This window comes from Accipiter gentilis, chromosome 26 (assembly GCF_929443795.1).
Source record: "Accipiter gentilis chromosome 26, bAccGen1.1, whole genome shotgun sequence".
Taxonomy (NCBI): Eukaryota; Metazoa; Chordata; class Aves; order Accipitriformes; family Accipitridae; genus Astur; species Astur gentilis.
In genome coordinates this window covers 8,289,498-8,359,598 of record NC_064905.1, presented here as the reverse complement: position 1 = coordinate 8,359,598, position 70,101 = coordinate 8,289,498, and positions in this window count along the sequence as shown.

Here is a 70,101-nt window from a genome sequence, read left to right as displayed (position 1 = left end):
ATTCACTATCCCTCTGCAGCCTATCCACAGGCACAACAGCTTTGGGGATCTCTGCTTTCCCAGAGACTCAGCATGTCACGGTGCTCGCTCTCGGCAGAAGCTTTTTTCTGAGAAGGCAAAAGTGTGGCTCCTTCTCCCACAAGGAAGGTGCTAACCCTGAAAGATCTTGCTGGTATTCACTATCCCTCTGCAGCCTATCCACAGGCACAACAGCTTTGGGGATCTCTGCTTTCCCAGAGACTCAGCATGTCACGGTGCTCGCTCTCGGCAGAAGCTTTTTTCTGAAAAGGCAAAAGTGTGGCTCCTTCTCCCACAAGGAAGGTGCTAGCCCTGAAAGATCTTGCTGGTATTCACTATCCCTCTGCAGCCTATCCACAGGCACAACAGCTTTGGGGATCTCTGCTTTCCCAGAGACTCAGCATGTCACGGTGCTCGCTCTCGGCAGAAGCTTTTTTCTGAAAAGGCAAACTTACGGCTCCTTCTCCCACAAGGAAGGTGCTAGCCCTGAAAGATCTTGCTGGTATTCACTATCCCTCTGCAGCCTATCCACAGGCACAACAGCTTTGGGGATCTCTGCTTTCCCAGAGACTCAGCATGTCACGGTGCTCGTTCTCGGCAGAAGCTTTTTTCTGAAAAGGCAAACTTACGGCTCCTTCTCCCACAAGGAAGGTGCTAGCCCTGAAAGATCTTGCTGGTATTCACTATCCCTCTGCAGCCTATCCACAGGCACAACAGCTTTGGGGATCTCTGCTTTCCCAGAGACTCAGCATGTCACGGTGCTCGTTCTCGGCAGAAGCTTTTTTCTGAGAAGGCAAACGTCTGGCTCCTTCTCCCACAAGGAAGGTGCTAGCCCTGAAAGATCTTGCTGGTATTCACTATCCCTCTGCAGCCTATCCACAGGCACAACAGCTTTGGGGATCTCTGCTTTCCCAGAGACTCAGCATGTCACGGTGCTCGCTCTCGGCAGAAGCTTTTTTCTGAGAAGGCAAAAGTGTGGCTCCTTCTCCCACAAGGAAGGTGCTAACCCTGAAAGATCTTGCTGGTATTCACTATCCCTCTGCAGCCTATCCACAGGCACAACAGCTTTGGGGATCTCTGCTTTCCCAGAGACTCAGCATGTCACGGTGCTCGCTCTCGGCAGAAGCTTTTTTCTGAAAAGGCAAAAGTGTGGCTCCTTCTCCCACAAGGAAGGTGCTAGCCCTGAAAGATCTTGCTGGTATTCACTATCCCTCTGCAGCCTATCCACAGGCACAACAGCTTTGGGGATCTCTGCTTTCCCAGAGACTCAGCATGTCACGGTGCTCGCTCTCGGCAGAAGCTTTTTTCTGAAAAGGCAAACTTACGGCTCCTTCTCCCACAAGGAAGGTGCTAGCCCTGAAAGATCTTGCTGGTATTCACTATCCCTCTGCAGCCTATCCACAGGCACAACAGCTTTGGGGATCTCTGCTTTCCCAGAGACTCAGCATGTCACGGTGCTCGTTCTCGGCAGAAGCTTTTTTCTGAAAAGGCAAAAGTGTGGCTCCTTCTCCCACAAGGAAGGTGCTAGCCCTGAAAGATCTTGCTGGTATTCACTATCCGTCTGCAGCCTATCCACAGGCACAACAGCTTTGGGGATCTCTGCTTTCCCAGAGACTCAGCATGTCACGGTGCTCGTTCTCGGCAGAAGCTTTTTTCTGAAAAGGCAAAAGTGTGGCTCCTTCTCCCACAAGGAAGGTGCTAGCCCTGAAAGATCTTGCTGGTATTCACTATCCGTCTGCAGCCTATCCACAGGCACAACAGCTTTGGGGATCTCTGCTTTCCCAGAGACTCAGCATGTCACGGTGCTCGTTCTCGGCAGAAGCTTTTTTCTGAAAAGGCAAAAGTGTGGCTCCTTCTCCCACAAGGAAGGTGCTAGCCCTGAAAGATCTTGCTGGTATTCACTATCCCTCTGCAGCCTATCCACAGGCACAACAGCTTTGGGGATCTCTGCTTTCCCAGAGACTCAGCATGTCACGGTGCTCGCTCTCGGCAGAAGCTTTTTTCTGAAAAGGCAAACTTACGGCTCCTTCTCCCACAAGGAAGGTGCTAGCCCTGAAAGATCTTGCTGGTATTCACTATCCCTCTGCAGCCTATCCACAGGCACAACAGCTTTGGGGATCTCTGCTTTCCCAGAGACTCAGCATGTCACGGTGCTCGTTCTCGGCAGAAGCTTTTTTCTGAAAAGGCAAAAGTGTGGCTCCTTCTCCCACAAGGAAGGTGCTAGCCCTGAAAGATCTTGCTGGTATTCACTATCCCTCTGCAGCCTATCCACAGGCACAACAGCTTTGGGGATCTCTGCTTTCCCAGAGACTCAGCATGTCACGGTGCTCGTTCTCGGCAGAAGCTTTTTTCTGAGAAGGCAAAAGTGTGGCTCCTTCTCCCACAAGGAAGGTGCTAGCCCTGAAAGATCTTGCTGGTATTCACTATCCCTCTGCAGCCTATCCACAGGCACAACAGCTTTGGGGATCTCTGCTTTCCCAGAGACTCAGCATGTCACGGTGCTCGTTCTCGGCAGAAGCTTTTTTCTGAAAAGGCAAACTTACGGCTCCTTCTCCCACAAGGAAGGTGCTAGCCCTGAAAGATCTTGCTGGTATTCACTATCCCTCTGCAGCCTATCCACAGGCACAACAGCTTTGGGGATCTCTGCTTTCCCAGAGACTCAGCATGTCACGGTGCTCGCTCTCGGCAGAAGCTTTTTTCTGAAAAGGCAAAACTGTGGCTCCTTCTCCCACGAGGAAGGTGCTAGCCCTGAAAGATCTTGCTGGTATTCACTATCCCTCTGCAGCCTATCCACAGGCACAACAGCTTTGGGGATCTCTGCTTTCCCAGAGACTCAGCATGTCACGGTGCTCGTTCTCGGCAGAAGCTTTTTTCTGAGAAGGCAAAAGTGTGGCTCCTTCTCCCACAAGGAAGGTGCTAGCCCTGAAAGATCTTGCTGGTATTCACTATCCCTCTGCAGCCTATCCACAGGCACAACAGCTTTGGGGATCTCTGCTTTCCCAGAGACTCAGCATGTCACGGTGCTCGCTCTCGGCAGAAGCTTTTTTCTGAGAAGGCAAAAGTGTGGCTCCTTCTCCCACAAGGAAGGTGCTAGCCCTGAAAGATCTTGCTGGTATTCACTATCCCTCTGCAGCCTATCCACAGGCACAACAGCTTTGGGGATCTCTGCTTTCCCAGAGACTCAGCATGTCACGGTGCTCGTTCTCGGCAGAAGCTTTTTTCTGAAAAGGCAAACTTACGGCTCCTTCTCCCACAAGGAAGGTGCTAGCCCTGAAAGATCTTGCTGGTATTCACTATCCGTCTGCAGCCTATCCACAGGCACAACAGCTTTGGGGATCTCTGCTTTCCCAGAGACTCAGCATGTCACGGTGCTCGTTCTCGGCAGAAGCTTTTTTCTGAGAAGGCAAACGTCTGGCTCCTTCTCCCACAAGGAAGGTGCTAGCCCTGAAAGATCTTGCTGGTATTCACTATCCCTCTGCAGCCTATCCACAGGCACAACAGCTTTGGGGATCTCTGCTTTCCCAGAGACTCAGCATGTCACGGTGCTCGCTCTCGGCAGAAGCTTTTTTCTGAGAAGGCAAAAGTGTGGCTCCTTCTCCCACAAGGAAGGTGCTAGCCCTGAAAGATCTTGCTGGTATTCACTATCCCTCTGCAGCCTATCCACAGGCACAACAGCTTTGGGGATCTCTGCTTTCCCAGAGACTCAGCATGTCACGGTGCTCGCTCTCGGCAGAAGCTTTTTTCTGAAAAGGCAAACTTACGGCTCCTTCTCCCACAAGGAAGGTGCTAGCCCTGAAAGATCTTGCTGGTATTCACTATCCCTCTGCAGCCTATCCACAGGCACAACAGCTTTGGGGATCTCTGCTTTCCCAGAGACTCAGCATGTCACGGTGCTCGCTCTCGGCAGAAGCTTTTTTCTGAAAAGGCAAACTTACGGCTCCTTCTCCCACAAGGAAGGTGCTAGCCCTGAAAGATCTTGCTGGTATTCACTATCCCTCTGCAGCCTATCCACAGGCACAACAGCTTTGGGGATCTCTGCTTTCCCAGAGACTCAGCATGTCACGGTGCTCGCTCTCGGCAGAAGCTTTTTTCTGAAAAGGCAAACTTACGGCTCCTTCTCCCACAAGGAAGGTGCTAGCCCTGAAAGATCTTGCTGGTATTCACTATCCCTCTGCAGCCTATCCACAGGCACAACAGCTTTGGGGATCTCTGCTTTCCCAGAGACTCAGCATGTCACGGTGCTCGCTCTCGGCAGAAGCTTTTTTCTGAAAAGGCAAAAGTGTGGCTCCTTCTCCCACAAGGAAGGTGCTAACCCTGAAAGATCTTGCTGGTATTCACTATCCCTCTGCAGCCTATCCACAGGCACAACAGCTTTGGGGATCTCTGCTTTCCCAGAGACTCAGCATGTCACAGTGCTCGCTCTCGGCAGAAGCTTTTTTCTGAAAAGGCAAACTTACGGCTCCTTCTCCCACAAGGAAGGTGCTAGCCCTGAAAGATCTTGCTGGTATTCACTATCCCTCTGCAGCCTATCCACAGGCACAACAGCTTTGGGGATCTCTGCTTTCCCAGAGACTCAGCATGTCACGGTGCTCGCTCTCGGCAGAAGCTTTTTTCTGAAAAGGCAAACTTACGGCTCCTTCTCCCACAAGGAAGGTGCTAGCCCTGAAAGATCTTGCTGGTATTCACTATCCCTCTGCAGCCTATCCACAGGCACAACAGCTTTGGGGATCTCTGCTTTCCCAGAGACTCAGCATGTCACGGTGCTCGCTCTCGGCAGAAGCTTTTTTCTGAAAAGGCAAACTTACGGCTCCTTCTCCCACAAGGAAGGTGCTAGCCCTGAAAGATCTTGCTGGTATTCACTATCCCTCTGCAGCCTATCCACAGGCACAACAGCTTTGGGGATCTCTGCTTTCCCAGAGACTCAGCATGTCACGGTGCTCGTTCTCGGCAGAAGCTTTTTTCTGAGAAGGCAAAAGTGTGGCTCCTTCTCCCACAAGGAAGGTGCTAGCCCTGAAAGATCTTGCTGGTATTCACTATCCCTCTGCAGCCTATCCACAGGCACAACAGCTTTGGGGATCTCTGCTTTCCCAGAGACTCAGCATGTCACGGTGCTCGCTCTCGGCAGAAGCTTTTTTCTGAAAAGGCAAACTTACGGCTCCTTCTCCCACAAGGAAGGTGCTAGCCCTGAAAGATCTTGCTGGTATTCACTATCCGTCTGCAGCCTATCCACAGGCACAACAGCTTTGGGGATCTCTGCTTTCCCAGAGACTCAGCATGTCACGGTGCTCGTTCTCGGCAGAAGCTTTTTTCTGAGAAGGCAAACGTCTGGCTCCTTCTCCCACAAGGAAGGTGCTAGCCCTGAAAGATCTTGCTGGTATTCACTATCCCTCTGCAGCCTATCCACAGGCACAACAGCTTTGGGGATCTCTGCTTTCCCAGAGACTCAGCATGTCACGGTGCTCGCTCTCGGCAGAAGCTTTTTTCTGAGAAGGCAAAAGTGTGGCTCCTTCTCCCACAAGGAAGGTGCTATCCCTGAAAGATCTTGCTGGTATTCACTATCCCTCTGCAGCCTATCCACAGGCACAACAGCTTTGGGGATCTCTGCTTTCCCAGAGACTCAGCATGTCACGGTGCTCGTTCTCGGCAGAAGCTTTTTTCTGAGAAGGCAAAAGTGTGGCTCCTTCTCCCACAAGGAAGGTGCTAGCCCTGAAAGATCTTGCTGGTATTCACTATCCCTCTGCAGCCTATCCACAGGCACAACAGCTTTGGGGATCTCTGCTTTCCCAGAGACTCAGCATGTCACGGTGCTCGTTCTCGGCAGAAGCTTTTTTCTGAAAAGGCAAACTTACGGCTCCTTCTCCCACAAGGAAGGTGCTAGCCCTGAAAGATCTTGCTGGTATTCACTATCCCTCTGCAGCCTATCCACAGGCACAACAGCTTTGGGGATCTCTGCTTTCCCAGAGACTCAGCATGTCACGGTGCTCGCTCTCGGCAGAAGCTTTTTTCTGAAAAGGCAAAACTGTGGCTCCTTCTCCCACGAGGAAGGTGCTAGCCCTGAAAGATCTTGCTGGTATTCACTATCCCTCTGCAGCCTATCCACAGGCACAACAGCTTTGGGGATCTCTGCTTTCCCAGAGACTCAGCATGTCACGGTGCTCGTTCTCGGCAGAAGCTTTTTTCTGAGAAGGCAAAAGTGTGGCTCCTTCTCCCACAAGGAAGGTGCTAGCCCTGAAAGATCTTGCTGGTATTCACTATCCCTCTGCAGCCTATCCACAGGCACAACAGCTTTGGGGATCTCTGCTTTCCCAGAGACTCAGCATGTCACGGTGCTCGCTCTCGGCAGAAGCTTTTTTCTGAGAAGGCAAAAGTGTGGCTCCTTCTCCCACAAGGAAGGTGCTAGCCCTGAAAGATCTTGCTGGTATTCACTATCCCTCTGCAGCCTATCCACAGGCACAACAGCTTTGGGGATCTCTGCTTTCCCAGAGACTCAGCATGTCACGGTGCTCGTTCTCGGCAGAAGCTTTTTTCTGAAAAGGCAAACTTACGGCTCCTTCTCCCACAAGGAAGGTGCTAGCCCTGAAAGATCTTGCTGGTATTCACTATCCGTCTGCAGCCTATCCACAGGCACAACAGCTTTGGGGATCTCTGCTTTCCCAGAGACTCAGCATGTCACGGTGCTCGTTCTCGGCAGAAGCTTTTTTCTGAGAAGGCAAACGTCTGGCTCCTTCTCCCACAAGGAAGGTGCTAGCCCTGAAAGATCTTGCTGGTATTCACTATCCCTCTGCAGCCTATCCACAGGCACAACAGCTTTGGGGATCTCTGCTTTCCCAGAGACTCAGCATGTCACGGTGCTCGCTCTCGGCAGAAGCTTTTTTCTGAGAAGGCAAAAGTGTGGCTCCTTCTCCCACAAGGAAGGTGCTAACCCTGAAAGATCTTGCTGGTATTCACTATCCCTCTGCAGCCTATCCACAGGCACAACAGCTTTGGGGATCTCTGCTTTCCCAGAGACTCAGCATGTCACGGTGCTCGCTCTCGGCAGAAGCTTTTTTCTGAAAAGGCAAAAGTGTGGCTCCTTCTCCCACAAGGAAGGTGCTAGCCCTGAAAGATCTTGCTGGTATTCACTATCCCTCTGCAGCCTATCCACAGGCACAACAGCTTTGGGGATCTCTGCTTTCCCAGAGACTCAGCATGTCACGGTGCTCGCTCTCGGCAGAAGCTTTTTTCTGAAAAGGCAAACTTACGGCTCCTTCTCCCACAAGGAAGGTGCTAGCCCTGAAAGATCTTGCTGGTATTCACTATCCCTCTGCAGCCTATCCACAGGCACAACAGCTTTGGGGATCTCTGCTTTCCCAGAGACTCAGCATGTCACGGTGCTCGCTCTCGGCAGAAGCTTTTTTCTGAAAAGGCAAACATACGGCTCCTTCTCCCACAAGGAAGGTGCCAGCCCTGAAAGATCTTGCTGGTATTCACTATCCCTCTGCAGCCTATCCACAGGCACAACAGCTTTGGGGATCTCTGCTTTCCCAGAGACTCAGCATGTCACGGTGCTCGCTCTCGGCAGAAGCTTTTTTCTGAAAAGGCAAAAGTGTGGCTCCTTCTCCCACAAGGAAGGTGCTAACCCTGAAAGATCTTGCTGGTATTCACTATCCCTCTGCAGCCTATCCACAGGCACAACAGCTTTGGGGATCTCTGCTTTCCCAGAGACTCAGCATGTCACAGTGCTCGCTCTCGGCAGAAGCTTTTTTCTGAAAAGGCAAACTTACGGCTCCTTCTCCCACAAGGAAGGTGCTAGCCCTGAAAGATCTTGCTGGTATTCACTATCCCTCTGCAGCCTATCCACAGGCACAACAGCTTTGGGGATCTCTGCTTTCCCAGAGACTCAGCATGTCACGGTGCTCGCTCTCGGCAGAAGCTTTTTTCTGAAAAGGCAAACTTACGGCTCCTTCTCCCACAAGGAAGGTGCTAGCCCTGAAAGATCTTGCTGGTATTCACTATCCCTCTGCAGCCTATCCACAGGCACAACAGCTTTGGGGATCTCTGCTTTCCCAGAGACTCAGCATGTCACGGTGCTCGCTCTCGGCAGAAGCTTTTTTCTGAAAAGGCAAACTTACGGCTCCTTCTCCCACAAGGAAGGTGCTAGCCCTGAAAGATCTTGCTGGTATTCACTATCCCTCTGCAGCCTATCCACAGGCACAACAGCTTTGGGGATCTCTGCTTTCCCAGAGACTCAGCATGTCACGGTGCTCGTTCTCGGCAGAAGCTTTTTTCTGAGAAGGCAAAAGTGTGGCTCCTTCTCCCACAAGGAAGGTGCTAGCCCTGAAAGATCTTGCTGGTATTCACTATCCCTCTGCAGCCTATCCACAGGCACAACAGCTTTGGGGATCTCTGCTTTCCCAGAGACTCAGCATGTCACGGTGCTCGTTCTCGGCAGAAGCTTTTTTCTGAAAAGGCAAACTTACGGCTCCTTCTCCCACAAGGAAGGTGCTAGCCCTGAAAGATCTTGCTGGTATTCACTATCCGTCTGCAGCCTATCCACAGGCACAACAGCTTTGGGGATCTCTGCTTTCCCAGAGACTCAGCATGTCACGGTGCTCGTTCTCGGCAGAAGCTTTTTTCTGAGAAGGCAAACGTCTGGCTCCTTCTCCCACAAGGAAGGTGCTAGCCCTGAAAGATCTTGCTGGTATTCACTATCCCTCTGCAGCCTATCCACAGGCACAACAGCTTTGGGGATCTCTGCTTTCCCAGAGACTCAGCATGTCACGGTGCTCGCTCTCGGCAGAAGCTTTTTTCTGAGAAGGCAAAAGTGTGGCTCCTTCTCCCACAAGGAAGGTGCTAACCCTGAAAGATCTTGCTGGTATTCACTATCCCTCTGCAGCCTATCCACAGGCACAACAGCTTTGGGGATCTCTGCTTTCCCAGAGACTCAGCATGTCACGGTGCTCGCTCTCGGCAGAAGCTTTTTTCTGAAAAGGCAAAAGTGTGGCTCCTTCTCCCACAAGGAAGGTGCTAGCCCTGAAAGATCTTGCTGGTATTCACTATCCCTCTGCAGCCTATCCACAGGCACAACAGCTTTGGGGATCTCTGCTTTCCCAGAGACTCAGCATGTCACGGTGCTCGCTCTCGGCAGAAGCTTTTTTCTGAAAAGGCAAAAGTGTGGCTCCTTCTCCCACAAGGAAGGTGCTAACCCTGAAAGATCTTGCTGGTATTCACTATCCCTCTGCAGCCTATCCACAGGCACAACAGCTTTGGGGATCTCTGCTTTCCCAGAGACTCAGCATGTCACAGTGCTCGCTCTCGGCAGAAGCTTTTTTCTGAAAAGGCAAACTTACGGCTCCTTCTCCCACAAGGAAGGTGCTAGCCCTGAAAGATCTTGCTGGTATTCACTATCCCTCTGCAGCCTATCCACAGGCACAACAGCTTTGGGGATCTCTGCTTTCCCAGAGACTCAGCATGTCACGGTGCTCGCTCTCGGCAGAAGCTTTTTTCTGAAAAGGCAAACTTACGGCTCCTTCTCCCACAAGGAAGGTGCTAGCCCTGAAAGATCTTGCTGGTATTCACTATCCCTCTGCAGCCTATCCACAGGCACAACAGCTTTGGGGATCTCTGCTTTCCCAGAGACTCAGCATGTCACGGTGCTCGCTCTCGGCAGAAGCTTTTTTCTGAAAAGGCAAACTTACGGCTCCTTCTCCCACAAGGAAGGTGCTAGCCCTGAAAGATCTTGCTGGTATTCACTATCCCTCTGCAGCCTATCCACAGGCACAACAGCTTTGGGGATCTCTGCTTTCCCAGAGACTCAGCATGTCACGGTGCTCGTTCTCGGCAGAAGCTTTTTTCTGAAAAGGCAAAAGTGTGGCTCCTTCTCCCACAAGGAAGGTGCTAGCCCTGAAAGACCTTGCTGGTATTCACTATCCCTCTGCAGCCTATCCACAGGCACAACAGCTTTGGGGATCTCTGCTTTCCCAGAGACTCAGCATGTCACGGTGCTCGTTCTCGGCAGAAGCTTTTTTCTGAGAAGGCAAAAGTGTGGCTCCTTCTCCCACAAGGAAGGTGCTAGCCCTGAAAGATCTTGCTGGTATTCACTATCCCTCTGCAGCCTATCCACAGGCACAACAGCTTTGGGGATCTCTGCTTTCCCAGAGACTCAGCATGTCACGGTGCTCGTTCTCGGCAGAAGCTTTTTTCTGAAAAGGCAAACTTACGGCTCCTTCTCCCACAAGGAAGGTGCTAGCCCTGAAAGATCTTGCTGGTATTCACTATCCCTCTGCAGCCTATCCACAGGCACAACAGCTTTGGGGATCTCTGCTTTCCCAGAGACTCAGCATGTCACGGTGCTCGTTCTCGGCAGAAGCTTTTTTCTGAGAAGGCAAAAGTGTGGCTCCTTCTCCCACAAGGAAGGTGCTAGCCCTGAAAGATCTTGCTGGTATTCACTATCCGTCTGCAGCCTATCCACAGGCACAACAGCTTTGGGGATCTCTGCTTTCCCAGAGACTCAGCATGTCACGGTGCTCGTTCTCGGCAGAAGCTTTTTTCTGAAAAGGCAAAAGTGTGGCTCCTTCTCCCACAAGGAAGGTGCTAGCCCTGAAAGATCTTGCTGGTATTCACTATCCCTCTGCAGCCTATCCACAGGCACAACAGCTTTGGGGATCTCTGCTTTCCCAGAGACTCAGCATGTCACGGTGCTCGCTCTCGGCAGAAGCTTTTTTCTGAAAAGGCAAACTTACGGCTCCTTCTCCCACAAGGAAGGTGCTAGCCCTGAAAGATCTTGCTGGTATTCACTATCCCTCTGCAGCCTATCCACAGGCACAACAGCTTTGGGGATCTCTGCTTTCCCAGAGACTCAGCATGTCACGGTGCTCGTTCTCGGCAGAAGCTTTTTTCTGAAAAGGCAAAAGTGTGGCTCCTTCTCCCACAAGGAAGGTGCTAGCCCTGAAAGATCTTGCTGGTATTCACTATCCGTCTGCAGCCTATCCACAGGCACAACAGCTTTGGGGATCTCTGCTTTCCCAGAGACTCAGCATGTCACGGTGCTCGTTCTCGGCAGAAGCTTTTTTCTGAAAAGGCAAAAGTGTGGCTCCTTCTCCCACAAGGAAGGTGCTAGCCCTGAAAGATCTTGCTGGTATTCACTATCCCTCTGCAGCCTATCCACAGGCACAACAGCTTTGGGGATCTCTGCTTTCCCAGAGACTCAGCATGTCACGGTGCTCGCTCTCGGCAGAAGCTTTTTTCTGAAAAGGCAAACTTACGGCTCCTTCTCCCACAAGGAAGGTGCTAGCCCTGAAAGATCTTGCTGGTATTCACTATCCCTCTGCAGCCTATCCACAGGCACAACAGCTTTGGGGATCTCTGCTTTCCCAGAGACTCAGCATGTCACGGTGCTCGTTCTCGGCAGAAGCTTTTTTCTGAAAAGGCAAAAGTGTGGCTCCTTCTCCCACAAGGAAGGTGCTAGCCCTGAAAGATCTTGCTGGTATTCACTATCCCTCTGCAGCCTATCCACAGGCACAACAGCTTTGGGGATCTCTGCTTTCCCAGAGACTCAGCATGTCACGGTGCTCGTTCTCGGCAGAAGCTTTTTTCTGAGAAGGCAAAAGTGTGGCTCCTTCTCCCACAAGGAAGGTGCTAGCCCTGAAAGATCTTGCTGGTATTCACTATCCCTCTGCAGCCTATCCACAGGCACAACAGCTTTGGGGATCTCTGCTTTCCCAGAGACTCAGCATGTCACGGTGCTCGTTCTCGGCAGAAGCTTTTTTCTGAAAAGGCAAACTTACGGCTCCTTCTCCCACAAGGAAGGTGCTAGCCCTGAAAGATCTTGCTGGTATTCACTATCCCTCTGCAGCCTATCCACAGGCACAACAGCTTTGGGGATCTCTGCTTTCCCAGAGACTCAGCATGTCACGGTGCTCGTTCTCGGCAGAAGCTTTTTTCTGAAAAGGCAAACTTACGGCTCCTTCTCCCACAAGGAAGGTGCTAGCCCTGAAAGATCTTGCTGGTATTCACTATCCGTCTGCAGCCTATCCACAGGCACAACAGCTTTGGGGATCTCTGCTTTCCCAGAGACTCAGCATGTCACGGTGCTCGTTCTCGGCAGAAGCTTTTTTCTGAGAAGGCAAACGTCTGGCTCCTTCTCCCACAAGGAAGGTGCTAGCCCTGAAAGATCTTGCTGGTATTCACTATCCCTCTGCAGCCTATCCACAGGCACAACAGCTTTGGGGATCTCTGCTTTCCCAGAGACTCAGCATGTCACGGTGCTCGCTCTCGGCAGAAGCTTTTTTCTGAGAAGGCAAAAGTGTGGCTCCTTCTCCCACAAGGAAGGTGCTAACCCTGAAAGATCTTGCTGGTATTCACTATCCCTCTGCAGCCTATCCACAGGCACAACAGCTTTGGGGATCTCTGCTTTCCCAGAGACTCAGCATGTCACGGTGCTCGCTCTCGGCAGAAGCTTTTTTCTGAAAAGGCAAAAGTGTGGCTCCTTCTCCCACAAGGAAGGTGCTAGCCCTGAAAGATCTTGCTGGTATTCACTATCCCTCTGCAGCCTATCCACAGGCACAACAGCTTTGGGGATCTCTGCTTTCCCAGAGACTCAGCATGTCACGGTGCTCGCTCTCGGCAGAAGCTTTTTTCTGAAAAGGCAAACTTACGGCTCCTTCTCCCACAAGGAAGGTGCTAGCCCTGAAAGATCTTGCTGGTATTCACTATCCCTCTGCAGCCTATCCACAGGCACAACAGCTTTGGGGATCTCTGCTTTCCCAGAGACTCAGCATGTCACGGTGCTCGCTCTCGGCAGAAGCTTTTTTCTGAAAAGGCAAAAGTGTGGCTCCTTCTCCCACAAGGAAGGTGCTAACCCTGAAAGATCTTGCTGGTATTCACTATCCCTCTGCAGCCTATCCACAGGCACAACAGCTTTGGGGATCTCTGCTTTCCCAGAGACTCAGCATGTCACAGTGCTCGCTCTCGGCAGAAGCTTTTTTCTGAAAAGGCAAACTTACGGCTCCTTCTCCCACAAGGAAGGTGCTAGCCCTGAAAGATCTTGCTGGTATTCACTATCCCTCTGCAGCCTATCCACAGGCACAACAGCTTTGGGGATCTCTGCTTTCCCAGAGACTCAGCATGTCACGGTGCTCGCTCTCGGCAGAAGCTTTTTTCTGAAAAGGCAAACTTACGGCTCCTTCTCCCACAAGGAAGGTGCTAGCCCTGAAAGATCTTGCTGGTATTCACTATCCCTCTGCAGCCTATCCACAGGCACAACAGCTTTGGGGATCTCTGCTTTCCCAGAGACTCAGCATGTCACGGTGCTCGTTCTCGGCAGAAGCTTTTTTCTGAAAAGGCAAACTTACGGCTCCTTCTCCCACAAGGAAGGTGCTAGCCCTGAAAGATCTTGCTGGTATTCACTATCCCTCTGCAGCCTATCCACAGGCACAACAGCTTTGGGGATCTCTGCTTTCCCAGAGACTCAGCATGTCACGGTGCTCGTTCTCGGCAGAAGCTTTTTTCTGAGAAGGCAAACGTCTGGCTCCTTCTCCCACAAGGAAGGTGCTAGCCCTGAAAGATCTTGCTGGTATTCACTATCCCTCTGCAGCCTATCCACAGGCACAACAGCTTTGGGGATCTCTGCTTTCCCAGAGACTCAGCATGTCACGGTGCTCGCTCTCGGCAGAAGCTTTTTTCTGAGAAGGCAAAAGTGTGGCTCCTTCTCCCACAAGGAAGGTGCTAACCCTGAAAGATCTTGCTGGTATTCACTATCCCTCTGCAGCCTATCCACAGGCACAACAGCTTTGGGGATCTCTGCTTTCCCAGAGACTCAGCATGTCACGGTGCTCGCTCTCGGCAGAAGCTTTTTTCTGAAAAGGCAAAAGTGTGGCTCCTTCTCCCACAAGGAAGGTGCTAGCCCTGAAAGATCTTGCTGGTATTCACTATCCCTCTGCAGCCTATCCACAGGCACAACAGCTTTGGGGATCTCTGCTTTCCCAGAGACTCAGCATGTCACGGTGCTCGCTCTCGGCAGAAGCTTTTTTCTGAAAAGGCAAACTTACGGCTCCTTCTCCCACAAGGAAGGTGCTAGCCCTGAAAGATCTTGCTGGTATTCACTATCCCTCTGCAGCCTATCCACAGGCACAACAGCTTTGGGGATCTCTGCTTTCCCAGAGACTCAGCATGTCACGGTGCTCGCTCTCGGCAGAAGCTTTTTTCTGAAAAGGCAAAAGTGTGGCTCCTTCTCCCACAAGGAAGGTGCTAACCCTGAAAGATCTTGCTGGTATTCACTATCCCTCTGCAGCCTATCCACAGGCACAACAGCTTTGGGGATCTCTGCTTTCCCAGAGACTCAGCATGTCACAGTGCTCGCTCTCGGCAGAAGCTTTTTTCTGAAAAGGCAAACTTACGGCTCCTTCTCCCACAAGGAAGGTGCTAGCCCTGAAAGATCTTGCTGGTATTCACTATCCCTCTGCAGCCTATCCACAGGCACAACAGCTTTGGGGATCTCTGCTTTCCCAGAGACTCAGCATGTCACGGTGCTCGCTCTCGGCAGAAGCTTTTTTCTGAAAAGGCAAACTTACGGCTCCTTCTCCCACAAGGAAGGTGCTAGCCCTGAAAGATCTTGCTGGTATTCACTATCCCTCTGCAGCCTATCCACAGGCACAACAGCTTTGGGGATCTCTGCTTTCCCAGAGACTCAGCATGTCACGGTGCTCGCTCTCGGCAGAAGCTTTTTTCTGAAAAGGCAAACTTACGGCTCCTTCTCCCACAAGGAAGGTGCTAGCCCTGAAAGATCTTGCTGGTATTCACTATCCCTCTGCAGCCTATCCACAGGCACAACAGCTTTGGGGATCTCTGCTTTCCCAGAGACTCAGCATGTCACGGTGCTCGTTCTCGGCAGAAGCTTTTTTCTGAAAAGGCAAAAGTGTGGCTCCTTCTCCCACAAGGAAGGTGCTAGCCCTGAAAGACCTTGCTGGTATTCACTATCCCTCTGCAGCCTATCCACAGGCACAACAGCTTTGGGGATCTCTGCTTTCCCAGAGACTCAGCATGTCACGGTGCTCGTTCTCGGCAGAAGCTTTTTTCTGAGAAGGCAAAAGTGTGGCTCCTTCTCCCACAAGGAAGGTGCTAGCCCTGAAAGATCTTGCTGGTATTCACTATCCCTCTGCAGCCTATCCACAGGCACAACAGCTTTGGGGATCTCTGCTTTCCCAGAGACTCAGCATGTCACGGTGCTCGTTCTCGGCAGAAGCTTTTTTCTGAAAAGGCAAACTTACGGCTCCTTCTCCCACAAGGAAGGTGCTAGCCCTGAAAGATCTTGCTGGTATTCACTATCCCTCTGCAGCCTATCCACAGGCACAACAGCTTTGGGGATCTCTGCTTTCCCAGAGACTCAGCATGTCACGGTGCTCGTTCTCGGCAGAAGCTTTTTTCTGAGAAGGCAAAAGTGTGGCTCCTTCTCCCACAAGGAAGGTGCTAGCCCTGAAAGATCTTGCTGGTATTCACTATCCGTCTGCAGCCTATCCACAGGCACAACAGCTTTGGGGATCTCTGCTTTCCCAGAGACTCAGCATGTCACGGTGCTCGTTCTCGGCAGAAGCTTTTTTCTGAAAAGGCAAAAGTGTGGCTCCTTCTCCCACAAGGAAGGTGCTAGCCCTGAAAGATCTTGCTGGTATTCACTATCCCTCTGCAGCCTATCCACAGGCACAACAGCTTTGGGGATCTCTGCTTTCCCAGAGACTCAGCATGTCACGGTGCTCGCTCTCGGCAGAAGCTTTTTTCTGAAAAGGCAAACTTACGGCTCCTTCTCCCACAAGGAAGGTGCTAGCCCTGAAAGATCTTGCTGGTATTCACTATCCCTCTGCAGCCTATCCACAGGCACAACAGCTTTGGGGATCTCTGCTTTCCCAGAGACTCAGCATGTCACGGTGCTCGTTCTCGGCAGAAGCTTTTTTCTGAAAAGGCAAAAGTGTGGCTCCTTCTCCCACAAGGAAGGTGCTAGCCCTGAAAGATCTTGCTGGTATTCACTATCCGTCTGCAGCCTATCCACAGGCACAACAGCTTTGGGGATCTCTGCTTTCCCAGAGACTCAGCATGTCACGGTGCTCGTTCTCGGCAGAAGCTTTTTTCTGAAAAGGCAAAAGTGTGGCTCCTTCTCCCACAAGGAAGGTGCTAGCCCTGAAAGATCTTGCTGGTATTCACTATCCCTCTGCAGCCTATCCACAGGCACAACAGCTTTGGGGATCTCTGCTTTCCCAGAGACTCAGCATGTCACGGTGCTCGCTCTCGGCAGAAGCTTTTTTCTGAAAAGGCAAACTTACGGCTCCTTCTCCCACAAGGAAGGTGCTAGCCCTGAAAGATCTTGCTGGTATTCACTATCCCTCTGCAGCCTATCCACAGGCACAACAGCTTTGGGGATCTCTGCTTTCCCAGAGACTCAGCATGTCACGGTGCTCGTTCTCGGCAGAAGCTTTTTTCTGAAAAGGCAAAAGTGTGGCTCCTTCTCCCACAAGGAAGGTGCTAGCCCTGAAAGATCTTGCTGGTATTCACTATCCCTCTGCAGCCTATCCACAGGCACAACAGCTTTGGGGATCTCTGCTTTCCCAGAGACTCAGCATGTCACGGTGCTCGTTCTCGGCAGAAGCTTTTTTCTGAGAAGGCAAAAGTGTGGCTCCTTCTCCCACAAGGAAGGTGCTAGCCCTGAAAGATCTTGCTGGTATTCACTATCCCTCTGCAGCCTATCCACAGGCACAACAGCTTTGGGGATCTCTGCTTTCCCAGAGACTCAGCATGTCACGGTGCTCGTTCTCGGCAGAAGCTTTTTTCTGAAAAGGCAAACTTACGGCTCCTTCTCCCACAAGGAAGGTGCTAGCCCTGAAAGATCTTGCTGGTATTCACTATCCCTCTGCAGCCTATCCACAGGCACAACAGCTTTGGGGATCTCTGCTTTCCCAGAGACTCAGCATGTCACGGTGCTCGTTCTCGGCAGAAGCTTTTTTCTGAAAAGGCAAACTTACGGCTCCTTCTCCCACAAGGAAGGTGCTAGCCCTGAAAGATCTTGCTGGTATTCACTATCCGTCTGCAGCCTATCCACAGGCACAACAGCTTTGGGGATCTCTGCTTTCCCAGAGACTCAGCATGTCACGGTGCTCGTTCTCGGCAGAAGCTTTTTTCTGAGAAGGCAAACGTCTGGCTCCTTCTCCCACAAGGAAGGTGCTAGCCCTGAAAGATCTTGCTGGTATTCACTATCCCTCTGCAGCCTATCCACAGGCACAACAGCTTTGGGGATCTCTGCTTTCCCAGAGACTCAGCATGTCACGGTGCTCGCTCTCGGCAGAAGCTTTTTTCTGAGAAGGCAAAAGTGTGGCTCCTTCTCCCACAAGGAAGGTGCTAACCCTGAAAGATCTTGCTGGTATTCACTATCCCTCTGCAGCCTATCCACAGGCACAACAGCTTTGGGGATCTCTGCTTTCCCAGAGACTCAGCATGTCACGGTGCTCGCTCTCGGCAGAAGCTTTTTTCTGAAAAGGCAAAAGTGTGGCTCCTTCTCCCACAAGGAAGGTGCTAGCCCTGAAAGATCTTGCTGGTATTCACTATCCCTCTGCAGCCTATCCACAGGCACAACAGCTTTGGGGATCTCTGCTTTCCCAGAGACTCAGCATGTCACGGTGCTCGCTCTCGGCAGAAGCTTTTTTCTGAAAAGGCAAACTTACGGCTCCTTCTCCCACAAGGAAGGTGCTAGCCCTGAAAGATCTTGCTGGTATTCACTATCCCTCTGCAGCCTATCCACAGGCACAACAGCTTTGGGGATCTCTGCTTTCCCAGAGACTCAGCATGTCACGGTGCTCGCTCTCGGCAGAAGCTTTTTTCTGAAAAGGCAAACTTACGGCTCCTTCTCCCACAAGGAAGGTGCTAGCCCTGAAAGATCTTGCTGGTATTCACTATCCCTCTGCAGCCTATCCACAGGCACAACAGCTTTGGGGATCTCTGCTTTCCCAGAGACTCAGCATGTCACGGTGCTCGCTCTCGGCAGAAGCTTTTTTCTGAAAAGGCAAAAGTGTGGCTCCTTCTCCCACAAGGAAGGTGCTAACCCTGAAAGATCTTGCTGGTATTCACTATCCCTCTGCAGCCTATCCACAGGCACAACAGCTTTGGGGATCTCTGCTTTCCCAGAGACTCAGCATGTCACAGTGCTCGCTCTCGGCAGAAGCTTTTTTCTGAAAAGGCAAACTTACGGCTCCTTCTCCCACAAGGAAGGTGCTAGCCCTGAAAGATCTTGCTGGTATTCACTATCCCTCTGCAGCCTATCCACAGGCACAACAGCTTTGGGGATCTCTGCTTTCCCAGAGACTCAGCATGTCACGGTGCTCGCTCTCGGCAGAAGCTTTTTTCTGAAAAGGCAAACTTACGGCTCCTTCTCCCACAAGGAAGGTGCTAGCCCTGAAAGATCTTGCTGGTATTCACTATCCCTCTGCAGCCTATCCACAGGCACAACAGCTTTGGGGATCTCTGCTTTCCCAGAGACTCAGCATGTCACGGTGCTCGTTCTCGGCAGAAGCTTTTTTCTGAAAAGGCAAACTTACGGCTCCTTCTCCCACAAGGAAGGTGCTAGCCCTGAAAGATCTTGCTGGTATTCACTATCCCTCTGCAGCCTATCCACAGGCACAACAGCTTTGGGGATCTCTGCTTTCCCAGAGACTCAGCATGTCACGGTGCTCGTTCTCGGCAGAAGCTTTTTTCTGAGAAGGCAAACGTCTGGCTCCTTCTCCCACAAGGAAGGTGCTAGCCCTGAAAGATCTTGCTGGTATTCACTATCCCTCTGCAGCCTATCCACAGGCACAACAGCTTTGGGGATCTCTGCTTTCCCAGAGACTCAGCATGTCACGGTGCTCGCTCTCGGCAGAAGCTTTTTTCTGAGAAGGCAAAAGTGTGGCTCCTTCTCCCACAAGGAAGGTGCTAACCCTGAAAGATCTTGCTGGTATTCACTATCCCTCTGCAGCCTATCCACAGGCACAACAGCTTTGGGGATCTCTGCTTTCCCAGAGACTCAGCATGTCACGGTGCTCGCTCTCGGCAGAAGCTTTTTTCTGAAAAGGCAAAAGTGTGGCTCCTTCTCCCACAAGGAAGGTGCTAGCCCTGAAAGATCTTGCTGGTATTCACTATCCCTCTGCAGCCTATCCACAGGCACAACAGCTTTGGGGATCTCTGCTTTCCCAGAGACTCAGCATGTCACGGTGCTCGCTCTCGGCAGAAGCTTTTTTCTGAAAAGGCAAACTTACGGCTCCTTCTCCCACAAGGAAGGTGCTAGCCCTGAAAGATCTTGCTGGTATTCACTATCCCTCTGCAGCCTATCCACAGGCACAACAGCTTTGGGGATCTCTGCTTTCCCAGAGACTCAGCATGTCACGGTGCTCGTTCTCGGCAGAAGCTTTTTTCTGAAAAGGCAAAAGTGTGGCTCCTTCTCCCACAAGGAAGGTGCTAGCCCTGAAAGATCTTGCTGGTATTCACTATCCGTCTGCAGCCTATCCACAGGCACAACAGCTTTGGGGATCTCTGCTTTCCCAGAGACTCAGCATGTCACGGTGCTCGCTCTCGGCAGAAGCTTTTTTCTGAAAAGGCAAACTTACGGCTCCTTCTCCCACAAGGAAGGTGCTAGCCCTGAAAGATCTTGCTGGTATTCACTATCCGTCTGCAGCCTATCCACAGGCACAACAGCTTTGGGGATCTCTGCTTTCCCAGAGACTCAGCATGTCACGGTGCTCGTTCTCGGCAGAAGCTTTTTTCTGAAAAGGCAAAAGTGTGGCTCCTTCTCCCACAAGGAAGGTGCTAGCCCTGAAAGATCTTGCTGGTATTCACTATCCCTCTGCAGCCTATCCACAGGCACAACAGCTTTGGGGATCTCTGCTTTCCCAGAGACTCAGCATGTCACGGTGCTCGCTCTCGGCAGAAGCTTTTTTCTGAAAAGGCAAACTTACGGCTCCTTCTCCCACAAGGAAGGTGCTAGCCCTGAAAGATCTTGCTGGTATTCACTATCCCTCTGCAGCCTATCCACAGGCACAACAGCTTTGGGGATCTCTGCTTTCCCAGAGACTCAGCATGTCACGGTGCTCGTTCTCGGCAGAAGCTTTTTTCTGAAAAGGCAAAAGTGTGGCTCCTTCTCCCACAAGGAAGGTGCTAGCCCTGAAAGATCTTGCTGGTATTCACTATCCCTCTGCAGCCTATCCACAGGCACAACAGCTTTGGGGATCTCTGCTTTCCCAGAGACTCAGCATGTCACGGTGCTCGTTCTCGGCAGAAGCTTTTTTCTGAGAAGGCAAAAGTGTGGCTCCTTCTCCCACAAGGAAGGTGCTAGCCCTGAAAGATCTTGCTGGTATTCACTATCCCTCTGCAGCCTATCCACAGGCACAACAGCTTTGGGGATCTCTGCTTTCCCAGAGACTCAGCATGTCACGGTGCTCGTTCTCGGCAGAAGCTTTTTTCTGAAAAGGCAAACTTACGGCTCCTTCTCCCACAAGGAAGGTGCTAGCCCTGAAAGATCTTGCTGGTATTCACTATCCCTCTGCAGCCTATCCACAGGCACAACAGCTTTGGGGATCTCTGCTTTCCCAGAGACTCAGCATGTCACGGTGCTCGCTCTCGGCAGAAGCTTTTTTCTGAAAAGGCAAAACTGTGGCTCCTTCTCCCACGAGGAAGGTGCTAGCCCTGAAAGATCTTGCTGGTATTCACTATCCCTCTGCAGCCTATCCACAGGCACAACAGCTTTGGGGATCTCTGCTTTCCCAGAGACTCAGCATGTCACGGTGCTCGTTCTCGGCAGAAGCTTTTTTCTGAGAAGGCAAAAGTGTGGCTCCTTCTCCCACAAGGAAGGTGCTAGCCCTGAAAGATCTTGCTGGTATTCACTATCCCTCTGCAGCCTATCCACAGGCACAACAGCTTTGGGGATCTCTGCTTTCCCAGAGACTCAGCATGTCACGGTGCTCGCTCTCGGCAGAAGCTTTTTTCTGAAAAGGCAAACTTACGGCTCCTTCTCCCACAAGGAAGGTGCTAGCCCTGAAAGATCTTGCTGGTATTCACTATCCCTCTGCAGCCTATCCACAGGCACAACAGCTTTGGGGATCTCTGCTTTCCCAGAGACTCAGCATGTCACGGTGCTCGTTCTCGGCAGAAGCTTTTTTCTGAAAAGGCAAACTTACGGCTCCTTCTCCCACAAGGAAGGTGCTAGCCCTGAAAGATCTTGCTGGTATTCACTATCCGTCTGCAGCCTATCCACAGGCACAACAGCTTTGGGGATCTCTGCTTTCCCAGAGACTCAGCATGTCACGGTGCTCGTTCTCGGCAGAAGCTTTTTTCTGAGAAGGCAAACGTCTGGCTCCTTCTCCCACAAGGAAGGTGCTAGCCCTGAAAGATCTTGCTGGTATTCACTATCCCTCTGCAGCCTATCCACAGGCACAACAGCTTTGGGGATCTCTGCTTTCCCAGAGACTCAGCATGTCACGGTGCTCGCTCTCGGCAGAAGCTTTTTTCTGAGAAGGCAAAAGTGTGGCTCCTTCTCCCACAAGGAAGGTGCTAACCCTGAAAGATCTTGCTGGTATTCACTATCCCTCTGCAGCCTATCCACAGGCACAACAGCTTTGGGGATCTCTGCTTTCCCAGAGACTCAGCATGTCACGGTGCTCGCTCTCGGCAGAAGCTTTTTTCTGAAAAGGCAAACTTACGGCTCCTTCTCCCACAAGGAAGGTGCTAGCCCTGAAAGATCTTGCTGGTATTCACTATCCCTCTGCAGCCTATCCACAGGCACAACAGCTTTGGGGATCTCTGCTTTCCCAGAGACTCAGCATGTCACGGTGCTCGCTCTCGGCAGAAGCTTTTTTCTGAAAAGGCAAACTTACGGCTCCTTCTCCCACAAGGAAGGTGCTAGCCCTGAAAGATCTTGCTGGTATTCACTATCCCTCTGCAGCCTATCCACAGGCACAACAGCTTTGGGGATCTCTGCTTTCCCAGAGACTCAGCATGTCACGGTGCTCGCTCTCGGCAGAAGCTTTTTTCTGAAAAGGCAAACTTACGGCTCCTTCTCCCACAAGGAAGGTGCTAGCCCTGAAAGATCTTGCTGGTATTCACTATCCCTCTGCAGCCTATCCACAGGCACAACAGCTTTGGGGATCTCTGCTTTCCCAGAGACTCAGCATGTCACGGTGCTCGCTCTCGGCAGAAGCTTTTTTCTGAAAAGGCAAAAGTGTGGCTCCTTCTCCCACAAGGAAGGTGCTAACCCTGAAAGATCTTGCTGGTATTCACTATCCCTCTGCAGCCTATCCACAGGCACAACAGCTTTGGGGATCTCTGCTTTCCCAGAGACTCAGCATGTCACAGTGCTCGCTCTCGGCAGAAGCTTTTTTCTGAAAAGGCAAACTTACGGCTCCTTCTCCCACAAGGAAGGTGCTAGCCCTGAAAGATCTTGCTGGTATTCACTATCCCTCTGCAGCCTATCCACAGGCACAACAGCTTTGGGGATCTCTGCTTTCCCAGAGACTCAGCATGTCACGGTGCTCGCTCTCGGCAGAAGCTTTTTTCTGAAAAGGCAAACTTACGGCTCCTTCTCCCACAAGGAAGGTGCTAGCCCTGAAAGATCTTGCTGGTATTCACTATCCCTCTGCAGCCTATCCACAGGCACAACAGCTTTGGGGATCTCTGCTTTCCCAGAGACTCAGCATGTCACGGTGCTCGCTCTCGGCAGAAGCTTTTTTCTGAAAAGGCAAACTTACGGCTCCTTCTCCCACAAGGAAGGTGCTAGCCCTGAAAGATCTTGCTGGTATTCACTATCCCTCTGCAGCCTATCCACAGGCACAACAGCTTTGGGGATCTCTGCTTTCCCAGAGACTCAGCATGTCACGGTGCTCGTTCTCGGCAGAAGCTTTTTTCTGAGAAGGCAAAAGTGTGGCTCCTTCTCCCACAAGGAAGGTGCTAGCCCTGAAAGATCTTGCTGGTATTCACTATCCCTCTGCAGCCTATCCACAGGCACAACAGCTTTGGGGATCTCTGCTTTCCCAGAGACTCAGCATGTCACGGTGCTCGCTCTCGGCAGAAGCTTTTTTCTGAAAAGGCAAACTTACGGCTCCTTCTCCCATAAGGAAGGTGCTAGCCCTGAAAGATCTTGCTGGTATTCACTATCCGTCTGCAGCCTATCCACAGGCACAACAGCTTTGGGGATCTCTGCTTTCCCAGAGACTCAGCATGTCACGGTGCTCGTTCTCGGCAGAAGCTTTTTTCTGAGAAGGCAAACGTCTGGCTCCTTCTCCCACAAGGAAGGTGCTAGCCCTGAAAGATCTTGCTGGTATTCACTATCCCTCTGCAGCCTATCCACAGGCACAACAGCTTTGGGGATCTCTGCTTTCCCAGAGACTCAGCATGTCACGGTGCTCGCTCTCGGCAGAAGCTTTTTTCTGAGAAGGCAAAAGTGTGGCTCCTTCTCCCACAAGGAAGGTGCTAACCCTGAAAGATCTTGCTGGTATTCACTATCCCTCTGCAGCCTATCCACAGGCACAACAGCTTTGGGGATCTCTGCTTTCCCAGAGACTCAGCATGTCACGGTGCTCGTTCTCGGCAGAAGCTTTTTTCTGAGAAGGCAAAAGTGTGGCTCCTTCTCCCACAAGGAAGGTGCTAGCCCTGAAAGATCTTGCTGGTATTCACTATCCCTCTGCAGCCTATCCACAGGCACAACAGCTTTGGGGATCTCTGCTTTCCCAGAGACTCAGCATGTCACGGTGCTCGTTCTCGGCAGAAGCTTTTTTCTGAAAAGGCAAACTTACGGCTCCTTCTCCCACAAGGAAGGTGCTAGCCCTGAAAGATCTTGCTGGTATTCACTATCCCTCTGCAGCCTATCCACAGGCACAACAGCTTTGGGGATCTCTGCTTTCCCAGAGACTCAGCATGTCACGGTGCTCGCTCTCGGCAGAAGCTTTTTTCTGAAAAGGCAAAACTGTGGCTCCTTCTCCCACGAGGAAGGTGCTAGCCCTGAAAGATCTTGCTGGTATTCACTATCCCTCTGCAGCCTATCCACAGGCACAACAGCTTTGGGGATCTCTGCTTTCCCAGAGACTCAGCATGTCACGGTGCTCGTTCTCGGCAGAAGCTTTTTTCTGAGAAGGCAAAAGTGTGGCTCCTTCTCCCACAAGGAAGGTGCTAGCCCTGAAAGATCTTGCTGGTATTCACTATCCCTCTGCAGCCTATCCACAGGCACAACAGCTTTGGGGATCTCTGCTTTCCCAGAGACTCAGCATGTCACGGTGCTCGCTCTCGGCAGAAGCTTTTTTCTGAGAAGGCAAAAGTGTGGCTCCTTCTCCCACAAGGAAGGTGCTAGCCCTGAAAGATCTTGCTGGTATTCACTATCCCTCTGCAGCCTATCCACAGGCACAACAGCTTTGGGGATCTCTGCTTTCCCAGAGACTCAGCATGTCACGGTGCTCGTTCTCGGCAGAAGCTTTTTTCTGAAAAGGCAAACTTACGGCTCCTTCTCCCACAAGGAAGGTGCTAGCCCTGAAAGATCTTGCTGGTATTCACTATCCCTCTGCAGCCTATCCACAGGCACAACAGCTTTGGGGATCTCTGCTTTCCCAGAGACTCAGCATGTCACGGTGCTCGCTCTCGGCAGAAGCTTTTTTCTGAAAAGGCAAACATACGGCTCCTTCTCCCACAAGGAAGGTGCTAGCCCTGAAAGATCTTGCTGGTATTCACTATCCCTCTGCAGCCTATCCACAGGCACAACAGCTTTGGGGATCTCTGCTTTCCCAGAGACTCAGCATGTCACGGTGCTCGCTCTCGGCAGAAGCTTTTTTCTGAAAAGGCAAAAGTGTGGCTCCTTCTCCCACAAGGAAGGTGCTAACCCTGAAAGATCTTGCTGGTATTCACTATCCCTCTGCAGCCTATCCACAGGCACAACAGCTTTGGGGATCTCTGCTTTCCCAGAGACTCAGCATGTCACGGTGCTCGCTCTCGGCAGAAGCTTTTTTCTGAAAAGGCAAACTTACGGCACCTTCTCCCACAAGGAAGGTGCTAGCCCTGAAAGATCTTGCTGGTATTCACTATCCCTCTGCAGCCTATCCACAGGCACAACAGCTTTGGGGATCTCTGCTTTCCCAGAGACTCAGCATGTCACGGTGCTCGCTCTCGGCAGAAGCTTTTTTCTGAAAAGGCAAACTTACGGCTCCTTCTCCCACAAGGAAGGTGCTAGCCCTGAAAGATCTTGCTGGTATTCACTATCCCTCTGCAGCCTATCCACAGGCACAACAGCTTTGGGGATCTCTGCTTTCCCAGAGACTCAGCATGTCACGGTGCTCGCTCTCGGCAGAAGCTTTTTTCTGAAAAGGCAAACTTACGGCTCCTTCTCCCACAAGGAAGGTGCTAGCCCTGAAAGATCTTGCTGGTATTCACTATCCCTCTGCAGCCTATCCACAGGCACAACAGCTTTGGGGATCTCTGCTTTCCCAGAGACTCAGCATGTCACGGTGCTCGTTCTCGGCAGAAGCTTTTTTCTGAGAAGGCAAAAGTGTGGCTCCTTCTCCCACAAGGAAGGTGCTAGCCCTGAAAGATCTTGCTGGTATTCACTATCCCTCTGCAGCCTATCCACAGGCACAACAGCTTTGGGGATCTCTGCTTTCCCAGAGACTCAGCATGTCACGGTGCTCGTTCTCGGCAGAAGCTTTTTTCTGAAAAGGCAAACTTACGGCTCCTTCTCCCACAAGGAAGGTGCTAGCCCTGAAAGATCTTGCTGGTATTCACTATCCGTCTGCAGCCTATCCACAGGCACAACAGCTTTGGGGATCTCTGCTTTCCCAGAGACTCAGCATGTCACGGTGCTCGTTCTCGGCAGAAGCTTTTTTCTGAGAAGGCAAACGTCTGGCTCCTTCTCCCACAAGGAAGGTGCTAGCCCTGAAAGATCTTGCTGGTATTCACTATCCCTCTGCAGCCTATCCACAGGCACAACAGCTTTGGGGATCTCTGCTTTCCCAGAGACTCAGCATGTCACGGTGCTCGCTCTCGGCAGAAGCTTTTTTCTGAGAAGGCAAAAGTGTGGCTCCTTCTCCCACAAGGAAGGTGCTAACCCTGAAAGATCTTGCTGGTATTCACTATCCCTCTGCAGCCTATCCACAGGCACAACAGCTTTGGGGATCTCTGCTTTCCCAGAGACTCAGCATGTCACGGTGCTCGCTCTCGGCAGAAGCTTTTTTCTGAAAAGGCAAAAGTGTGGCTCCTTCTCCCACAAGGAAGGTGCTAGCCCTGAAAGATCTTGCTGGTATTCACTATCCCTCTGCAGCCTATCCACAGGCACAACAGCTTTGGGGATCTCTGCTTTCCCAGAGACTCAGCATGTCACGGTGCTCGCTCTCGGCAGAAGCTTTTTTCTGAAAAGGCAAAAGTGTGGCTCCTTCTCCCACAAGGAAGGTGCTAACCCTGAAAGATCTTGCTGGTATTCACTATCCCTCTGCAGCCTATCCACAGGCACAACAGCTTTGGGGATCTCTGCTTTCCCAGAGACTCAGCATGTCACAGTGCTCGCTCTCGGCAGAAGCTTTTTTCTGAAAAGGCAAACTTACGGCTCCTTCTCCCACAAGGAAGGTGCTAGCCCTGAAAGATCTTGCTGGTATTCACTATCCCTCTGCAGCCTATCCACAGGCACAACAGCTTTGGGGATCTCTGCTTTCCCAGAGACTCAGCATGTCACGGTGCTCGCTCTCGGCAGAAGCTTTTTTCTGAAAAGGCAAACTTACGGCTCCTTCTCCCACAAGGAAGGTGCTAGCCCTGAAAGATCTTGCTGGTATTCACTATCCCTCTGCAGCCTATCCACAGGCACAACAGCTTTGGGGATCTCTGCTTTCCCAGAGACTCAGCATGTCACGGTGCTCGCTCTCGGCAGAAGCTTTTTTCTGAAAAGGCAAACTTACGGCTCCTTCTCCCACAAGGAAGGTGCTAGCCCTGAAAGATCTTGCTGGTATTCACTATCCCTCTGCAGCCTATCCACAGGCACAACAGCTTTGGGGATCTCTGCTTTCCCAGAGACTCAGCATGTCACGGTGCTCGTTCTCGGCAGAAGCTTTTTTCTGAAAAGGCAAAAGTGTGGCTCCTTCTCCCACAAGGAAGGTGCTAGCCCTGAAAGACCTTGCTGGTATTCACTATCCCTCTGCAGCCTATCCACAGGCACAACAGCTTTGGGGATCTCTGCTTTCCCAGAGACTCAGCATGTCACGGTGCTCGTTCTCGGCAGAAGCTTTTTTCTGAGAAGGCAAAAGTGTGGCTCCTTCTCCCACAAGGAAGGTGCTAGCCCTGAAAGATCTTGCTGGTATTCACTATCCCTCTGCAGCCTATCCACAGGCACAACAGCTTTGGGGATCTCTGCTTTCCCAGAGACTCAGCATGTCACGGTGCTCGTTCTCGGCAGAAGCTTTTTTCTGAAAAGGCAAACTTACGGCTCCTTCTCCCACAAGGAAGGTGCTAGCCCTGAAAGATCTTGCTGGTATTCACTATCCCTCTGCAGCCTATCCACAGGCACAACAGCTTTGGGGATCTCTGCTTTCCCAGAGACTCAGCATGTCACGGTGCTCGCTCTCGGCAGAAGCTTTTTTCTGAAAAGGCAAAACTGTGGCTCCTTCTCCCACGAGGAAGGTGCTAGCCCTGAAAGATCTTGCTGGTATTCACTATCCCTCTGCAGCCTATCCACAGGCACAACAGCTTTGGGGATCTCTGCTTTCCCAGAGACTCAGCATGTCACGGTGCTCGTTCTCGGCAGAAGCTTTTTTCTGAGAAGGCAAAAGTGTGGCTCCTTCTCCCACAAGGAAGGTGCTAGCCCTGAAAGATCTTGCTGGTATTCACTATCCCTCTGCAGCCTATCCACAGGCACAACAGCTTTGGGGATCTCTGCTTTCCCAGAGACTCAGCATGTCACGGTGCTCGCTCTCGGCAGAAGCTTTTTTCTGAGAAGGCAAAAGTGTGGCTCCTTCTCCCACAAGGAAGGTGCTAGCCCTGAAAGATCTTGCTGGTATTCACTATCCCTCTGCAGCCTATCCACAGGCACAACAGCTTTGGGGATCTCTGCTTTCCCAGAGACTCAGCATGTCACGGTGCTCGTTCTCGGCAGAAGCTTTTTTCTGAAAAGGCAAACTTACGGCTCCTTCTCCCACAAGGAAGGTGCTAGCCCTGAAAGATCTTGCTGGTATTCACTATCCGTCTGCAGCCTATCCACAGGCACAACAGCTTTGGGGATCTCTGCTTTCCCAGAGACTCAGCATGTCACGGTGCTCGTTCTCGGCAGAAGCTTTTTTCTGAGAAGGCAAACGTCTGGCTCCTTCTCCCACAAGGAAGGTGCTAGCCCTGAAAGATCTTGCTGGTATTCACTATCCGTCTGCAGCCTATCCACAGGCACAACAGCTTTGGGGATCTCTGCTTTCCCAGAGACTCAGCATGTCACGGTGCTCGTTCTCGGCAGAAGCTTTTTTCTGAGAAGGCAAACGTCTGGCTCCTTCTCCCACAAGGAAGGTGCTAGCCCTGAAAGATCTTGCTGGTATTCACTATCCCTCTGCAGCCTATCCACAGGCACAACAGCTTTGGGGATCTCTGCTTTCCCAGAGACTCAGCATGTCACGGTGCTCGCTCTCGGCAGAAGCTTTTTTCTGAGAAGGCAAAAGTGTGGCTCCTTCTCCCACAAGGAAGGTGCTAACCCTGAAAGATCTTGCTGGTATTCACTATCCCTCTGCAGCCTATCCACAGGCACAACAGCTTTGGGGATCTCTGCTTTCCCAGAGACTCAGCATGTCACGGTGCTCGCTCTCGGCAGAAGCTTTTTTCTGAAAAGGCAAAAGTGTGGCTCCTTCTCCCACAAGGAAGGTGCTAGCCCTGAAAGATCTTGCTGGTATTCACTATCCCTCTGCAGCCTATCCACAGGCACAACAGCTTTGGGGATCTCTGCTTTCCCAGAGACTCAGCATGTCACGGTGCTCGCTCTCGGCAGAAGCTTTTTTCTGAAAAGGCAAACTTACGGCTCCTTCTCCCACAAGGAAGGTGCTAGCCCTGAAAGATCTTGCTGGTATTCACTATCCCTCTGCAGCCTATCCACAGGCACAACAGCTTTGGGGATCTCTGCTTTCCCAGAGACTCAGCATGTCACGGTGCTCGCTCTCGGCAGAAGCTTTTTTCTGAAAAGGCAAACATACGGCTCCTTCTCCCACAAGGAAGGTGCTAGCCCTGAAAGATCTTGCTGGTATTCACTATCCCTCTGCAGCCTATCCACAGGCACAACAGCTTTGGGGATCTCTGCTTTCCCAGAGACTCAGCATGTCACGGTGCTCGCTCTCGGCAGAAGCTTTTTTCTGAAAAGGCAAAAGTGTGGCTCCTTCTCCCACAAGGAAGGTGCTAACCCTGAAAGATCTTGCTGGTATTCACTATCCCTCTGCAGCCTATCCACAGGCACAACAGCTTTGGGGATCTCTGCTTTCCCAGAGACTCAGCATGTCACAGTGCTCGCTCTCGGCAGAAGCTTTTTTCTGAAAAGGCAAACTTACGGCTCCTTCTCCCACAAGGAAGGTGCTAGCCCTGAAAGATCTTGCTGGTATTCACTATCCCTCTGCAGCCTATCCACAGGCACAACAGCTTTGGGGATCTCTGCTTTCCCAGAGACTCAGCATGTCACGGTGCTCGCTCTCGGCAGAAGCTTTTTTCTGAAAAGGCAAACTTACGGCTCCTTCTCCCACAAGGAAGGTGCTAGCCCTGAAAGATCTTGCTGGTATTCACTATCCCTCTGCAGCCTATCCACAGGCACAACAGCTTTGGGGATCTCTGCTTTCCCAGAGACTCAGCATGTCACGGTGCTCGCTCTCGGCAGAAGCTTTTTTCTGAAAAGGCAAACTTACGGCTCCTTCTCCCACAAGGAAGGTGCTAGCCCTGAAAGATCTTGCTGGTATTCACTATCCCTCTGCAGCCTATCCACAGGCACAACAGCTTTGGGGATCTCTGCTTTCCCAGAGACTCAGCATGTCACGGTGCTCGTTCTCGGCAGAAGCTTTTTTCTGAGAAGGCAAAAGTGTGGCTCCTTCTCCCACAAGGAAGGTGCTAGCCCTGAAAGATCTTGCTGGTATTCACTATCCCTCTGCAGCCTATCCACAGGCACAACAGCTTTGGGGATCTCTGCTTTCCCAGAGACTCAGCATGTCACGGTGCTCGTTCTCGGCAGAAGCTTTTTTCTGAAAAGGCAAACTTACGGCTCCTTCTCCCACAAGGAAGGTGCTAGCCCTGAAAGATCTTGCTGGTATTCACTATCCGTCTGCAGCCTATCCACAGGCACAACAGCTTTGGGGATCTCTGCTTTCCCAGAGACTCAGCATGTCACGGTGCTCGTTCTCGGCAGAAGCTTTTTTCTGAGAAGGCAAACGTCTGGCTCCTTCTCCCACAAGGAAGGTGCTAGCCCTGAAAGATCTTGCTGGTATTCACTATCCCTCTGCAGCCTATCCACAGGCACAACAGCTTTGGGGATCTCTGCTTTCCCAGAGACTCAGCATGTCACGGTGCTCGCTCTCGGCAGAAGCTTTTTTCTGAGAAGGCAAAAGTGTGGCTCCTTCTCCCACAAGGAAGGTGCTAACCCTGAAAGATCTTGCTGGTATTCACTATCCCTCTGCAGCCTATCCACAGGCACAACAGCTTTGGGGATCTCTGCTTTCCCAGAGACTCAGCATGTCACGGTGCTCGCTCTCGGCAGAAGCTTTTTTCTGAAAAGGCAAAAGTGTGGCTCCTTCTCCCACAAGGAAGGTGCTAGCCCTGAAAGATCTTGCTGGTATTCACTATCCCTCTGCAGCCTATCCACAGGCACAACAGCTTTGGGGATCTCTGCTTTCCCAGAGACTCAGCATGTCACGGTGCTCGCTCTCGGCAGAAGCTTTTTTCTGAAAAGGCAAAAGTGTGGCTCCTTCTCCCACAAGGAAGGTGCTAACCCTGAAAGATCTTGCTGGTATTCACTATCCCTCTGCAGCCTATCCACAGGCACAACAGCTTTGGGGATCTCTGCTTTCCCAGAGACTCAGCATGTCACAGTGCTCGCTCTCGGCAGAAGCTTTTTTCTGAAAAGGCAAACTTACGGCTCCTTCTCCCACAAGGAAGGTGCTAGCCCTGAAAGATCTTGCTGGTATTCACTATCCCTCTGCAGCCTATCCACAGGCACAACAGCTTTGGGGATCTCTGCTTTCCCAGAGACTCAGCATGTCACGGTGCTCGTTCTCGGCAGAAGCTTTTTTCTGAAAAGGCAAACTTACGGCTCCTTCTCCCACAAGGAAGGTGCTAGCCCTGAAAGATCTTGCTGGTATTCACTATCCCTCTGCAGCCTATCCACAGGCACAACAGCTTTGGGGATCTCTGCTTTCCCAGAGACTCAGCATGTCACGGTGCTCGCTCTCGGCAGAAGCTTTTTTCTGAAAAGGCAAACTTACGGCTCCTTCTCCCACAAGGAAGGTGCTAGCCCTGAAAGATCTTGCTGGTATTCACTATCCCTCTGCAGCCTATCCACAGGCACAACAGCTTTGGGGATCTCTGCTTTCCCAGAGACTCAGCATGTCACGGTGCTCGTTCTCGGCAGAAGCTTTTTTCTGAAAAGGCAAAAGTGTGGCTCCTTCTCCCACAAGGAAGGTGCTAGCCCTGAAAGACCTTGCTGGTATTCACTATCCCTCTGCAGCCTATCCACAGGCACAACAGCTTTGGGGATCTCTGCTTTCCCAGAGACTCAGCATGTCACGGTGCTCGTTCTCGGCAGAAGCTTTTTTCTGAGAAGGCAAAAGTGTGGCTCCTTCTCCCACAAGGAAGGTGCTAGCCCTGAAAGATCTTGCTGGTATTCACTATCCCTCTGCAGCCTATCCACAGGCACAACAGCTTTGGGGATCTCTGCTTTCCCAGAGACTCAGCATGTCACGGTGCTCGTTCTCGGCAGAAGCTTTTTTCTGAAAAGGCAAACTTACGGCTCCTTCTCCCACAAGGAAGGTGCTAGCCCTGAAAGATCTTGCTGGTATTCACTATCCCTCTGCAGCCTATCCACAGGCACAACAGCTTTGGGGATCTCTGCTTTCCCAGAGACTCAGCATGTCACGGTGCTCGCTCTCGGCAGAAGCTTTTTTCTGAAAAGGCAAAACTGTGGCTCCTTCTCCCACGAGGAAGGTGCTAGCCCTGAAAGATCTTGCTGGTATTCACTATCCCTCTGCAGCCTATCCACAGGCACAACAGCTTTGGGGATCTCTGCTTTCCCAGAGACTCAGCATGTCACGGTGCTCGTTCTCGGCAGAAGCTTTTTTCTGAGAAGGCAAAAGTGTGGCTCCTTCTCCCACAAGGAAGGTGCTAGCCCTGAAAGATCTTGCTGGTATTCACTATCCCTCTGCAGCCTATCCACAGGCACAACAGCTTTGGGGATCTCTGCTTTCCCAGAGACTCAGCATGTCACGGTGCTCGCTCTCGGCAGAAGCTTTTTTCTGAGAAGGCAAAAGTGTGGCTCCTTCTCCCACAAGGAAGGTGCTAGCCCTGAAAGATCTTGCTGGTATTCACTATCCCTCTGCAGCCTATCCACAGGCACAACAGCTTTGGGGATCTCTGCTTTCCCAGAGACTCAGCATGTCACGGTGCTCGTTCTCGGCAGAAGCTTTTTTCTGAAAAGGCAAACTTACGGCTCCTTCTCCCACAAGGAAGGTGCTAGCCCTGAAAGATCTTGCTGGTATTCACTATCCGTCTGCAGCCTATCCACAGGCACAACAGCTTTGGGGATCTCTGCTTTCCCAGAGACTCAGCATGTCACGGTGCTCGTTCTCGGCAGAAGCTTTTTTCTGAGAAGGCAAACGTCTGGCTCCTTCTCCCACAAGGAAGGTGCTAGCCCTGAAAGATCTTGCTGGTATTCACTATCCCTCTGCAGCCTATCCACAGGCACAACAGCTTTGGGGATCTCTGCTTTCCCAGAGACTCAGCATGTCACGGTGCTCGCTCTCGGCAGAAGCTTTTTTCTGAGAAGGCAAAAGTGTGGCTCCTTCTCCCACAAGGAAGGTGCTAACCCTGAAAGATCTTGCTGGTATTCACTATCCCTCTGCAGCCTATCCACAGGCACAACAGCTTTGGGGATCTCTGCTTTCCCAGAGACTCAGCATGTCACGGTGCTCGCTCTCGGCAGAAGCTTTTTTCTGAAAAGGCAAAAGTGTGGCTCCTTCTCCCACAAGGAAGGTGCTAGCCCTGAAAGATCTTGCTGGTATTCACTATCCCTCTGCAGCCTATCCACAGGCACAACAGCTTTGGGGATCTCTGCTTTCCCAGAGACTCAGCATGTCACGGTGCTCGCTCTCGGCAGAAGCTTTTTTCTGAAAAGGCAAACTTACGGCTCCTTCTCCCACAAGGAAGGTGCTAGCCCTGAAAGATCTTGCTGGTATTCACTATCCCTCTGCAGCCTATCCACAGGCACAACAGCTTTGGGGATCTCTGCTTTCCCAGAGACTCAGCATGTCACGGTGCTCGCTCTCGGCAGAAGCTTTTTTCTGAAAAGGCAAACTTACGGCTCCTTCTCCCACAAGGAAGGTGCTAGCCCTGAAAGATCTTGCTGGTATTCACTATCCCTCTGCAGCCTATCCACAGGCACAACAGCTTTGGGGATCTCTGCTTTCCCAGAGACTCAGCATGTCACGGTGCTCGCTCTCGGCAGAAGCTTTTTTCTGAAAAGGCAAAAGTGTGGCTCCTTCTCCCACAAGGAAGGTGCTAACCCTGAAAGATCTTGCTGGTATTCACTATCCCTCTGCAGCCTATCCACAGGCACAACAGCTTTGGGGATCTCTGCTTTCCCAGAGACTCAGCATGTCACAGTGCTCGCTCTCGGCAGAAGCTTTTTTCTGAAAAGGCAAACTTACGGCTCCTTCTCCCACAAGGAAGGTGCTAGCCCTGAAAGATCTTGCTGGTATTCACTATCCCTCTGCAGCCTATCCACAGGCACAACAGCTTTGGGGATCTCTGCTTTCCCAGAGACTCAGCATGTCACGGTGCTCGCTCTCGGCAGAAGCTTTTTTCTGAGAAGGCAAAAGTGTGGCTCCTTCTCCCACAAGGAAGGTGCTAGCCCTGAAAGATCTTGCTGGTATTCACTATCCCTCTGCAGCCTATCCACAGGCACAACAGCTTTGGGGATCTCTGCTTTCCCAGAGACTCAGCATGTCACGGTGCTCGTTCTCGGCAGAAGCTTTTTTCTGAAAAGGCAAACTTACGGCTCCTTCTCCCACAAGGAAGGTGCTAGCCCTGAAAGATCTTGCTGGTATTCACTATCCGTCTGCAGCCTATCCACAGGCACAACAGCTTTGGGGATCTCTGCTTTCCCAGAGACTCAGCATGTCACGGTGCTCGTTCTCGGCAGAAGCTTTTTTCTGAGAAGGCAAACGTCTGGCTCCTTCTCCCACAAGGAAGGTGCTAGCCCTGAAAGATCTTGCTGGTATTCACTATCCCTCTGCAGCCTATCCACAGGCACAACAGCTTTGGGGATCTCTGCTTTCCCAGAGACTCAGCATGTCACGGTGCTCGCTCTCGGCAGAAGCTTTTTTCTGAGAAGGCAAAAGTGTGGCTCCTTCTCCCACAAGGAAGGTGCTAACCCTGAAAGATCTTGCTGGTATTCACTATCCCTCTGCAGCCTATCCACAGGCACAACAGCTTTGGGGATCTCTGCTTTCCCAGAGACTCAGCATGTCACGGTGCTCGCTCTCGGCAGAAGCTTTTTTCTGAAAAGGCAAAAGTGTGGCTCCTTCTCCCACAAGGAAGGTGCTAGCCCTGAAAGATCTTGCTGGTATTCACTATCCCTCTGCAGCCTATCCACAGGCACAACAGCTTTGGGGATCTCTGCTTTCCCAGAGACTCAGCATGTCACGGTGCTCGCTCTCGGCAGAAGCTTTTTTCTGAAAAGGCAAACTTACGGCTCCTTCTCCCACAAGGAAGGTGCTAGCCCTGAAAGATCTTGCTGGTATTCACTATCCCTCTGCAGCCTATCCACAGGCACAACAGCTTTGGGGATCTCTGCTTTCCCAGAGACTCAGCATGTCACGGTGCTCGCTCTCGGCAGAAGCTTTTTTCTGAAAAGGCAAACATACGGCTCCTTCTCCCACAAGGAAGGTGCTAGCCCTGAAAGATCTTGCTGGTATTCACTATCCCTCTGCAGCCTATCCACAGGCACAACAGCTTTGGGGATCTCTGCTTTCCCAGAGACTCAGCATGTCACGGTGCTCGCTCTCGGCAGAAGCTTTTTTCTGAAAAGGCAAAAGTGTGGCTCCTTCTCCCACAAGGAAGGTGCTAACCCTGAAAGATCTTGCTGGTATTCACTATCCCTCTGCAGCCTATCCACAGGCACAACAGCTTTGGGGATCTCTGCTTTCCCAGAGACTCAGCATGTCACAGTGCTCGCTCTCGGCAGAAGCTTTTTTCTGAAAAGGCAAACTTACGGCTCCTTCTCCCACAAGGAAGGTGCTAGCCCTGAAAGATCTTGCTGGTATTCACTATCCCTCTGCAGCCTATCCACAGGCACAACAGCTTTGGGGATCTCTGCTTTCCCAGAGACTCAGCATGTCACGGTGCTCGCTCTCGGCAGAAGCTTTTTTCTGAAAAGGCAAACTTACGGCTCCTTCTCCCACAAGGAAGGTGCTAGCCCTGAAAGATCTTGCTGGTATTCACTATCCCTCTGCAGCCTATCCACAGGCACAACAGCTTTGGGGATCTCTGCTTTCCCAGAGACTCAGCATGTCACGGTGCTCGCTCTCGGCAGAAGCTTTTTTCTGAAAAGGCAAACTTACGGCTCCTTCTCCCACAAGGAAGGTGCTAGCCCTGAAAGATCTTGCTGGTATTCACTATCCCTCTGCAGCCTATCCACAGGCACAACAGCTTTGGGGATCTCTGCTTTCCCAGAGACTCAGCATGTCACGGTGCTCGTTCTCGGCAGAAGCTTTTTTCTGAGAAGGCAAAAGTGTGGCTCCTTCTCCCACAAGGAAGGTGCTAGCCCTGAAAGATCTTGCTGGTATTCACTATCCCTCTGCAGCCTATCCACAGGCACAACAGCTTTGGGGATCTCTGCTTTCCCAGAGACTCAGCATGTCACGGTGCTCGTTCTCGGCAGAAGCTTTTTTCTGAAAAGGCAAACTTACGGCTCCTTCTCCCACAAGGAAGGTGCTAGCCCTGAAAGATCTTGCTGGTATTCACTATCCGTCTGCAGCCTATCCACAGGCACAACAGCTTTGGGGATCTCTGCTTTCCCAGAGACTCAGCATGTCACGGTGCTCGTTCTCGGCAGAAGCTTTTTTCTGAGAAGGCAAACGTCTGGCTCCTTCTCCCACAAGGAAGGTGCTAGCCCTGAAAGATCTTGCTGGTATTCACTATCCCTCTGCAGCCTATCCACAGGCACAACAGCTTTGGGGATCTCTGCTTTCCCAGAGACTCAGCATGTCACGGTGCTCGCTCTCGGCAGAAGCTTTTTTCTGAGAAGGCAAAAGTGTGGCTCCTTCTCCCACAAGGAAGGTGCTAACCCTGAAAGATCTTGCTGGTATTCACTATCCCTCTGCAGCCTATCCACAGGCACAACAGCTTTGGGGATCTCTGCTTTCCCAGAGACTCAGCATGTCACGGTGCTCGCTCTCGGCAGAAGCTTTTTTCTGAAAAGGCAAAAGTGTGGCTCCTTCTCCCACAAGGAAGGTGCTAGCCCTGAAAGATCTTGCTGGTATTCACTATCCCTCTGCAGCCTATCCACAGGCACAACAGCTTTGGGGATCTCTGCTTTCCCAGAGACTCAGCATGTCACGGTGCTCGCTCTCGGCAGAAGCTTTTTTCTGAAAAGGCAAAAGTGTGGCTCCTTCTCCCACAAGGAAGGTGCTAACCCTGAAAGATCTTGCTGGTATTCACTATCCCTCTGCAGCCTATCCACAGGCACAACAGCTTTGGGGATCTCTGCTTTCCCAGAGACTCAGCATGTCACAGTGCTCGCTCTCGGCAGAAGCTTTTTTCTGAAAAGGCAAACTTACGGCTCCTTCTCCCACAAGGAAGGTGCTAGCCCTGAAAGATCTTGCTGGTATTCACTATCCCTCTGCAGCCTATCCACAGGCACAACAGCTTTGGGGATCTCTGCTTTCCCAGAGACTCAGCATGTCACGGTGCTCGCTCTCGGCAGAAGCTTTTTTCTGAAAAGGCAAACTTACGGCTCCTTCTCCCACAAGGAAGGTGCTAGCCCTGAAAGATCTTGCTGGTATTCACTATCCCTCTGCAGCCTATCCACAGGCACAACAGCTTTGGGGATCTCTGCTTTCCCAGAGACTCAGCATGTCACGGTGCTCGCTCTCGGCAGAAGCTTTTTTCTGAAAAGGCAAACTTACGGCTCCTTCTCCCACAAGGAAGGTGCTAGCCCTGAAAGATCTTGCTGGTATTCACTATCCCTCTGCAGCCTATCCACAGGCACAACAGCTTTGGGGATCTCTGCTTTCCCAGAGACTCAGCATGTCACGGTGCTCGTTCTCGGCAGAAGCTTTTTTCTGAGAAGGCAAACGTCTGGCTCCTTCTCCCACAAGGAAGGTGCTAGCCCTGAAAGACCTTGCTGGTATTCACTATCCCTCTGCAGCCTATCCACAGGCACAACAGCTTTGGGGATCTCTGCTTTCCCAGAGACTCAGCATGTCACGGTGCTCGTTCTCGGCAGAAGCTTTTTTCTGAGAAGGCAAAAGTGTGGCTCCTTCTCCCACAAGGAAGGTGCTAGCCCTGAAAGATCTTGCTGGTATTCACTATCCCTCTGCAGCCTATCCACAGGCACAACAGCTTTGGGGATCTCTGCTTTCCCAGAGACTCAGCATGTCACGGTGCTCGTTCTCGGCAGAAGCTTTTTTCTGAAAAGGCAAACTTACGGCTCCTTCTCCCACAAGGAAGGTGCTAGCCCTGAAAGATCTTGCTGGTATTCACTATCCCTCTGCAGCCTATCCACAGGCACAACAGCTTTGGGGATCTCTGCTTTCCCAGAGACTCAGCATGTCACGGTGCTCGCTCTCGGCAGAAGCTTTTTTCTGAAAAGGCAAAACTGTGGCTCCTTCTCCCACGAGGAAGGTGCTAGCCCTGAAAGATCTTGCTGGTATTCACTATCCCTCTGCAGCCTATCCACAGGCACAACAGCTTTGGGGATCTCTGCTTTCCCAGAGACTCAGCATGTCACGGTGCTCGTTCTCGGCAGAAGCTTTTTTCTGAGAAGGCAAAAGTGTGGCTCCTTCTCCCACAAGGAAGGTGCTAGCCCTGAAAGATCTTGCTGGTATTCACTATCCCTCTGCAGCCTATCCACAGGCACAACAGCTTTGGGGATCTCTGCTTTCCCAGAGACTCAGCATGTCACGGTGCTCGCTCTCGGCAGAAGCTTTTTTCTGAGAAGGCAAAAGTGTGGCTCCTTCTCCCACAAGGAAGGTGCTAGCCCTGAAAGATCTTGCTGGTATTCACTATCCCTCTGCAGCCTATCCACAGGCACAACAGCTTTGGGGATCTCTGCTTTCCCAGAGACTCAGCATGTCACGGTGCTCGTTCTCGGCAGAAGCTTTTTTCTGAAAAGGCAAACTTACGGCTCCTTCTCCCACAAGGAAGGTGCTAGCCCTGAAAGATCTTGCTGGTATTCACTATCCGTCTGCAGCCTATCCACAGGCACAACAGCTTTGGGGATCTCTGCTTTCCCAGAGACTCAGCATGTCACGGTGCTCGTTCTCGGCAGAAGCTTTTTTCTGAGAAGGCAAACGTCTGGCTCCTTCTCCCACAAGGAAGGTGCTAGCCCTGAAAGATCTTGCTGGTATTCACTATCCCTCTGCAGCCTATCCACAGGCACAACAGCTTTGGGGATCTCTGCTTTCCCAGAGACTCAGCATGTCACGGTGCTCGCTCTCGGCAGAAGCTTTTTTCTGAGAAGGCAAAAGTGTGGCTCCTTCTCCCACAAGGAAGGTGCTAACCCTGAAAGATCTTGCTGGTATTCACTATCCCTCTGCAGCCTATCCACAGGCACAACAGCTTTGGGGATCTCTGCTTTCCCAGAGACTCAGCATGTCACGGTGCTCGCTCTCGGCAGAAGCTTTTTTCTGAAAAGGCAAAAGTGTGGCTCCTTCTCCCACAAGGAAGGTGCTAGCCCTGAAAGATCTTGCTGGTATTCACTATCCCTCTGCAGCCTATCCACAGGCACAACAGCTTTGGGGATCTCTGCTTTCCCAGAGACTCAGCATGTCACGGTGCTCGCTCTCGGCAGAAGCTTTTTTCTGAAAAGGCAAACTTACGGCTCCTTCTCCCACAAGGAAGGTGCTAGCCCTGAAAGATCTTGCTGGTATTCACTATCCCTCTGCAGCCTATCCACAGGCACAACAGCTTTGGGGATCTCTGCTTTCCCAGAGACTCAGCATGTCACGGTGCTCGCTCTCGGCAGAAGCTTTTTTCTGAAAAGGCAAACTTACGGCTCCTTCTCCCACAAGGAAGGTGCTAGCCCTGAAAGATCTTGCTGGTATTCACTATCCCTCTGCAGCCTATCCACAGGCACAACAGCTTTGGGGATCTCTGCTTTCCCAGAGACTCAGCATGTCACGGTGCTCGCTCTCGGCAGAAGCTTTTTTCTGAAAAGGCAAAAGTGTGGCTCCTTCTCCCACAAGGAAGGTGCTAACCCTGAAAGATCTTGCTGGTATTCACTATCCCTCTGCAGCCTATCCACAGGCACAACAGCTTTGGGGATCTCTGCTTTCCCAGAGACTCAGCATGTCACAGTGCTCGCTCTCGGCAGAAGCTTTTTTCTGAAAAGGCAAACTTACGGCTCCTTCTCCCACAAGGAAGGTGCTAGCCCTGAAAGATCTTGCTGGTATTCACTATCCCTCTGCAGCCTATCCACAGGCACAACAGCTTTGGGGATCTCTGCTTTCCCAGAGACTCAGCATGTCACGGTGCTCGCTCTCGGCAGAAGCTTTTTTCTGAAAAGGCAAACTTACGGCTCCTTCTCCCACAAGGAAGGTGCTAGCCCTGAAAGATCTTGCTGGTATTCACTATCCCTCTGCAGCCTATCCACAGGCACAACAGCTTTGGGGATCTCTGCTTTCCCAGAGACTCAGCATGTCACGGTGCTCGCTCTCGGCAGAAGCTTTTTTCTGAAAAGGCAAACTTACGGCTCCTTCTCCCACAAGGAAGGTGCTAGCCCTGAAAGATCTTGCTGGTATTCACTATCCGTCTGCAGCCTATCCACAGGCACAACAGCTTTGGGGATCTCTGCTTTCCCAGAGACTCAGCATGTCACGGTGCTCGTTCTCGGCAGAAGCTTTTTTCTGAGAAGGCAAACGTCTGGCTCCTTCTCCCACAAGGAAGGTGCTAGCCCTGAAAGATCTTGCTGGTATTCACTATCCCTCTGCAGCCTATCCACAGGCACAACAGCTTTGGGGATCTCTGCTTTCCCAGAGACTCAGCATGTCACGGTGCTCGCTCTCGGCAGAAGCTTTTTTCTGAGAAGGCAAAAGTGTGGCTCCTTCTCCCACAAGGAAGGTGCTAACCCTGAAAGATCTTGCTGGTATTCACTATCCCTCTGCAGCCTATCCACAGGCACAACAGCTTTGGGGATCTCTGCTTTCCCAGAGACTCAGCATGTCACGGTGCTCGCTCTCGGCAGAAGCTTTTTTCTGAAAAGGCAAAAGTGTGGCTCCTTCTCCCACAAGGAAGGTGCTAGCCCTGAAAGATCTTGCTGGTATTCACTATCCCTCTGCAGCCTATCCACAGGCACAACAGCTTTGGGGATCTCTGCTTTCCCAGAGACTCAGCATGTCACGGTGCTCGCTCTCGGCAGAAGCTTTTTTCTGAAAAGGCAAACTTACGGCTCCTTCTCCCACAAGGAAGGTGCTAGCCCTGAAAGATCTTGCTGGTATTCACTATCCCTCTGCAGCCTATCCACAGGCACAACAGCTTTGGGGATCTCTGCTTTCCCAGAGACTCAGCATGTCACGGTGCTCGCTCTCGGCAGAAGCTTTTTTCTGAGAAGGCAAAAGTGTGGCTCCTTCTCCCACAAGGAAGGTGCTAGCCCTGAAAGATCTTGCTGGTATTCACTATCCGTCTGCAGCCTATCCACAGGCACAACAGCTTTGGGGATCTCTGCTTTCCCAGAGACTCAGCATGTCACGGTGCTCGTTCTCGGCAGAAGCTTTTTTCTGAAAAGGCAAAAGTGTGGCTCCTTCTCCCACAAGGAAGGTGCTAGCCCTGAAAGATCTTGCTGGTATTCACTATCCCTCTGCAGCCTATCCACAGGCACAACAGCTTTGGGGATCTCTGCTTTCCCAGAGACTCAGCATGTCACGGTGCTCGCTCTCGGCAGAAGCTTTTTTCTGAAAAGGCAAACTTACGGCTCCTTCTCCCACAAGGAAGGTGCTAGCCCTGAAAGATCTTGCTGGTATTCACTATCCCTCTGCAGCCTATCCACAGGCACAACAGCTTTGGGGATCTCTGCTTTCCCAGAGACTCAGCATGTCACGGTGCTCGTTCTCGGCAGAAGCTTTTTTCTGAAAAGGCAAAAGTGTGGCTCCTTCTCCCACAAGGAAGGTGCTAGCCCTGAAAGATCTTGCTGGTATTCACTATCCCTCTGCAGCCTATCCACAGGCACAACAGCTTTGGGGATCTCTGCTTTCCCAGAGACTCAGCATGTCACGGTGCTCGTTCTCGGCAGAAGCTTTTTTCTGAGAAGGCAAAAGTGTGGCTCCTTCTCCCACAAGGAAGGTGCTAGCCCTGAAAGATCTTGCTGGTATTCACTATCCCTCTGCAGCCTATCCACAGGCACAACAGCTTTGGGGATCTCTGCTTTCCCAGAGACTCAGCATGTCACGGTGCTCGTTCTCGGCAGAAGCTTTTTTCTGAAAAGGCAAACTTACGGCTCCTTCTCCCACAAGGAAGGTGCTAGCCCTGAAAGATCTTGCTGGTATTCACTATCCCTCTGCAGCCTATCCACAGGCACAACAGCTTTGGGGATCTCTGCTTTCCCAGAGACTCAGCATGTCACGGTGCTCGCTCTCGGCAGAAGCTTTTTTCTGAAAAGGCAAAACTGTGGCTCCTTCTCCCACGAGGAAGGTGCTAGCCCTGAAAGATCTTGCTGGTATTCACTATCCCTCTGCAGCCTATCCACAGGCACAACAGCTTTGGGGATCTCTGCTTTCCCAGAGACTCAGCATGTCACGGTGCTCGTTCTCGGCAGAAGCTTTTTTCTGAGAAGGCAAAAGTGTGGCTCCTTCTCCCACAAGGAAGGTGCTAGCCCTGAAAGATCTTGCTGGTATTCACTATCCCTCTGCAGCCTATCCACAGGCACAACAGCTTTGGGGATCTCTGCTTTCCCAGAGACTCAGCATGTCACGGTGCTCGCTCTCGGCAGAAGCTTTTTTCTGAGAAGGCAAAAGTGTGGCTCCTTCTCCCACAAGGAAGGTGCTAGCCCTGAAAGATCTTGCTGGTATTCACTATCCCTCTGCAGCCTATCCACAGGCACAACAGCTTTGGGGATCTCTGCTTTCCCAGAGACTCAGCATGTCACGGTGCTCGTTCTCGGCAGAAGCTTTTTTCTGAGAAGGCAAAAGTGTGGCTCCTTCTCCCACAAGGAAGGTGCTAGCCCTGAAAGATCTTGCTGGTATTCACTATCCGTCTGCAGCCTATCCACAGGCACAACAGCTTTGGGGATCTCTGCTTTCCCAGAGACTCAGCATGTCACGGTGCTCGTTCTCGGCAGAAGCTTTTTTCTGAGAAGGCAAACGTCTGGCTCCTTCTCCCACAAGGAAGGTGCTAGCCCTGAAAGATCTTGCTGGTATTCACTATCCCTCTGCAGCCTATCCACAGGCACAACAGCTTTGGGGATCTCTGCTTTCCCAGAGACTCAGCATGTCACGGTGCTCGCTCTCGGCAGAAGCTTTTTTCTGAGAAGGCAAAAGTGTGGCTCCTTCTCCCACAAGGAAGGTGCTAACCCTGAAAGATCTTGCTGGTATTCACTATCCCTCTGCAGCCTATCCACAGGCACAACAGCTTTGGGGATCTCTGCTTTCCCAGAGACTCAGCATGTCACGGTGCTCGCTCTCGGCAGAAGCTTTTTTCTGAAAAGGCAAAAGTGTGGCTCCTTCTCCCACAAGGAAGGTGCTAGCCCTGAAAGATCTTGCTGGTATTCACTATCCCTCTGCAGCCTATCCACAGGCACAACAGCTTTGGGGATCTCTGCTTTCCCAGAGACTCAGCATGTCACGGTGCTCGCTCTCGGCAGAAGCTTTTTTCTGAAAAGGCAAACTTACGGCTCCTTCTCCCACAAGGAAGGTGCTAGCCCTGAAAGATCTTGCTGGTATTCACTATCCCTCTGCAGCCTATCCACAGGCACAACAGCTTTGGGGATCTCTGCTTTCCCAGAGACTCAGCATGTCACGGTGCTCGCTCTCGGCAGAAGCTTTTTTCTGAAAAGGCAAAAGTGTGGCTCCTTCTCCCACAAGGAAGGTGCTAACCCTGAAAGATCTTGCTGGTATTCACTATCCCTCTGCAGCCTATCCACAGGCACAACAGCTTTGGGGATCTCTGCTTTCCCAGAGACTCAGCATGTCACAGTGCTCGCTCTCGGCAGAAGCTTTTTTCTGAAAAGGCAAACTTACGGCTCCTTCTCCCACAAGGAAGGTGCTAGCCCTGAAAGATCTTGCTGGTATTCACTATCCCTCTGCAGCCTATCCACAGGCACAACAGCTTTGGGGATCTCTGCTTTCCCAGAGACTCAGCATGTCACGGTGCTCGCTCTCGGCAGAAGCTTTTTTCTGAAAAGGCAAACTTACGGCTCCTTCTCCCACAAGGAAGGTGCTAGCCCTGAAAGATCTTGCTGGTATTCACTATCCCTCTGCAGCCTATCCACAGGCACAACAGCTTTGGGGATCTCTGCTTTCCCAGAGACTCAGCATGTCACGGTGCTCGCTCTCGGCAGAAGCTTTTTTCTGAAAAGGCAAACTTACGGCTCCTTCTCCCACAAGGAAGGTGCTAGCCCTGAAAGATCTTGCTGGTATTCACTATCCCTCTGCAGCCTATCCACAGGCACAACAGCTTTGGGGATCTCTGCTTTCCCAGAGACTCAGCATGTCACGGTGCTCGTTCTCGGCAGAAGCTTTTTTCTGAGAAGGCAAAAGTGTGGCTCCTTCTCCCACAAGGAAGGTGCTAGCCCTGAAAGATCTTGCTGGTATTCACTATCCCTCTGCAGCCTATCCACAGGCACAACAGCTTTGGGGATCTCTGCTTTCCCAGAGACTCAGCATGTCACGGTGCTCGTTCTCGGCAGAAGCTTTTTTCTGAAAAGGCAAACTTACGGCTCCTTCTCCCACAAGGAAGGTGCTAGCCCTGAAAGATCTTGCTGGTATTCACTATCCGTCTGCAGCCTATCCACAGGCACAACAGCTTTGGGGATCTCTGCTTTCCCAGAGACTCAGCATGTCACGGTGCTCGTTCTCGGCAGAAGCTTTTTTCTGAGAAGGCAAACGTCTGGCTCCTTCTCCCACAAGGAAGGTGCTAGCCCTGAAAGATCTTGCTGGTATTCACTATCCCTCTGCAGCCTATCCACAGGCACAACAGCTTTGGGGATCTCTGCTTTCCCAGAGACTCAGCATGTCACGGTGCTCGCTCTCGGCAGAAGCTTTTTTCTGAGAAGGCAAAAGTGTGGCTCCTTCTCCCACAAGGAAGGTGCTAACCCTGAAAGATCTTGCTGGTATTCACTATCCCTCTGCAGCCTATCCACAGGCACAACAGCTTTGGGGATCTCTGCTTTCCCAGAGACTCAGCATGTCACGGTGCTCGCTCTCGGCAGAAGCTTTTTTCTGAAAAGGCAAACTTACGGCTCCTTCTCCCACAAGGAAGGTGCTAGCCCTGAAAGATCTTGCTGGTATTCACTATCCCTCTGCAGCCTATCCACAGGCACAACAGCTTTGGGGATCTCTGCTTTCCCAGAGACTCAGCATGTCACGGTGCTCGTTCTCGGCAGAAGCTTTTTTCTGAAAAGGCAAAAGTGTGGCTCCTTCTCCCACAAGGAAGGTGCTAGCCCTGAAAGATCTTGCTGGTATTCACTATCCCTCTGCAGCCTATCCACAGGCACAACAGCTTTGGGGATCTCTGCTTTCCCAGAGACTCAGCATGTCACGGTGCTCGTTCTCGGCAGAAGCTTTTTTCTGAGAAGGCAAAAGTGTGGCTCCTTCTCCCACAAGGAAGGTGCTAGCCCTGAAAGATCTTGCTGGTATTCACTATCCCTCTGCAGCCTATCCACAGGCACAACAGCTTTGGGGATCTCTGCTTTCCCAGAGACTCAGCATGTCACGGTGCTCGTTCTCGGCAGAAGCTTTTTTCTGAAAAGGCAAACTTACGGCTCCTTCTCCCACAAGGAAGGTGCTAGCCCTGAAAGATCTTGCTGGTATTCACTATCCCTCTGCAGCCTATCCACAGGCACAACAGCTTTGGGGATCTCTGCTTTCCCAGAGACTCAGCATGTCACGGTGCTCGCTCTCGGCAGAAGCTTTTTTCTGAAAAGGCAAAACTGTGGCTCCTTCTCCCACGAGGAAGGTGCTAGCCCTGAAAGATCTTGCTGGTATTCACTATCCCTCTGCAGCCTATCCACAGGCACAACAGCTTTGGGGATCTCTGCTTTCCCAGAGACTCAGCATGTCACGGTGCTCGTTCTCGGCAGAAGCTTTTTTCTGAGAAGGCAAAAGTGTGGCTCCTTCTCCCACAAGGAAGGTGCTAGCCCTGAAAGATCTTGCTGGTATTCACTATCCCTCTGCAGCCTATCCACAGGCACAACAGCTTTGGGGATCTCTGCTTTCCCAGAGACTCAGCATGTCACGGTGCTCGCTCTCGGCAGAAGCTTTTTTCTGAGAAGGCAAAAGTGTGGCTCCTTCTCCCACAAGGAAGGTGCTAGCCCTGAAAGATCTTGCTGGTATTCACTATCCCTCTGCAGCCTATCCACAGGCACAACAGCTTTGGGGATCTCTGCTTTCCCAGAGACTCAGCATGTCACGGTGCTCGCTCTCGGCAGAAGCTTTTTTCTGAAAAGGCAAAAGTGTGGCTCCTTCTCCCACAAGGAAGGTGCTAGCCCTGAAAGATCTTGCTGGTATTCACTATCCCTCTGCAGCCTATCCACAGGCACAACAGCTTTGGGGATCTCTGCTTTCCCAGAGACTCAGCATGTCACGGTGCTCGCTCTCGGCAGAAGCTTTTTTCTGAAAAGGCAAAAGTGTGGCTCCTTCTCCCACAAGGAAGGTGCTAGCCCTGAAAGATCTTGCTGGTATTCACTATCCCTCTGCAGCCTATCCACAGGCACAACAGCTTTGGGGATCTCTGCTTTCCCAGAGACTCAGCATGTCACGGTGCTCGCTCTCGGCAGAAGCTTTTTTCTGAAAAGGCAAACTTACGGCTCCTTCTCCCACAAGGAAGGTGCTAGCCCTGAAAGATCTTGCTGGTATTCACTATCCCTCTGCAGCCTATCCACAGGCACAACAGCTTTGGGGATCTCTGCTTTCCCAGAGACTCAGCATGTCACGGTGCTCGCTCTCGGCAGAAGCTTTTTTCTGAAAAGGCAAAACTGTGGCTCCTTCTCCCACGAGGAAGGTGCTAGCCCTGAAAGATCTTGCTGGTATTCACTATCCCTCTGCAGCCTATCCACAGGCACAACAGCTTTGGGGATCTCTGCTTTCCCAGAGACTCAGCATGTCACGGTGCTCGTTCTCGGCAGAAGCTTTTTTCTGAGAAGGCAAAAGTGTGGCTCCTTCTCCCACAAGGAAGGTGCTAGCCCTGAAAGATCTTGCTGGTATTCACTATCCCTCTGCAGCCTATCCACAGGCACAACAGCTTTGGGGATCTCTGCTTTCCCAGAGACTCAGCATGTCACGGTGCTCGCTCTCGGCAGAAGCTTTTTTCTGAGAAGGCAAAAGTGTGGCTCCTTCTCCCACAAGGAAGGTGCTAGCCCTGAAAGATCTTGCTGGTATTCACTATCCCTCTGCAGCCTATCCACAGGCACAACAGCTTTGGGGATCTCTGCTTTCCCAGAGACTCAGCATGTCACGGTGCTCGCTCTCGGCAGAAGCTTTTTTCTGAAAAGGCAAACTTAAGGCTCCTTCTCCCACAAGGAAGGTGCTAGCCCTGAAAGATCTTGCTGGTATTCACTATCCCTCTGCAGCCTATCCACAGGCACAACAGCTTTGGGGATCTCTGCTTTCCCAGAGACTCAGCATGTCACGGTGCTCGCTCTCGGCAGAAGCTTTTTTCTGAAAAGGCAAAAGTGTGGCTCCTTCTCCCACAAGGAAGGTGCTAGCCCTGAAAGATCTTGCTGGTATTCACTATCCCTCTGCAGCCTATCCACAGGCACAACAGCTTTGGGGATCTCTGCTTTCCCAGAGACTCAGCATGTCACGGTGCTCGCTCTCGGCAGAAGCTTTTTTCTGAGAAGGCAAACGTCTGGCTCCTTCTCCCACAAGGAAGGTGCTAGCCCTGAAAGATCTTGCTGGTATTCACTATCCCTCTGCAGCCTATCCACAGGCACAACAGCTTTGGGGATCTCTGCTTTCCCAGAGACTCAGCATGTCACGGTGCTCGCTCTCGGCAGAAGCTTTTTTCTGAAAAGGCAAACTTACGGCTCCTTCTCCCACAAGGAAGGTGCTAGCCCTGAAAGATCTTGCTGGTATTCACTATCCGTCTGCAGCCTATCCACAGGCACAACAGCTTTGGGGATCTCTGCTTTCCCAGAGACTCAGCATGTCACGGTGCTCGTTCTCGGCAGAAGCTTTTTTCTGAAAAGGCAAAAGTGTGGCTCCTTCTCCCACAAGGAAGGTGCTAGCCCTGAAAGATCTTGCTGGTATTCACTATCCCTCTGCAGCCTATCCACAGGCACAACAGCTTTGGGGATCTCTGCTTTCCCAGAGACTCAGCATGTCACGGTGCTCGCTCTCGGCAGAAGCTTTTTTCTGAAAAGGCAAACTTACGGCTCCTTCTCCCACAAGGAAGGTGCTAGCCCTGAAAGATCTTGCTGGTATTCACTATCCCTCTGCAGCCTATCCACAGGCACAACAGCTTTGGGGATCTCTGCTTTCCCAGAGACTCAGCATGTCACGGTGCTCGTTCTCGGCAGAAGCTTTTTTCTGAAAAGGCAAAAGTGTGGCTCCTTCTCCCACAAGGAAGGTGCTAGCCCTGAAAGATCTTGCTGGTATTCACTATCCCTCTGCAGCCTATCCACAGGCACAACAGCTTTGGGGATCTCTGCTTTCCCAGAGACTCAGCATGTCACGGTGCTCGTTCTCGGCAGAAGCTTTTTTCTGAGAAGGCAAAAGTGTGGCTCCTTCTCCCACAAGGAAGGTGCTAGCCCTGAAAGATCTTGCTGGTATTCACTATCCCTCTGCAGCCTATCCACAGGCACAACAGCTTTGGGGATCTCTGCTTTCCCAGAGACTCAGCATGTCACGGTGCTCGTTCTCGGCAGAAGCTTTTTTCTGAGAAGGCAAAAGTGTGGCTCCTTCTCCCACAAGGAAGGTGCTAGCCCTGAAAGATCTTGCTGGTATTCACTATCCCTCTGCAGCCTATCCACAGGCACAACAGCTTTGGGGATCTCTGCTTTCCCAGAGACTCAGCATGTCACGGTGCTCGTTCTCGGCAGAAGCTTTTTTCTGAAAAGGCAAACTTACGGCTCCTTCTCCCACAAGGAAGGTGCTAGCCCTGAAAGATCTTGCTGGTATTCACTATCCCTCTGCAGCCTATCCACAGGCACAACAGCTTTGGGGATCTCTGCTTTCCCAGAGACTCAGCATGTCACGGTGCTCGCTCTCGGCAGAAGCTTTTTTCTGAAAAGGCAAAACTGTGGCTCCTTCTCCCACGAGGAAGGTGCTAGCCCTGAAAGATCTTGCTGGTATTCACTATCCCTCTGCAGCCTATCCACAGGCACAACAGCTTTGGGGATCTCTGCTTTCCCAGAGACTCAGCATGTCACGGTGCTCGCTCTCGGCAGAAGCTTTTTTCTGAGAAGGCAAAAGTGTGGCTCCTTCTCCCACAAGGAAGGTGCTAGCCCTGAAAGATCTTGCTGGTATTCACTATCCCTCTGCAGCCTATCCACAGGCACAACAGCTTTGGGGATCTCTGCTTTCCCAGAGACTCAGCATGTCACGGTGCTCGTTCTCAGCAGAAGCTTTTTTCTGAAAAGGCAAACTTACGGCTCCTTCTCCCACAAGGAAGGTGCTAGCCCTGAAAGATCTTGCTGGTATTCACTATCCGTCTGCAGCCTATCCACAGGCACAACAGCTTTGGGGATCTCTGCTTTCCCAGAGACTCAGCATGTCACGGTGCTCGTTCTCGGCAGAAGCTTTTTTCTGAGAAGGCAAACGTCTGGCTCCTTCTCCCACAAGGAAGGTGCTAGCCCTGAAAGATCTTGCTGGTATTCACTATCCCTCTGCAGCCTATCCACAGGCACAACAGCTTTGGGGATCTCTGCTTTCCCAGAGACTCAGCATGTCACGGTGCTCGTTCTCGGCAGAAGCTTTTTTCTGAGAAGGCAAACGTCGGGCTCCTTCTCCCACAAGGAAGGTGCTAGCCCTGAAAGATCTTGCTGGTATTCACTATCCCTCTGCAGCCTATCCACAGGCACAACAGCTTTGGGGATCTCTGCTTTCCCAGAGACTCAGCATGTCACGGTGCTCGCTCTCGGCAGAAGCTTTTTTCTGAGAAGGCAAAAGTGTGGCTCCTTCTCCCACAAGGAAGGTGCTAACCCTGAAAGATCTTGCTGGTATTCACTATCCCTCTGCAGCCTATCCACAGGCACAACAGCTTTGGGGATCTCTGCTTTCCCAGAGACTCAGCATGTCACGGTGCTCGCTCTCGGCAGAAGCTTTTTTCTGAAAAGGCAAAAGTGTGGCTCCTTCTCCCACAAGGAAGGTGCTAGCCCTGAAAGATCTTGCTGGTATTCACTATCCCTCTGCAGCCTATCCACAGGCACAACAGCTTTGGGGATCTCTGCTTTCCCAGAGACTCAGCATGTCACGGTGCTCGCTCTCGGCAGAAGCTTTTTTCTGAAAAGGCAAACTTACGGCTCCTTCTCCCACAAGGAAGGTGCTAGCCCTGAAAGATCTTGCTGGTATTCACTATCCCTCTGCAGCCTATCCACAGGCACAACAGCTTTGGGGATCTCTGCTTTCCCAGAGACTCAGCATGTCACGGTGCTCGCTCTCGGCAGAAGCTTTTTTCTGAAAAGGCAAACTTACGGCTCCTTCTCCCACAAGGAAGGTGCTAGCCCTGAAAGATCTTGCTGGTATTCACTATCCCTCTGCAGCCTATCCACAGGCACAACAGCTTTGGGGATCTCTGCTTTCCCAGAGACTCAGCATGTCACGGTGCTCGCTCTCGGCAGAAGCTTTTTTCTGAAAAGGCAAAAGTGTGGCTCCTTCTCCCACAAGGAAGGTGCTAACCCTGAAAGATCTTGCTGGTATTCACTATCCCTCTGCAGCCTATCCACAGGCACAACAGCTTTGGGGATCTCTGCTTTCCCAGAGACTCAGCATGTCACAGTGCTCGCTCTCGGCAGAAGCTTTTTTCTGAAAAGGCAAACTTACGGCTCCTTCTCCCACAAGGAAGGTGCTAGCCCTGAAAGATCTTGCTGGTATTCACTATCCCTCTGCAGCCTATCCACAGGCACAACAGCTTTGGGGATCTCTGCTTTCCCAGAGACTCAGCATGTCACGGTGCTCGCTCTCGGCAGAAGCTTTTTTCTGAAAAGGCAAACTTACGGCTCCTTCTCCCACAAGGAAGGTGCTAGCCCTGAAAGATCTTGCTGGTATTCACTATCCCTCTGCAGCCTATCCACAGGCACAACAGCTTTGGGGATCTCTGCTTTCCCAGAGACTCAGCATGTCACGGTGCTCGCTCTCGGCAGAAGCTTTTTTCTGAGAAGGCAAAAGTGTGGCTCCTTCTCCCACAAGGAAGGTGCTAACCCTGAAAGATCTTGCTGGTATTCACTATCCCTCTGCAGCCTATCCACAGGCACAACAGCTTTGGGGATCTCTGCTTTCCCAGAGACTCAGCATGTCACGGTGCTCGCTCTCGGCAGAAGCTTTTTTCTGAAAAGGCAAACTTACGGCTCCTTCTCCCACAAGGAAGGTGCTAGCCCTGAAAGATCTTGCTGGTATTCACTATCCCTCTGCAGCCTATCCACAGGCACAACAGCTTTGGGGATCTCTGCTTTCCCAGAGACTCAGCATGTCACGGTGCTCGTTCTCGGCAGAAGCTTTTTTCTGAGAAGGCAAAAGTGTGGCTCCTTCTCCCACAAGGAAGGTGCTAGCCCTGAAAGATCTTGCTGGTATTCACTATCCCTCTGCAGCCTATCCACAGGCACAACAGCTTTGGGGATCTCTGCTTTCCCAGAGACTCAGCATGTCACGGTGCTCGTTCTCGGCAGAAGCTTTTTTCTGAAAAGGCAAACTTACGGCTCCTTCTCCCACAAGGAAGGTGCTAGCCCTGAAAGATCTTGCTGGTATTCACTATCCCTCTGCAGCCTATCCACAGGCACAACAGCTTTGGGGATCTCTGCTTTCCCAGAGACTCAGCATGTCACGGTGCTCGCTCTCGGCAGAAGCTTTTTTCTGAAAAGGCAAAACTGTGGCTCCTTCTCCCACGAGGAAGGTGCTAGCCCTGAAAGATCTTGCTGGTATTCACTATCCCTCTGCAGCCTATCCACAGGCACAACAGCTTTGGGGATCTCTGCTTTCCCAGAGACTCAGCATGTCACGGTGCTCGTTCTCGGCAGAAGCTTTTTTCTGAGAAGGCAAAAGTGTGGCTCCTTCTCCCACAAGGAAGGTGCTAGCCCTGAAAGATCTTGCTGGTATTCACTATCCCTCTGCAGCCTATCCACAGGCACAACAGCTTTGGGGATCTCTGCTTTCCCAGAGACTCAGCATGTCACGGTGCTCGCTCTCGGCAGAAGCTTTTTTCTGAGAAGGCAAAAGTGTGGCTCCTTCTCCCACAAGGAAGGTGCTAGCCCTGAAAGATCTTGCTGGTATTCACTATCCCTCTGCAGCCTATCCACAGGCACAACAGCTTTGGGGATCTCTGCTTTCCCAGAGACTCAGCATGTCACGGTGCTCGCTCTCGGCAGAAGCTTTTTTCTGAAAAGGCAAACTTACGGCTCCTTCTCCCACAAGGAAGGTGCTAGCCCTGAAAGATCTTGCTGGTATTCACTATCCCTCTGCAGCCTATCCACAGGCACAACAGCTTTGGGGATCTCTGCTTTCCCAGAGACTCAGCATGTCACGGTGCTCGCTCTCGGCAGAAGCTTTTTTCTGAAAAGGCAAAACTGTGGCTCCTTCTCCCACAAGGAAGGTGCTAGCCCTGAAAGATCTTGCTGGTATTCACTATCCCTCTGCAGCCTATCCACAGGCACAACAGCTTTGGGGATCTCTGCTTTCCCAGAGACTCAGCATGTCACGGTGCTCGCTCTCGGCAGAAGCTTTTTTCTGAAAAGGCAAACTTACGGCTCCTTCTCCCACAAGGAAGGTGCTAGCCCTGAAAGATCTTGCTGGTATTCACTATCCCTCTGCAGCCTATCCACAGGCACAACAGCTTTGGGGATCTCTGCTTTCCCAGAGACTCAGCATGTCACGGTGCTCGCTCTCGGCAGAAGCTTTTTTCTGAAAAGGCAAAACTGTGGCTCCTTCTCCCACGAGGAAGGTGCTAGCCCTGAAAGATCTTGCTGGTATTCACTATCCCTCTGCAGCCTATCCACAGGCACAACAGCTTTGGGGATCTCTGCTTTCCCAGAGACTCAGCATGTCACGGTGCTCGTTCTCGGCAGAAGCTTTTTTCTGAGAAGGCAAAAGTGTGGCTCCTTCTCCCACAAGGAAGGTGCTAGCCCTGAAAGATCTTGCTGGTATTCACTATCCCTCTGCAGCCTATCCACAGGCACAACAGCTTTGGGGATCTCTGCTTTCCCAGAGACTCAGCATGTCACGGTGCTCGTTCTCGGCAGAAGCTTTTTTCTGAAAAGGCAAACTTACGGCTCCTTCTCCCACAAGGAAGGTGCTAGCCCTGAAAGATCTTGCTGGTATTCACTATCCCTCTGCAGCCTATCCACAGGCACAACAGCTTTGGGGATCTCTGCTTTCCCAGAGACTCAGCATGTCACGGTGCTCGCTCTCGGCAGAAGCTTTTTTCTGAAAAGGCAAACTTACGGCTCCTTCTCCCACAAGGAAGGTGCTAGCCCTGAAAGATCTTGCTGGTATTCACTATCCCTCTGCAGCCTATCCACAGGCACAACAGCTTTGGGGATCTCTGCTTTCCCAGAGACTCAGCATGTCACGGTGCTCGCTCTCGGCAGAAGCTTTTTTCTGAAAAGGCAAAAGTGTGGCTCCTTCTCCCACAAGGAAGGTGCTAGCCCTGAAAGATCTTGCTGGTATTCACTATCCCTCTGCAGCCTATCCACAGGCACAACAGCTTTGGGGATCTCTGCTTTCCCAGAGACTCAGCATGTCACGGTGCTCGCTCTCGGCAGAAGCTTTTTTCTGAAAAGGCAAACTTACGGCTCCTTCTCCCACAAGGAAGGTGCTAGCCCTGAAAGATCTTGCTGGTATTCACTATCCCTCTGCAGCCTATCCACAGGCACAACAGCTTTGGGGATCTCTGCTTTCCCAGAGACTCAGCATGTCACGGTGCTCGCTCTCGGCAGAAGCTTTTTTCTGAAAAGGCAAACTTACGGCTCCTTCTCCCACAAGGAAGGTGCTAGCCCTGAAAGATCTTGCTGGTATTCACTATCCGTCTGCAGCCTATCCACAGGCACAACAGCTTTGGGGATCTCTGCTTTCCCAGAGACTCAGCATGTCACGGTGCTCGTTCTCGGCAGAAGCTTTTTTCTGAAAAGGCAAAAGTGTGGCTCCTTCTCCCACAAGGAAGGTGCTAGCCCTGAAAGATCTTGCTGGTATTCACTATCCCTCTGCAGCCTATCCACAGGCACAACAGCTTTGGGGATCTCTGCTTTCCCAGAGACTCAGCATGTCACGGTGCTCGCTCTCGGCAGAAGCTTTTTTCTGAAAAGGCAAACTTACGGCTCCTTCTCCCACAAGGAAGGTGCTAGCCCTGAAAGATCTTGCTGGTATTCACTATCCCTCTGCAGCCTATCCACAGGCACAACAGCTTTGGGGATCTCTGCTTTCCCAGAGACTCAGCATGTCACGGTGCTCGTTCTCGGCAGAAGCTTTTTTCTGAAAAGGCAAAAGTGTGGCTCCTTCTCCCACAAGGAAGGTGCTAGCCCTGAAAGATCTTGCTGGTATTCACTATCCCTCTGCAGCCTATCCACAGGCACAACAGCTTTGGGGATCTCTGCTTTCCCAGAGACTCAGCATGTCACGGTGCTCGTTCTCGGCAGAAGCTTTTTTCTGAGAAGGCAAAAGTGTGGCTCCTTCTCCCACAAGGAAGGTGCTAGCCCTGAAAGATCTTGCTGGTATTCACTATCCCTCTGCAGCCTATCCACAGGCACAACAGCTTTGGGGATCTCTGCTTTCCCAGAGACTCAGCATGTCACGGTGCTCGTTCTCGGCAGAAGCTTTTTTCTGAGAAGGCAAAAGTGTGGCTCCTTCTCCCACAAGGAAGGTGCTAGCCCTGAAAGATCTTGCTGGTATTCACTATCCCTCTGCAGCCTATCCACAGGCACAACAGCTTTGGGGATCTCTGCTTTCCCAGAGACTCAGCATGTCACGGTGCTCGTTCTCGGCAGAAGCTTTTTTCTGAAAAGGCAAACTTACGGCTCCTTCTCCCACAAGGAAGGTGCTAGCCCTGAAAGATCTTGCTGGTATTCACTATCCCTCTGCAGCCTATCCACAGGCACAACAGCTTTGGGGATCTCTGCTTTCCCAGAGACTCAGCATGTCACGGTGCTCGCTCTCGGCAGAAGCTTTTTTCTGAAAAGGCAAAACTGTGGCTCCTTCTCCCACGAGGAAGGTGCTAGCCCTGAAAGATCTTGCTGGTATTCACTATCCCTCTGCAGCCTATCCACAGGCACAACAGCTTTGGGGATCTCTGCTTTCCCAGAGACTCAGCATGTCACGGTGCTCGCTCTCGGCAGAAGCTTTTTTCTGAGAAGGCAAAAGTGTGGCTCCTTCTCCCACAAGGAAGGTGCTAGCCCTGAAAGATCTTGCTGGTATTCACTATCCCTCTGCAGCCTATCCACAGGCACAACAGCTTTGGGGATCTCTGCTTTCCCAGAGACTCAGCATGTCACGGTGCTCGTTCTCGGCAGAAGCTTTTTTCTGAAAAGGCAAACTTACGGCTCCTTCTCCCACAAGGAAGGTGCTAGCCCTGAAAGATCTTGCTGGTATTCACTATCCGTCTGCAGCCTATCCACAGGCACAACAGCTTTGGGGATCTCTGCTTTCCCAGAGACTCAGCATGTCACGGTGCTCGTTCTCGGCAGAAGCTTTTTTCTGAGAAGGCAAACGTCTGGCTCCTTCTCCCACAAGGAAGGTGCTAGCCCTGAAAGATCTTGCTGGTATTCACTATCCCTCTGCAGCCTATCCACAGGCACAACAGCTTTGGGGATCTCTGCTTTCCCAGAGACTCAGCATGTCACGGTGCTCGTTCTCGGCAGAAGCTTTTTTCTGAGAAGGCAAACGTCTGGCTCCTTCTCCCACAAGGAAGGTGCTAGCCCTGAAAGATCTTGCTGGTATTCACTATCCCTCTGCAGCCTATCCACAGGCACAACAGCTTTGGGGATCTCTGCTTTCCCAGAGACTCAGCATGTCACGGTGCTCGCTCTCGGCAGAAGCTTTTTTCTGAGAAGGCAAAAGTGTGGCTCCTTCTCCCACAAGGAAGGTGCTAACCCTGAAAGATCTTGCTGGTATTCACTATCCCTCTGCAGCCTATCCACAGGCACAACAGCTTTGGGGATCTCTGCTTTCCCAGAGACTCAGCATGTCACGGTGCTCGCTCTCGGCAGAAGCTTTTTTCTGAAAAGGCAAAAGTGTGGCTCCTTCTCCCACAAGGAAGGTGCTAGCCCTGAAAGATCTTGCTGGTATTCACTATCCCTCTGCAGCCTATCCACAGGCACAACAGCTTTGGGGATCTCTGCTTTCCCAGAGACTCAGCATGTCACGGTGCTCGCTCTCGGCAGAAGCTTTTTTCTGAAAAGGCAAACTTACGGCTCCTTCTCCCACAAGGAAGGTGCTAGCCCTGAAAGATCTTGCTGGTATTCACTATCCCTCTGCAGCCTATCCACAGGCACAACAGCTTTGGGGATCTCTGCTTTCCCAGAGACTCAGCATGTCACGGTGCTCGCTCTCGGCAGAAGCTTTTTTCTGAAAAGGCAAACTTACGGCTCCTTCTCCCACAAGGAAGGTGCTAGCCCTGAAAGATCTTGCTGGTATTCACTATCCCTCTGCAGCCTATCCACAGGCACAACAGCTTTGGGGATCTCTGCTTTCCCAGAGACTCAGCATGTCACGGTGCTCGCTCTCGGCAGAAGCTTTTTTCTGAAAAGGCAAAAGTGTGGCTCCTTCTCCCACAAGGAAGGTGCTAACCCTGAAAGATCTTGCTGGTATTCACTATCCCTCTGCAGCCTATCCACAGGCACAACAGCTTTGGGGATCTCTGCTTTCCCAGAGACTCAGCATGTCACAGTGCTCGCTCTCGGCAGAAGCTTTTTTCTGAAAAGGCAAACTTACGGCTCCTTCTCCCACAAGGAAGGTGCTAGCCCTGAAAGATCTTGCTGGTATTCACTATCCCTCTGCAGCCTATCCACAGGCACAACAGCTTTGGGGATCTCTGCTTTCCCAGAGACTCAGCATGTCACGGTGCTCGCTCTCGGCAGAAGCTTTTTTCTGAAAAGGCAAACTTACGGCTCCTTCTCCCACAAGGAAGGTGCTAGCCCTGAAAGATCTTGCTGGTATTCACTATCCCTCTGCAGCCTATCCACAGGCACAACAGCTTTGGGGATCTCTGCTTTCCCAGAGACTCAGCATGTCACGGTGCTCGCTCTCGGCAGAAGCTTTTTTCTGAAAAGGCAAACTTACGGCTCCTTCTCCCACAAGGAAGGTGCTAGCCCTGAAAGATCTTGCTGGTATTCACTATCCCTCTGCAGCCTATCCACAGGCACAACAGCTTTGGGGATCTCTGCTTTCCCAGAGACTCAGCATGTCACGGTGCTCGTTCTCGGCAGAAGCTTTTTTCTGAGAAGGCAAAAGTGTGGCTCCTTCTCCCACAAGGAAGGTGCTAGCCCTGAAAGATCTTGCTGGTATTCACTATCCCTCTGCAGCCTATCCACAGGCACAACAGCTTTGGGGATCTCTGCTTTCCCAGAGACTCAGCATGTCACGGTGCTCGTTCTCGGCAGAAGCTTTTTTCTGAAAAGGCAAACTTACGGCTCCTTCTCCCACAAGGAAGGTGCTAGCCCTGAAAGATCTTGCTGGTATTCACTATCCGTCTGCAGCCTATCCACAGGCACAACAGCTTTGGGGATCTCTGCTTTCCCAGAGACTCAGCATGTCACGGTGCTCGTTCTCGGCAGAAGCTTTTTTCTGAGAAGGCAAACGTCTGGCTCCTTCTCCCACAAGGAAGGTGCTAGCCCTGAAAGATCTTGCTGGTATTCACTATCCCTCTGCAGCCTATCCACAGGCACAACAGCTTTGGGGATCTCTGCTTTCCCAGAGACTCAGCATGTCACGGTGCTCGCTCTCGGCAGAAGCTTTTTTCTGAGAAGGCAAAAGTGTGGCTCCTTCTCCCACAAGGAAGGTGCTAACCCTGAAAGATCTTGCTGGTATTCACTATCCCTCTGCAGCCTATCCACAGGCACAACAGCTTTGGGGATCTCTGCTTTCCCAGAGACTCAGCATGTCACGGTGCTCGCTCTCGGCAGAAGCTTTTTTCTGAAAAGGCAAACTTACGGCTCCTTCTCCCACAAGGAAGGTGCTAGCCCTGAAAGATCTTGCTGGTATTCACTATCCCTCTGCAGCCTATCCACAGGCACAACAGCTTTGGGGATCTCTGCTTTCCCAGAGACTCAGCATGTCACGGTGCTCGTTCTCGGCAGAAGCTTTTTTCTGAGAAGGCAAAAGTGTGGCTCCTTCTCCCACAAGGAAGGTGCTAGCCCTGAAAGATCTTGCTGGTATTCACTATCCCTCTGCAGCCTATCCACAGGCACAACAGCTTTGGGGATCTCTGCTTTCCCAGAGACTCAGCATGTCACGGTGCTCGTTCTCGGCAGAAGCTTTTTTCTGAGAAGGCAAAAGTGTGGCTCCTTCTCCCACAAGGAAGGTGCTAGCCCTGAAAGATCTTGCTGGTATTCACTATCCCTCTGCAGCCTATCCACAGGCACAACAGCTTTGGGGATCTCTGCTTTCCCAGAGACTCAGCATGTCACGGTGCTCGTTCTCGGCAGAAGCTTTTTTCTGAAAAGGCAAACTTACGGCTCCTTCTCCCACAAGGAAGGTGCTAGCCCTGAAAGATCTTGCTGGTATTCACTATCCCTCTGCAGCCTATCCACAGGCACAACAGCTTTGGGGATCTCTGCTTTCCCAGAGACTCAGCATGTCACGGTGCTCGCTCTCGGCAGAAGCTTTTTTCTGAAAAGGCAAAACTGTGGCTCCTTCTCCCACGAGGAAGGTGCTAGCCCTGAAAGATCTTGCTGGTATTCACTATCCCTCTGCAGCCTATCCACAGGCACAACAGCTTTGGGGATCTCTGCTTTCCCAGAGACTCAGCATGTCACGGTGCTCGTTCTCGGCAGAAGCTTTTTTCTGAGAAGGCAAAAGTGTGGCTCCTTCTCCCACAAGGAAGGTGCTAGCCCTGAAAGATCTTGCTGGTATTCACTATCCCTCTGCAGCCTATCCACAGGCACAACAGCTTTGGGGATCTCTGCTTTCCCAGAGACTCAGCATGTCACGGTGCTCGCTCTCGGCAGAAGCTTTTTTCTGAGAAGGCAAAAGTGTGGCTCCTTCTCCCACAAGGAAGGTGCTAGCCCTGAAAGATCTTGCTGGTATTCACTATCCCTCTGCAGCCTATCCACAGGCACAACAGCTTTGGGGATCTCTGCTTTCCCAGAGACTCAGCATGTCACGGTGCTCGCTCTCGGCAGAAGCTTTTTTCTGAAAAGGCAAACTTACGGCTCCTTCTCCCACAAGGAAGGTGCTAGCCCTGAAAGATCTTGCTGGTATTCACTATCCCTCTGCAGCCTATCCACAGGCACAACAGCTTTGGGGATCTCTGCTTTCCCAGAGACTCAGCATGTCACGGTGCTCGCTCTCGGCAGAAGCTTTTTTCTGAAAAGGCAAAACTGTGGCTCCTTCTCCCACGAGGAAGGTGCTAGCCCTGAAAGATCTTGCTGGTATTCACTATCCCTCTGCAGCCTATCCACAGGCACAACAGCTTTGGGGATCTCTGCTTTCCCAGAGACTCAGCATGTCACGGTGCTCGTTCTCGGCAGAAGCTTTTTTCTGAGAAGGCAAAAGTGTGGCTCCTTCTCCCACAAGGAAGGTGCTAGCCCTGAAAGATCTTGCTGGTATTCACTATCCCTCTGCAGCCTATCCACAGGCACAACAGCTTTGGGGATCTCTGCTTTCCCAGAGACTCAGCATGTCACGGTGCTCGCTCTCGGCAGAAGCTTTTTTCTGAGAAGGCAAAAGTGTGGCTCCTTCTCCCACAAGGAAGGTGCTAGCCCTGAAAGATCTTGCTGGTATTCACTATCCCTCTGCAGCCTATCCACAGGCACAACAGCTTTGGGGATCTCTGCTTTCCCAGAGACTCAGCATGTCACGGTGCTCGCTCTCGGCAGAAGCTTTTTTCTGAGAAGGCAAACGTCTGGCTCCTTCTCCCACAAGGAAGGTGCTAGCCCTGAAAGATCTTGCTGGTATTCACTATCCCTCTGCAGCCTATCCACAGGCACAACAGCTTTGGGGATCTCTGCTTTCCCAGAGACTCAGCATGTCACGGTGCTCGCTCTCGGCAGAAGCTTTTTTCTGAAAAGGCAAACTTACGGCTCCTTCTCCCACAAGGAAGGTGCTAGCCCTGAAAGATCTTGCTGGTATTCACTATCCGTCTGCAGCCTATCCACAGGCACAACAGCTTTGGGGATCTCTGCTTTCCCAGAGACTCAGCATGTCACGGTGCTCGTTCTCGGCAGAAGCTTTTTTCTGAGAAGGCAAACGTCTGGCTCCTTCTCCCACAAGGAAGGTGCTAGCCCTGAAAGATCTTGCTGGTATTCACTATCCCTCTGCAGCCTATCCACAGGCACAACAGCTTTGGGGATCTCTGCTTTCCCAGAGACTCAGCATGTCACGGTGCTCGCTCTCGGCAGAAGCTTTTTTCTGAGAAGGCAAAAGTGGGGCTCCTTCTCCCACAAGGAAGGTGCTAGCCCTGAAAGATCTTGCTGGTATTCACTATCCCTCTGCAGCCTATCCACAGGCACAACAGCTTTGGGGATCTCTGCTTTCCCAGAGACTCAGCATGTCACGGTGCTCGCTCTCGGCAGAAGCTTTTTTCTGAAAAGGCAAACTTACGGCTCCTTCTCCCACAAGGAAGGTGCTAGCCCTGAAAGATCTTGCTGGTATTCACTATCCGTCTGCAGCCTATCCACAGGCACAACAGCTTTGGGGATCTCTGCTTTCCCAGAGACTCAGCATGTCACGGTGCTCGTTCTCGGCAGAAGCTTTTTTCTGAGAAGGCAAACGTCTGGCTCCTTCTCCCACAAGGAAGGTGCTAGCCCTGAAAGATCTTGCTGGTATTCACTATCCCTCTGCAGCCTATCCACAGGCACAACAGCTTTGGGGATCTCTGCTTTCCCAGAGACTCAGCATGTCACGGTGCTCGCTCTCGGCAGAAGCTTTTTTCTGAGAAGGCAAAAGTGTGGCTCCTTCTCCCACAAGGAAGGTGCTAGCCCTGAAAGATCTTGCTGGTATTCACTATCCCTCTGCAGCCTATCCACAGGCACAACAGCTTTGGGGATCTCTGCTTTCCCAGAGACTCAGCATGTCACGGTGCTCGTTCTCGGCAGAAGCTTTTTTCTGAAAAGGCAAACTTACGGCTCCTTCTCCCACAAGGAAGGTGCTAGCCCTGAAAGATCTTGCTGGTATTCACTATCCGTCTGCAGCCTATCCACAGGCACAACAGCTTTGGGGATCTCTGCTTTCCCAGAGACTCAGCATGTCACGGTGCTCGTTCTCGGCAGAAGCTTTTTTCTGAGAAGGCAAACGTCTGGCTCCTTCTCCCACAAGGAAGGTGCTAGCCCTGAAAGATCTTGCTGGTATTCACTATCCCTCTGCAGCCTATCCACAGGCACAACAGCTTTGGGGATCTCTGCTTTCCCAGAGACTCAGCATGTCACGGTGCTCGTTCTCGGCAGAAGCTTTTTTCTGAGAAGGCAAACGTCTGGCTCCTTCTCCCACAAGGAAGGTGCTAGCCCTGAAAGATCTTGCTGGTATTCACTATCCCTCTGCAGCCTATCCACAGGCACAACAGCTTTGGGGATCTCTGCTTTCCCAGAGACTCAGCATGTCACGGTGCTCGCTCTCGGCAGAAGCTTTTTTCTGAGAAGGCAAAAGTGTGGCTCCTTCTCCCACAAGGAAGGTGCTAACCCTGAAAGATCTTGCTGGTATTCACTATCCCTCTGCAGCCTATCCACAGGCACAACAGCTTTGGGGATCTCTGCTTTCCCAGAGACTCAGCATGTCACGGTGCTCGCTCTCGGCAGAAGCTTTTTTCTGAAAAGGCAAAAGTGTGGCTCCTTCTCCCACAAGGAAGGTGCTAGCCCTGAAAGATCTTGCTGGTATTCACTATCCCTCTGCAGCCTATCCACAGGCACAACAGCTTTGGGGATCTCTGCTTTCCCAGAGACTCAGCATGTCACGGTGCTCGCTCTCGGCAGAAGCTTTTTTCTGAAAAGGCAAACTTACGGCTCCTTCTCCCACAAGGAAGGTGCTAGCCCTGAAAGATCTTGCTGGTATTCACTATCCCTCTGCAGCCTATCCACAGGCACAACAGCTTTGGGGATCTCTGCTTTCCCAGAGACTCAGCATGTCACGGTGCTCGCTCTCGGCAGAAGCTTTTTTCTGAAAAGGCAAACTTACGGCTCCTTCTCCCACAAGGAAGGTGCTAGCCCTGAAAGATCTTGCTGGTATTCACTATCCCTCTGCAGCCTATCCACAGGCACAACAGCTTTGGGGATCTCTGCTTTCCCAGAGACTCAGCATGTCACGGTGCTCGCTCTCGGCAGAAGCTTTTTTCTGAAAAGGCAAAAGTGTGGCTCCTTCTCCCACAAGGAAGGTGCTAACCCTGAAAGATCTTGCTGGTATTCACTATCCCTCTGCAGCCTATCCACAGGCACAACAGCTTTGGGGATCTCTGCTTTCCCAGAGACTCAGCATGTCACAGTGCTCGCTCTCGGCAGAAGCTTTTTTCTGAAAAGGCAAACTTACGGCTCCTTCTCCCACAAGGAAGGTGCTAGCCCTGAAAGATCTTGCTGGTATTCACTATCCCTCTGCAGCCTATCCACAGGCACAACAGCTTTGGGGATCTCTGCTTTCCCAGAGACTCAGCATGTCACGGTGCTCGCTCTCGGCAGAAGCTTTTTTCTGAAAAGGCAAACTTACGGCTCCTTCTCCCACAAGGAAGGTGCTAGCCCTGAAAGATCTTGCTGGTATTCACTATCCCTCTGCAGCCTATCCACAGGCACAACAGCTTTGGGGATCTCTGCTTTCCCAGAGACTCAGCATGTCACGGTGCTCGCTCTCGGCAGAAGCTTTTTTCTGAAAAGGCAAACTTACGGCTCCTTCTCCCACAAGGAAGGTGCTAGCCCTGAAAGATCTTGCTGGTATTCACTATCCCTCTGCAGCCTATCCACAGGCACAACAGCTTTGGGGATCTCTGCTTTCCCAGAGACTCAGCATGTCACGGTGCTCGTTCTCGGCAGAAGCTTTTTTCTGAGAAGGCAAAAGTGTGGCTCCTTCTCCCACAAGGAAGGTGCTAGCCCTGAAAGATCTTGCTGGTATTCACTATCCCTCTGCAGCCTATCCACAGGCACAACAGCTTTGGGGATCTCTGCTTTCCCAGAGACTCAGCATGTCACGGTGCTCGTTCTCGGCAGAAGCTTTTTTCTGAAAAGGCAAACTTACGGCTCCTTCTCCCACAAGGAAGGTGCTAGCCCTGAAAGATCTTGCTGGTATTCACTATCCGTCTGCAGCCTATCCACAGGCACAACAGCTTTGGGGATCTCTGCTTTCCCAGAGACTCAGCATGTCACGGTGCTCGTTCTCGGCAGAAGCTTTTTTCTGAGAAGGCAAACGTCTGGCTCCTTCTCCCACAAGGAAGGTGCTAGCCCTGAAAGATCTTGCTGGTATTCACTATCCCTCTGCAGCCTATCCACAGGCACAACAGCTTTGGGGATCTCTGCTTTCCCAGAGACTCAGCATGTCACGGTGCTCGCTCTCGGCAGAAGCTTTTTTCTGAGAAGGCAAAAGTGTGGCTCCTTCTCCCACAAGGAAGGTGCTAACCCTGAAAGATCTTGCTGGTATTCACTATCCCTCTGCAGCCTATCCACAGGCACAACAGCTTTGGGGATCTCTGCTTTCCCAGAGACTCAGCATGTCACGGTGCTCGCTCTCGGCAGAAGCTTTTTTCTGAAAAGGCAAACTTACGGCTCCTTCTCCCACAAGGAAGGTGCTAGCCCTGAAAGATCTTGCTGGTATTCACTATCCCTCTGCAGCCTATCCACAGGCACAACAGCTTTGGGGATCTCTGCTTTCCCAGAGACTCAGCATGTCACGGTGCTCGTTCTCGGCAGAAGCTTTTTTCTGAAAAGGCAAAAGTGTGGCTCCTTCTCCCACAAGGAAGGTGCTAGCCCTGAAAGATCTTGCTGGTATTCACTATCCCTCTGCAGCCTATCCACAGGCACAACAGCTTTGGGGATCTCTGCTTTCCCAGAGACTCAGCATGTCACGGTGCTCGCTCTCGGCAGAAGCTTTTTTCTGAAAAGGCAAACTTACGGCTCCTTCTCCCACAAGGAAGGTGCTAGCCCTGAAAGATCTTGCTGGTATTCACTATCCCTCTGCAGCCTATCCACAGGCACAACAGCTTTGGGGATCTCTGCTTTCCCAGAGACTCAGCATGTCACGGTGCTCGTTCTCGGCAGAAGCTTTTTTCTGAGAAGGCAAAAGTGTGGCTCCTTCTCCCACAAGGAAGGTGCTAGCCCTGAAAGATCTTGCTGGTATTCACTATCCCTCTGCAGCCTATCCACAGGCACAACAGCTTTGGGGATCTCTGCTTTCCCAGAGACTCAGCATGTCACGGTGCTCGTTCTCGGCAGAAGCTTTTTTCTGAAAAGGCAAACTTACGGCTCCTTCTCCCACAAGGAAGGTGCTAGCCCTGAAAGATCTTGCTGGTATTCACTATCCGTCTGCAGCCTATCCACAGGCACAACAGCTTTGGGGATCTCTGCTTTCCCAGAGACTCAGCATGTCACGGTGCTCGTTCTCGGCAGAAGCTTTTTTCTGAGAAGGCAAACGTCTGGCTCCTTCTCCCACAAGGAAGGTGCTAGCCCTGAAAGATCTTGCTGGTATTCACTATCCCTCTGCAGCCTATCCACAGGCACAACAGCTTTGGGGATCTCTGCTTTCCCAGAGACTCAGCATGTCACGGTGCTCGCTCTCGGCAGAAGCTTTTTTCTGAGAAGGCAAAAGTGTGGCTCCTTCTCCCACAAGGAAGGTGCTAACCCTGAAAGATCTTGCTGGTATTCACTATCCCTCTGCAGCCTATCCACAGGCACAACAGCTTTGGGGATCTCTGCTTTCCCAGAGACTCAGCATGTCACGGTGCTCGCTCTCGGCAGAAGCTTTTTTCTGAAAAGGCAAACTTACGGCTCCTTCTCCCACAAGGAAGGTGCTAGCCCTGAAAGATCTTGCTGGTATTCACTATCCCTCTGCAGCCTATCCACAGGCACAACAGCTTTGGGGATCTCTGCTTTCCCAGAGACTCAGCATGTCACGGTGCTCGTTCTCGGCAGAAGCTTTTTTCTGAAAAGGCAAAAGTGTGGCTCCTTCTCCCACAAGGAAGGTGCTAGCCCTGAAAGATCTTGCTGGTATTCACTATCCCTCTGCAGCCTATCCACAGGCACAACAGCTTTGGGGATCTCTGCTTTCCCAGAGACTCAGCATGTCACGGTGCTCGTTCTCGGCAGAAGCTTTTTTCTGAGAAGGCAAAAGTGTGGCTCCTTCTCCCACAAGGAAGGTGCTAGCCCTGAAAGATCTTGCTGGTATTCACTATCCCTCTGCAGCCTATCCACAGGCACAACAGCTTTGGGGATCTCTGCTTTCCCAGAGACTCAGCATGTCACGGTGCTCGTTCTCGGCAGAAGCTTTTTTCTGAAAAGGCAAACTTACGGCTCCTTCTCCCACAAGGAAGGTGCTAGCCCTGAAAGATCTTGCTGGTATTCACTATCCCTCTGCAGCCTATCCACAGGCACAACAGCTTTGGGGATCTCTGCTTTCCCAGAGACTCAGCATGTCACGGTGCTCGCTCTCGGCAGAAGCTTTTTTCTGAAAAGGCAAAACTGTGGCTCCTTCTCCCACGAGGAAGGTGCTAGCCCTGAAAGATCTTGCTGGTATTCACTATCCCTCTGCAGCCTATCCACAGGCACAACAGCTTTGGGGATCTCTGCTTTCCCAGAGACTCAGCATGTCACGGTGCTCGTTCTCGGCAGAAGCTTTTTTCTGAGAAGGCAAAAGTGTGGCTCCTTCTCCCACAAGGAAGGTGCTAGCCCTGAAAGATCTTGCTGGTATTCACTATCCCTCTGCAGCCTATCCACAGGCACAACAGCTTTGGGGATCTCTGCTTTCCCAGAGACTCAGCATGTCACGGTGCTCGCTCTCGGCAGAAGCTTTTTTCTGAGAAGGCAAAAGTGTGGCTCCTTCTCCCACAAGGAAGGTGCTAACCCTGAAAGATCTTGCTGGTATTCACTATCCCTCTGCAGCCTATCCACAGGCACAACAGCTTTGGGGATCTCTGCTTTCCCAGAGACTCAGCATGTCACGGTGCTCGCTCTCGGCAGAAGCTTTTTTCTGAAAAGGCAAACTTACGGCTCCTTCTCCCACAAGGAAGGTGCTAGCCCTGAAAGATCTTGCTGGTATTCACTATCCCTCTGCAGCCTATCCACAGGCACAACAGCTTTGGGGATCTCTGCTTTCCCAGAGACTCAGCATGTCACGGTGCTCGTTCTCGGCAGAAGCTTTTTTCTGAAAAGGCAAAAGTGTGGCTCCTTCTCCCACAAGGAAGGTGCTAGCCCTGAAAGATCTTGCTGGTATTCACTATCCCTCTGCAGCCTATCCACAGGCACAACAGCTTTGGGGATCTCTGCTTTCCCAGAGACTCAGCATGTCACGGTGCTCGTTCTCGGCAGAAGCTTTTTTCTGAGAAGGCAAAAGTGTGGCTCCTTCTCCCACAAGGAAGGTGCTAGCCCTGAAAGATCTTGCTGGTATTCACTATCCCTCTGCAGCCTATCCACAGGCACAACAGCTTTGGGGATCTCTGCTTTCCCAGAGACTCAGCATGTCACGGTGCTCGTTCTCGGCAGAAGCTTTTTTCTGAGAAGGCAAAAGTGTGGCTCCTTCTCCCACAAGGAAGGTGCTAGCCCTGAAAGATCTTGCTGGTATTCACTATCCCTCTGCAGCCTATCCACAGGCACAACAGCTTTGGGGATCTCTGCTTTCCCAGAGACTCAGCATGTCACGGTGCTCGTTCTCGGCAGAAGCTTTTTTCTGAAAAGGCAAACTTACGGCTCCTTCTCCCACAAGGAAGGTGCTAGCCCTGAAAGATCTTGCTGGTATTCACTATCCCTCTGCAGCCTATCCACAGGCACAACAGCTTTGGGGATCTCTGCTTTCCCAGAGACTCAGCATGTCACGGTGCTCGTTCTCGGCAGAAGCTTTTTTCTGAGAAGGCAAAAGTGTGGCTCCTTCTCCCACAAGGAAGGTGCTAGCCCTGAAAGATCTTGCTGGTATTCACTATCCCTCTGCAGCCTATCCACAGGCACAACAGCTTTGGGGATCTCTGCTTTCCCAGAGACTCAGCATGTCACGGTGCTCGCTCTCGGCAGAAGCTTTTTTCTGAGAAGGCAAAAGTGTGGCTCCTTCTCCCACAAGGAAGGTGCTAGCCCTGAAAGATCTTGCTGGTATTCACTATCCCTCTGCAGCCTATCCACAGGCACAACAGCTTTGGGGATCTCTGCTTTCCCAGAGACTCAGCATGTCACGGTGCTCGCTCTCGGCAGAAGCTTTTTTCTGAAAAGGCAAACTTACGGCTCCTTCTCCCACAAGGAAGGTGCTAGCCCTGAAAGATCTTGCTGGTATTCACTATCCCTCTGCAGCCTATCCACAGGCACAACAGCTTTGGGGATCTCTGCTGTCCCAGAGACTCAGCATGTCACGGTGCTCGCTCTCGGCAGAAGCTTTTTTCTGAAAAGGCAAAACTGTGGCTCCTTCTCCCACGAGGAAGGTGCTAGCCCTGAAAGATCTTGCTGGTATTCACTATCCCTCTGCAGCCTATCCACAGGCACAACAGCTTTGGGGATCTCTGCTTTCCCAGAGACTCAGCATGTCACGGTGCTCGTTCTCGGCAGAAGCTTTTTTCTGAGAAGGCAAAAGTGTGGCTCCTTCTCCCACAAGGAAGGTGCTAGCCCTGAAAGATCTTGCTGGTATTCACTATCCCTCTGCAGCCTATCCACAGGCACAACAGCTTTGGGGATCTCTGCTTTCCCAGAGACTCAGCATGTCACGGTGCTCGCTCTCGGCAGAAGCTTTTTTCTGAGAAGGCAAAAGTGTGGCTCCTTCTCCCACAAGGAAGGTGCTAGCCCTGAAAGATCTTGCTGGTATTCACTATCCCTCTGCAGCCTATCCACAGGCACAACAGCTTTGGGGATCTCTGCTTTCCCAGAGACTCAGCATGTCACGGTGCTCGCTCTCGGCAGAAGCTTTTTTCTGAAAAGGCAAACTTACGGCTCCTTCTCCCACAAGGAAGGTGCTAGCCCTGAAAGATCTTGCTGGTATTCACTATCCGTCTGCAGCCTATCCACAGGCACAACAGCTTTGGGGATCTCTGCTTTCCCAGAGACTCAGCATGTCACGGTGCTCGTTCTCGGCAGAAGCTTTTTTCTGAGAAGGCAAACGTCTGGCTCCTTCTCCCACAAGGAAGGTGCTAGCCCTGAAAGATCTTGCTGGTATTCACTATCCCTCTGCAGCCTATCCACAGGCACAACAGCTTTGGGGATCTCTGCTTTCCCAGAGACTCAGCATGTCACGGTGCTCGCTCTCGGCAGAAGCTTTTTTCTGAGAAGGCAAAAGTGTGGCTCCTTCTCCCACAAGGAAGGTGCTAGCCCTGAAAGATCTTGCTGGTATTCACTATCCCTCTGCAGCCTATCCACAGGCACAACAGCTTTGGGGATCTCTGCATTCCCAGAGACTCAGCATGTCACGGTGCTCGCTCTCGGCAGAAGCTTTTTTCTGAAAAGGCAAACTTACGGCTCCTTCTCCCACAAGGAAGGTGCTAGCCCTGAAAGATCTTGCTGGTATTCACTATCCGTCTGCAGCCTATCCACAGGCACAACAGCTTTGGGGATCTCTGCTTTCCCAGAGACTCAGCATGTCACGGTGCTCGTTCTCGGCAGAAGCTTTTTTCTGAGAAGGCAAACGTCTGGCTCCTTCTCCCACAAGGAAGGTGCTAGCCCTGAAAGATCTTGCTGGTATTCACTATCCCTCTGCAGCCTATCCACAGGCACAACAGCTTTGGGGATCTCTGCTTTCCCAGAGACTCAGCATGTCACGGTGCTCGCTCTCGGCAGAAGCTTTTTTCTGAGAAGGCAAAAGTGTGGCTCCTTCTCCCACAAGGAAGGTGCTAGCCCTGAAAGATCTTGCTGGTATTCACTATCCCTCTGCAGCCTATCCACAGGCACAACAGCTTTGGGGATCTCTGCTTTCCCAGAGACTCAGCATGTCACGGTGCTCGTTCTCGGCAGAAGCTTTTTTCTGAAAAGGCAAACTTACGGCTCCTTCTCCCACAAGGAAGGTGCTAGCCCTGAAAGATCTTGCTGGTATTCACTATCCGTCTGCAGCCTATCCACAGGCACAACAGCTTTGGGGATCTCTGCTTTCCCAGAGACTCAGCATGTCACGGTGCTCGTTCTCGGCAGAAGCTTTTTTCTGAGAAGGCAAACGTCTGGCTCCTTCTCCCACAAGGAAGGTGCTAGCCCTGAAAGATCTTGCTGGTATTCACTATCCCTCTGCAGCCTATCCACAGGCACAACAGCTTTGGGGATCTCTGCTTTCCCAGAGACTCAGCATGTCACGGTGCTCGTTCTCGGCAGAAGCTTTTTTCTGAGAAGGCAAACGTCTGGCTCCTTCTCCCACAAGGAAGGTGCTAGCCCTGAAAGATCTTGCTGGTATTCACTATCCCTCTGCAGCCTATCCACAGGCACAACAGCTTTGGGGATCTCTGCTTTCCCAGAGACTCAGCATGTCACGGTGCTCGCTCTCGGCAGAAGCTTTTTTCTGAGAAGGCAAAAGTGTGGCTCCTTCTCCCACAAGGAAGGTGCTAACCCTGAAAGATCTTGCTGGTATTCACTATCCCTCTGCAGCCTATCCACAGGCACAACAGCTTTGGGGATCTCTGCTTTCCCAGAGACTCAGCATGTCACGGTGCTCGCTCTCGGCAGAAGCTTTTTTCTGAAAAGGCAAAAGTGTGGCTCCTTCTCCCACAAGGAAGGTGCTAGCCCTGAAAGATCTTGCTGGTATTCACTATCCCTCTGCAGCCTATCCACAGGCACAACAGCTTTGGGGATCTCTGCTTTCCCAGAGACTCAGCATGTCACGGTGCTCGCTCTCGGCAGAAGCTTTTTTCTGAAAAGGCAAACTTACGGCTCCTTCTCCCACAAGGAAGGTGCTAGCCCTGAAAGATCTTGCTGGTATTCACTATCCCTCTGCAGCCTATCCACAGGCACAACAGCTTTGGGGATCTCTGCTTTCCCAGAGACTCAGCATGTCACGGTGCTCGCTCTCGGCAGAAGCTTTTTTCTGAAAAGGCAAACTTACGGCTCCTTCTCCCACAAGGAAGGTGCTA